Source organism: Hemitrygon akajei, chromosome 6 (assembly GCF_048418815.1).
Source record: "Hemitrygon akajei chromosome 6, sHemAka1.3, whole genome shotgun sequence".
Taxonomy (NCBI): domain Eukaryota; kingdom Metazoa; phylum Chordata; class Chondrichthyes; order Myliobatiformes; family Dasyatidae; genus Hemitrygon; species Hemitrygon akajei.
This window is the reverse complement of record NC_133129.1, coordinates 99516485-99588573: the sequence shown is the minus strand read 5'-3', so window position 1 is coordinate 99588573 and position 72089 is coordinate 99516485.

Sequence of the window (72089 nt, the reverse complement as noted above, 5' to 3'; positions counted from 1 at the left end):
TATTCCAGATAGTCGATCCTTTCAGCTTTTCTACATCTTCTGCATATTATTTTTATCTTTTTTGAAACTGTTGGAGCCTGGGACTTATAGTCTGTAGTTCAATCGAGTGAGCTGTCCCCAAGAAAACACCAGAAACAAATCCAGAAATGAGCCAGGATTCCCTTTGTTTATTTAGGACACTATGCCACACAACTCTAACAAGAGTCAGCCACGTGAACTTAAAGACTATACTGTTTACAGTGAACAATTTTTAAATAGTGTCAGTTATGTGTGTTTGTGATCAGAAAGCAGTGATTTTTTTCACTGATAGTTGGTGAGGAATAAGCAGTAAGACAATTTAAAACTGTTTTGCTCATGGGTTTCAAGCATTAAGGCTTGAAGATGCCAGATATGGCTGTGAGTGAAAATGAAACAATTTCACTACTGTACTTCAACAACATAGGAACTACAAAGAATTTGATGATATTGACAATCATTTTAAAGATTTGGAGTTTGCAACCATCTAAAGGAACTGTTGGAAGGCAGTTCATTATCTGCACTGATTTTTTTCATTTATGGAGAATCAACAGAACACGACAGCGGACTCTGGATGAATTCCTGTGTTGATAGCAACTGGAAACTAATACACAGTTTTATTGTACTGTAGTAGTATTGGCAGTGTACTCATTTATTCTGTATTTCATTTAAATACATAATTTGTTACTCAGTAAACTGGTAGCTTGTATTTTTTATAGATATCTTTCAATATTTTTATTAATGTATTTTATTAAAAAAATCTACCCCCACTATCAAAGTGAGCTAGTTGGTGAAAAAGATATAAAAAACCTTACCATATAATATAATAATAATGGCTCAGATCCATACTTTAATAACAGTTAAAAGATTATGAAAATAACTCAGGAAGGGTCCCCATAACATTAGAAAGTCATGTTTAGAATCAGAAAGCAAATAACGAATCTTCCCTAGATCAAGGTATGACATATCTTCAGATAGCCATTGAACATGGGTGGGGGGGGGGGGGGCAGCCTCCTTCCACTTGAGCAAGATCGTCCTCCTGGCCATAAGAGACAAAAAAGCTAATACCCGCAAATTAGATGGCTTCAGTTTTGTAATACTACCCTCAACAATACCAAGCATGGCAGTCAAGGGATTGGGCTTAAAACTAATATTGAAAAATACAGAAAAAGTTTGAAACACTTCTTTCCAAAAATTTTCAAGGCTCAGACATGTCCAAAACATATGAATTAGTGTGGCCTCTCCATTAGTATATCTAGCACAGTAGGGGGAAATATCTGCGTAGAAATGAGAGAGCTTGTCTTTAGACACATGAACTCTATATACCGCTTTGAATTGTAATAAAGAATGACGAGCACATAATGATGAAGAATTAATCAATCTTAAAATAATCTTCCAGCTTTCTTCAGATATGAAAATCTGTAAATCCTTTTCCCAGTCTCCTTTAATTTTATCTAAAGAGGCCTTTTTCAGTCCCAACAGCAGACCGTAAATGTAAGATATTGAACCATTGTCAAAAGGTTTCAGATTAAAAATTGTATCTATTTTATTCTTATCTGGACTTGTAGGAAATGTATGTAGTTGGGATCTTTAAAAACCTGTAAGTATCAAAAAAAAGTGAGTATTGAAAAGGTTAAATTTTGTTGAAAGTTGCACAAAAGAAGAGAGTCCCTCCATCAAACAAATCTTGAAATCATTTAATACCCAATCTATCCCATTCTTTAAAAGATAGGTCAATTAAAGATGGTTTGAAAAACAACTAGAAATGATGGGACTTGAGAGGGAGAATCTCAATAAACCAAAATTTTTTCTAAACTATAACCAAATCCTCCAAGTATGTTTGACCACCACATTATCAGTTAGTTTATTTAAAGATAAAGGAAGTGAGGATCCAAGTAAAGAAATAATGGAAAATTTCATAACAGAGTTGACTTCCAAAAAAACCCATATAGGGCAATTCTCGTGGTTAATGTAATATATCCATATAATGTAATGATATAATCTAAAATTGGGTAAGGCAAAGCCTCCATTCTGTTTGGTTTTTTTGAAAGTGAGCTTTATTTATTTGATGTTTTTTATTCTTCCATATATAGGAAGAAAGAATTGAATCCAAAGAGTCAAAAAAAAGATTTAGGAATAAAAACAGGTGCAGCTTGAAAAAGGCATATAAATTTAGGTAAGATATTCATTTTAATAGAATTAATTTGGCCAATCAGTGATAAAGAGAGAGGCGACCAATTAGAAAGTGTTTTTTAACATAATTCATTAAAGTTAAAAATTTTTCCTTAAATAAATCTTTATAATTCTTAGTAATTGTTACTCCTAAGTATGTAAATTGTTTTCTTAAAATTTTAAAAGGAAGGTTAATATCAGTTGGTATTAAATTGTTTAAAGGAAACAGTTCACTCTTATATAAATTTAATTTATATCCTGAGAACTGACTAAAATTAGTCAGTAAACGGAACACAAATGGTATTGAAGTTGTAACATTAGATATATAAAGCAATAACTCATCAGCACAGAGCGACACTTTATGAGTAGTACCTCCTTAAAATACCAGTGATCTCCTTAGACTCTCAAAAAGCAGTTGCTAAGGGTTCTAATCAAAAAGCAGAGGGCTCAAAGGACAACCTTGTCTAGTTCCACACTGGAGTTTAAAGGGTTTAGAACTCTGAAGATTAGTAAGAACCCGAGCAGAGGAAATAAATAAAGTAATTTAATCCAATGAATAAAATTAGGTCCAAAATTAAATTTTTCTAAGGATGTGAAAAGGTAATTCCATTCAACTCTGTCAAAGGCCTTCTCCGCATCCAAAGATAATCACACATTCCGATATTCCTTAGATGGAGAATGCATAACATTTAACAAATGCCCTATATTAAAATGGGAATATCAATTTTTAATAAATCCTGTCTGATCATCTGAAACTACAGAAGATATAATATTTTCAAGTCTACGAGCCAACACTTTAGATAAAATTTAATATCAAAATTGAGTAAAGAGATAGGTCTATATGAAGAGCATTCAGTAGGATTCTTATTCTTTTTGAGAATGAACAAAATGGAAGCTTCGTGAAAAGACTGCAGTAATCTTCCTAGCTTGAAGGAATCTGTAAGGGTGGAACATCAGTGTGGTATAAGCAAGGAGGAAAAAGCCTTATAAAACTCTCCAGAGAATCCACCAGGTCCTGGGGATTTCCCAGATGCAATTCTTGAATAGCCTGGGCAATTTCCTCCCAGGAAATAGGTTGATCCAATTGCCTACGATCATCTATCGCAAGATTAGGAATATTTATTTGATCTAAAAAAATATTCATTGCAATATTATCATTAATAGAGTCAGAACTATACAATTTGGAATAAAATTCCCTAAAAGTGTCATTATTTTCAAAGTGGTCAGTTGTCATATCCCCATTAATTTTATGCATTTCTTTAATTTGCCACTTGGCTATAAATGGCTTCAATTGATTAGCCAGTAGCTTATTAGTTTTATCTCCGTGAATATAAAATTGACTTCTATCTTTTGAAAGCTGGCTTTCAATTGGATATGTTAAAAGGAGATCATATTTAGCTTTGGTTTTAATATGTCTCTTATATGTTTCAGGATTGGGTACTGAAGCATATTTACGATCCAATTGTTTTAACTGATTAGCTAGTTCATTTCTCTCTTTGTTAGCATTTTTAATGATGTTTGCAATATAGGAAATAATTTGACCCTGGATATTTGCTTTAAAAGTATCCCATATAATAAGACTAGATGTCTCTTCCAACGTATTTTCTTCAGGAAAAGAGTAATTTCTGCCCTTTAAGTCCTCTATTATTTGACATTGCTTTGGAACCTTTAGCCATTGCCATTCGTGACTCACCTAATATTTTTGGTATTACCCATAAGGAAGTTATCATTATATGCTGATGATTTGTTATTATACATATCTGACCCTGAGAGATCTATTCCTGTTATTTTATCCTTGCTTGCTCAGTTTAGTAGCCTTTCTGGCTACAAACTGAATTTTAATAATAGTGAATTAGTTCCATTAAATATGCAAGTTTCAATCTATAAACACTTACCATTTAAAGTTGTTACAGATAATTTTACTTATTTGGGTATTAAAATTACTAAGAAACATAAGGATTTATTTAAAGTTAACTTTTTACCTTTAATTGACCAAGTCAAGCAACTTAATACTGGATGGTCCCCATTATCTTTGTCATTGGTTGGTTGAATTAATGCTATTAAGATGATAGTTTTACCCAAAGTTTTGTATCTATTTCAAGCATTACCAATTTTTATTTCTAAATCTTTTTTTGACATTATTGACTCCAAAATATCCTCATATGTGTGGCAGAATAAAAATCCTAGATTAAGTAAAAAATATTTACAGAAGCCTAAGAAGGAAGGTGGTTTGGCTTTGCCAAATCTAAGATTTTACTATTGGGCAATTAACATTTGATATTTAATATTTTGGACACAAGAATCAGTCATAGTACCTTGCCCACAATGGGTAAATTTGGAGTGTAAATCTGTACAAGACTTTTCATTGTTTTGTACTTTAGGATCTTCACTTCCTTTTGCTTTATCTAAACTGAATAAACAAATAACTAATCCTATAGTTAAACATACATTAGGAATATGATTTCAATTATTTTTTGGCTTGAATAAGTTTATCTTATCAAGCTCTATTAGACCTAACTTTTTTTTCCAACCCTCTTTAATGGACCAAGCCTTTGTGTTATGGAAAACAAAAGGTATAACATGTTTCCGTGATCTATTTTTAGATAACAGATTTATGTCCTTTGAACAGCTGTCCAATAAATTTAATTTGCCTAAAACTCATTTTTTTAGATACTTGCAAGTTAGAAATTTTTTGAATAATATGTTACAGTATTTTCTGAAATTAGGTCCAATGGATATTACGGAAAAAATTCTAGCTCTGAATCCTTGCCGGAAGGGTTTAATAGCCATCATTTATAAATACAATCATGAAACTACAGCCGGGGTATCAGAAAAAATTAAGAAGGAATGGGAAAAAGAACTTCACTGTCTTGTACCCACAGAGCAGTGGGAGAAAATTTTACAATTAGTTAATTCTTCTTCCATTTGTGCTAAGCATGCCCTAATACAATTTAAGGTTGTACACAGGGCTCATATGTCCAAGGACAAACTTGCTCGATTTTATTCTCATGTTAATCCAACCTGTGACAGATGTCATTCTGAAGTCGCTTCATTGACCCACATGTTTTGGTCTTGCCCTTGTTTGCAAAATTATTGGAAAGATATTTTCGGTATTAATTCAACAGTTCTGAACATCAAATTGCAACCGCATCCTATCACTGCAATTTTCGGTTTACCAATGGTGGATAATAGTTGTTTATCCCCCTCAGCCCGGCGGATGATTGCATTTGTCACATTAATGGCTAGAAGATCTATCCTATTGAACTGGAAAGAAATTAATCCTCCAACTATATTTCAGTGGTTTTCTCAAACTATTTCTTGTTTGTGTTTAGAAAAAATTAGAAGTGTCTTCGACCCTTCAGTTAAGTTTGAAGAAACTTGTAGACCATTTATTCAACATTTTCATATGAGCTAAACTGACTTTTCCTAAACCTTATTCTTATCATCTTTAATTATTTGGATAGAGGTGCGGAGTTATTGACGCTACTGTGTATATTTGATATAATGCAATGGCCCATGTTGGTTAGGATAGTTTTTTTTTTGTTTTTTTAAATTTTTTCCTTTTTCTGTAACCATTATGAGTTTGGGAGCTTATTATATATGGATTATTAACTATTTGCATTTATACCTTAACCTATTAATTATGTACTCTCAAGCTATTTGTACTCAATGTTTCATTTATGTTTGTTTAAAATCAATAAAAAGATTTACAAAAGAGTAATTTGATTATTCATAATTTTTTTAAAGTCCTCATCAGATAACAGAGTTAAATTAAATTGCCAAAATCTACTCATAGGGATAGGACCAGGAAAATTAGGAGATAGAAGTACAGGAGAGTGGTCAGAAATAGCAATCTCTTTATATTCAATCAATCAGATCAATGGAATCATTCGACTATCAATAAAAAACTAATCAATCCTGGTATAAGAATGAAGGACATGAGAGAAAAAAGAATACTCCCTGTCCGTCAGATGAAGAAAATGCCAAGAATAAACTATACCACATTTAGTTAGAAAGGATTGTACAAACAAAGCTGATTTATTAGCTGTGGCTGGTTTGACAAATGAGTGATCTAATACTGGATCTAACCAGCAGTTAAAATCTCCTCCCATTACAAGAGAGTAAGTACACAAATTTGGCAAAAACGAAAATAGATGTTCAAAAAATCTTGGATTGTCTAAGTTGGGGGCATATACATTAGCAGAAACAATCAATTTACTATGCGGAACAAAGGAAACTGTATTCTCTACAAAAATTGAAACTCCTCATGATTTTGCATTAAATGAAAAGTGGAATTGCATACCCTTCCACCGAGTAAAAAAACGTAAGCTATCACAGCTGTGTATGTGCATTTCTTGTAAGAAAATAATGGGTGCTTTTAATGTTTTAATATAAGCAAACACTTTGCTCCATTTAATGGGGTGATTCAGCCCTTTCACATTCAAACTAAATAAGTTAATATTTCAAACCATTTTAAATACAAATCATCATGTAATTAAAAGATCTGGTCATAAGTTATTAAAACTAGAAAGCAAATCGTAAGGTAAGGTAGTCACGCAGGCAATCATATAATCAACCCAACACAGCTCCCAGAAAGAAATAGGCACTAGCCCCTTTCCCACCCAAAGCCAAGAAGGCTGACCAATAGACAGTCAGTGAGCTAACAACTAAGTTTCCTCCCCAAAAAATCCAGTTGACAAAAACTCCGGTCCTTCAAGGTCAAGTATGTTCCTACCAAGACACAATATACAAAGAAAAATAACTCAGTATTCAAAAATATAAAAGGGTCAATTTAAACAAATTCAAAGAAAACTATATTAAACTAAAGCCTTAAAATGGGATGTAGTAAAAAAGTATCAAAAAAAATAACAAAAGACAGTATATGAGCAGCGAAAATGTAAGCTTATTGAAACCTTATTTCAAATTCATATTCACAGAAGAGAAAATTAATCAAATATGAAATATAAGATTTAGACTTCAGCCTTCAAAAACTCTTTTGCATCTTCAACTGACTTTATTCTTCTTTGCAATTCATCCTTCAAAACAATACTCAGAATGGCGGGAAACTGAAGGGATGGTTTAAATCTTTTAACGTAAAATTCCGACATTACTTCTTTATATTTCATATAATCAGCCATAACTTCAGGCGAATAGTCTTCCACAAATCTGAATTGTAACCACGGAAATCGATCATTCCTACTCAACGGGTATGGCGAATTAAAAGGTCCTTACTAGGAAATTTATGAAAACTTAGAATGACCGACCTGGGTCTCGCTGCTGACAACAATGGCTTTGAAGTTGGCGAATGATATGCTCGATCGAGCTTTGGCTCAGAAGTGAATAAAACAGGGAATAACTGTTTCAGAAAGTTTGCAAAGAACTTCACAGGGTCAATGCCTTCAATTTATTCTTCAAGACCCAGAATTCACAAATTATTTCTCCTGTTTCTATTTTCTAGACAAATAATCCTTTTCATCATTTTTTCATTGGATAAGGATAACTTTTTGTAGAGTTTAATTGTATCTTCAATACCCTCTTTGAGTGTCACCACCTTTGCAGTATTTTCCTGAATTTGGTTCTCATGTTCAGTTAACGTTTGTTGGATTGTATCCAATTTGCCATTAAGACATTGAAACTCCTCAGAAAATTCCATTTAAGGAAGTCACTGATTGAATCCAAAGTGACTGGGGATTCATCTTCTGTTTCTCTTTCTTTTGCAAAAGCTTTTGTTCTTTTCCCAGCCATAGCAGAGCAGTATTAAAGTCTTATAATGTGGTTTAAAAAAAAACTGGTAGGAGACAATAAAGTAAGTAGGTAGGAGTAATATAAAATGGTGTTACTCTATTGGCTGCCAACAGGGCTGTCTGTGTCCATTTTAACTATTTCCATGAAACTATAGATTGTTTGGGCAGCCACTTAATTGGTCCAAACTTTACTGGCTGTGATTTGTCCCAATTAACCAGAATCCACTGTGTATTATTTTGCATAAATGTCTATTGCATTTTATTTTCCTTGTAAATACGTGCAATAAAATAAATCTCAAGGTAACATGTACTATATAAACATTGATAATAAACTTACTTAGAACTTTGTTAAATGAAACCAGATAAGGGAGTGATTATGGGCAAACGCAGTCAGCTGGGAGGTAATAAAATTACAAGGCATTTTATTTTATAGCATGACCCAGTATTTCAAGATTACAAAATGTTTTGACAACATTCACGTGTTAAACGGTGGGAAGGGTTGTGCTCAATTATTAAATAACTCTGAAATACTGAATGGTGCAATGTCTAGCGAAAGCTGTTCTCACTATACAGCCCTCCCACTGGAAACAGGAAGCAGCAGTGAAGGATCTGAAAAATTCTCTTGTTTTTGACGTTAGTTCTACTTCTTTACTGCATCATTTTATGGGGTAAACTGAGTGGAAAAGCAAATTGTACAGAGGATGTGGAGAGTCTGCAGTGGGATATAGATAGGTTAAGTGAGAGGGCCAAGGTCTGGCAGTTGGAATACAACGTTGGCAAATGCGAGATCATCCACTTTGGAAGGAATAATAGAAGTGCAGATTATTATTTAAATGGTGAAAGATTGCAACATGCTGTTGTGCAAAGGGACTTGGGAATGCTTGTGCATGAATCACAAAAAGTTGGCTTGCAGGTTATTAAGAAGGCAAATGGAATGTTGGCCTTCATTGCTAGGGAGATTGAATTCAAGAGCAGGGAGGTCATGCTGCAACTATACAGGGTACTGGTTAGGCTGCATCTGGAGTACTGTGTGCAGTTCTTGATGAAGGATATACTGGCTTTGGAGGCGGTGCAGAGGAGGTTCACCAGGTTGATTCCAGAGATGAGGGGGTTCGACTGTGAGGAGAGATTGAGCTGTCTGGGACTGTACTCACTGGAATTCAGAAGAATGTGAGGAGATCATATAGAAACATATAAAATTATGAAAAGGATAGATAAAAAAAAAGAGGCAGGAAAGTTATTTCCATCGGTAGGTGAGACTAGAACTAGGGGACATTGCCTCAAGATTCAGGGGGGAAGATTTAGGATGGAGATGAGGAGAAACTGTTTTTCCCAGAGAGTAGTGAATCTGTGGAATTCTCTGCTCAGGGAAGCAGTTGAGGCTTCTTCACTAAATATATTTAAAATACAGTTAGATAGATTTTTACATAGTAAGTGAATTAAGGATTATGGAGAAAAGGCAGGTAGATGTAGCTGAGTTTACAGACAGATCAGCCATGATCTTATTGAATGTCGGGGCAGGCTCAATAGGCCAGATGGCCTACTTCTGCTCCTATTTCTTATGTAATAACTTCCTTATTGAACTATGGAGCTTGGCATAAGAATTACACAATTCAGAGAGATAAAGGAGACAATCATGAGTTATTATGGACTTTGGCACAATTTAGTTTCTGCTTTCACAATTTCCACTTCAGCTGACAATTGATAACCAGAGTTTTGAACAGTGCCTCATTTTTATTGAAGGCACCTATAAAAGAGAAAAGCTAGAGTTCCAATTTTAGTCCTTTTTTGTTCCTTCAGGTTTGGGTTTGTTTTGGATTTTAAAATGAAAAGAGGAATATGCAGGATAAACACTACATATTACTGCTGTCTCTATTTTGCTACAGTCTTAGGTAAGTTTCAATATAATCTATATTCTAAAATTATTTTTGTGAGATTTGCATTTGTATTTATCTGAAACCTGTGATAGACATTGTTGCTGATATGAATGGGATGCACGAGTTTCAGGTGCTGTGTGAAGAGGATAGATAAACCTTGGATATACAGAAAGCTGGAGCAAAAGTTCACTTCTCGCCAGTCAAGCAAACAATACAAAGAACCCGACTGACTGAATAATAAATACAGGATGGAGCTGATAAATCAAACTGCTTGTCACTTTCACTATTTCAGTCTAGAAATCATTTTTACTTTCATCTGTTAAAAAGAACCCTGTCAATTATGTGATGTTTCAGTTGTAGACCCAGAAAAACTGCCAATCGCAAAGGCTGAGTTTGCCAACATGGAAAGACTTGTCATTGCACGCTGGTCAAATACCCCTGCACTTTGCCCTTCCATATAGTCCCGAAGTCCAATAGTGGTTACTGTCCATGTGGCAATTACCAACACCTTAACAAGGCCACCACTAGATCATTACCTGTCCCACACATCGAAAACTTTTCAGCATTTTTAACTGGAAAGCAAATGTATTTCTAAAGTTGATTTAGTTAGGGACATTTCCAAAATGGCAGAAATGATAGTAGCGGCTTTGGTGATAATTTACCAAAGTTCTCTGGACTCTACGGGTCCCAGCAGACTGGAAGATGGTGAGTATCATGCCACTGTTCAAAAAAGGATGTCGGCAAACTTACTGGAGTTTGTTGAGAATATAATGAACACAGTGGACAGGTGAACAGATGGAGGTTATTTACTTGGATTTCCAGAAGGCATTCAATAAGGTGCCGCATAAAAGACATCCATAAGATAAGGATGCATAGAGTTGGGGGTGGTGTATGAGCATGGATAGAGGATAGAAAGCAGAGAGTTAGTATACACAGGTGTTACTCTGGTTGGCAAGCAGTGGTGAGTGGTGTGCCACAGGGGTCAGTGCTGGGCCCACATCTGTTCACGATATACATTAATGGTCTGGAAGAGGGGACTGAGTGTAGTATATCTAAGTTCGCTGATACTAACCTGAGTGGAAAAGCAAAATGTGCAGAAGATATGGAGTGTCTGCAGAGAGATATAGATAGGTTAATTGAATGGGCAAAGGTCTGGCAGATGGAACACTATGTTAGTAAATGTGAGGTCACACACTTTGGAAGGGAAAATGGAAGAGCAGATTCTTGCTTAAATGGTGAAAGATTGCAACATGCTGCTGTTTGGGATTTGGGAGTGCTTGTCCATGAATCACAAAAGGTTGGTTTGCAGGTACAGCAGGCTATCGAGAAGGCAAATGGGATGTTGGCCTTCATTGCTAGAGGGATTGAATTTAAGAGCAGGGAGGTTATGTTACAACTGTACAGGGTACTGGTGAGGCTGCACCTGGAGTACTGTGTACAGTGCTGGTCTCCTTACTTGAGGAAGAATATACTGGCTTTGGAGGTGGTGCAGAGGAGATTCCCCAGGTTGATTCCAGAGATGAGGGGTGTTAGACCATGAGGAGAGATTGAGTCACCTGGGACTGTACTCACTGGAATTCAGAAGAATGAGAGGAGATCTATAGAAACATATAAAATTATGAAAAGGGAGAGACAAGGCAGAGTCACGGAAGTTGTTTCCACTGATAGGTGAGACTAGAACTCGGGGATATAGCCTCAAGATTCAGGGTGTAGATTTAGGATGGAGATGAGGAGGAACAGCTTTTCTCAAAGAGTGGTGAATCTGTGGAATTCTTTGCCCAATGAAACAATGGAAGCTACCTCATAAATATATTTAAGACGAGGTTGGGTAGATGTTTGCATAGTAGGGGAATTAAGGGTTATGAGGAAAAGGCGGGTAGGTGGAGATGAGTCCACGGCCAGATCAGCCAGGATCTTGATGAATGACAGAGCAGGCTTGATGGGCCAGATTACCTACTCCTACTCCTATTTCTTATGTTCTTAAAATGGCAGTGATAACCCATGTGGCCTCTTTGAGTTTCCACACATTCTGTTTTGGCTGAAAAATGCAGCAGAGACTTTCCAATGACTGATGGACTCTGTGTTAAAAGATTTTAGATTTTCTTTTTGTTTATCTGGATGACAGGCTTGTCACCAGTGAATCCAAATCTGAACACGTATCACATCTACGCACACTTTTCGAATACTTAAGCCAAAAAAGACTTTTAATCCTGCTAAGTTCCAGTTTGGGAGTTTGGATTGTCAACTATCGACTTTCTTAGCCATTGCATCTCTGCAGTGTTACGTACCCATGACACGTGACAGTGGTACCCCTGTCACGTGACTGGGGTTGAAGCTATACTGGACTTGAGGTAATGTTCTTGTGATGGTGGAGTGATGTCATTTTCCCGCCAGTAGAGGTCATGTGACAGGTTTTTTTTACAGGGTATAAAAGGAGGACCCCTCCCTGTGAGGAGGGGCAGTTCGTGGCCGGATTTGCCATGTTGACTTCATGCCACTGCGTGATTTAATGTTATGACGCAGTTTAGTTGAAAGATGAAGTTTTATGAGAGGCAAAGAGTATGCTGTATATCATTTGCGAATTCTGATAGGTAGGCCAGGTGACATTGCTGACATGCAGAACAAGGGTCTGATATTTTGGTCATCATGTGCATGAGGGGTTTGTTGTCAACACACGCTGTGAAATGGCAGCCCTCTAGAAGAAACCGAAAATGGCAGACAGCCATCTGGACAGAAACCAAGAAGCTCACAGTCAAACATGCTATACTTCTTTTCGGGGGGGGGCGGAGCTGCCGGCTGAAGAAGGCGAGTGGCTGCCACATGCCTATGGCCAACTGTTGGTGCACAACACCCACAGTATAGTTTGAATCATCAGTAGTAATGGCTATAGGTGTGTTGTGGAGCAGGTGCACCAGTAGCGTCGAGTTGGAGAGCTTGTTTGGTATCATCAAATGCTCTGGTCATGTCTGCTGACAATCAAGCATTTGATTAGGGGTTTTGCCTTTAAGTGTATTGTACAGAGGGAGCACAAGTTCAGCAGTTCACAGAACGAAGCGGTCTCACTATTACAGACACCACAGAGTGCTTCATCTTCTCTGCTTGGGCCATATCCCCCTTCACAACCACTGACCAGACAACACCAAAAAACAGGTCATCTTGTTGAGCAGCTGCTGCCTCCCCAGGGCTCAACTCTGGGAACTGCCTTGCCTTCAGAGCAGTCAGGTAGCAGTAAGCTTGCGGAATGGCACCATCAGAAAGTCCCAAATGATCTACAACTCCATTCTGCCTTTGCCTTTCCTCTGCCTTCCCGGTGATGGAAAACTGGCAAATGGTTTTGACTCCAGCGACAGGAACGCTCTCCCACTCTCCTGCCCTTCATGAGCACGTTGGGACAACGCATCAACATCAATGTTCCAACCCCCGGCCTGTACATCGGGCTGAAATTATAGGCAGACAACACTGCCAACCACCAATGGTCTGTGGCATCTAATTTTGCCGAGCTCAGTATGAAGGTTAATGGGTTGTTGTCAAAGGTTTGAAGGTCCAATTTCATGTCAGAGAAATGTCTACAATATACATCCTGAAATGTTTTTTCTTTGCAAACATCCACAAAAACAGAGAAGTGCCCCAAAGAATGAATGACAGTTAAACGTAAGAACCCCAAAGTCCCCCTCAGCACCCCTCCCTTCCGCGTGTAAGCGGCAGCGAGCAACGCTCCCCTCCCCCCTCCAGCAAAAAAAAGCAAGCATTGGCACCGCCACCAAGCACTCAAGCATTAGCAAAGCATGTAACAGACTTGCAGTTACCCCAAAGAGACTGCATTTCACCAGGCATTCGACAGGTTCTCTCTCTCCCTAGTAAGGAGGTGTCTCCATTTTCCCAGCGAGTGGGGAGACATAACAAACAACTCGCTGGTTTATAATGTTAAATATCCATTACGTCGCTTTTTGCAAGCTCTGTGCCTGAAGATCGCAAAGATCCCGAGTTTTCAGGTCCACAGCAGTAGATTTTCCGACTCCCCTAACGACACACGAGTCTCGGGCTGCGACACCAACCCTCAATCCAACACTAATGTATCAAGGAACTCAACTACTCCCATATTTGCCTCCAAAAACTCCAGCTTCAATGATAAGTAGCCATCATACGGAAAGTCATCCGTACCAAGACCCCAGATCTCTAGCACAGAGTGGCATTAATGGTAAATGTGTCAAGTACCCGTCGTAAAACAAATGGTACAGCAGAGTAACCTGAAAGCAGGGTCAAGTACGGATCTAGCATAAATACCCTCAATCCGTAGCGACACACTGGAGCTTGACCCCACTTAGGGTTCAGGAATAGGGATTTTTGCTTTAGGGTGTTCCTTGATATATTGCTGGGAATGTATTCCCCCCGAGATGCCAGGCCATTCCCTCACTTGGGTCTTTCCACTGAGGAACTTGGTGGCTCAGTCTCCAAGATTTTCCCATCTTTCATACTCCCGCCTGGTGTCCCTGTTCACCACAGTTATAACAGATGATCCCAGTCGGCCCCTTCTTGCAAGACCCCATTCACCAGCAGCCCCCTGCTCAGTCCATTCCTTCAGGGGGTCCAGCTCCCAGCTGGCTTTGTAGTGAGGGGTGGCCACACTTGCGGATAACAACCCGGACTTCTCAGTCCTAAATTCTGCCATGAGTGCCTTTACCACCCCCGGGGGTGGGCTATCAGGGGGCTAGTACCGAGGACTGTACTCTGCTGACGGAGATCTCCCACATCTCTATCACATTCTCCTTCTCTCTTACTTCTCTGATCAGCTCAACAATGAGGGAGGGGCTGCATTTTACGAGACAGTCAGAGACCCCGAGTGATCATGTCCTGGGACTGTGTGATGCACCATCAATAACTCTCGGAGACGTGAGTCAAGGTAGGCTTTTATTGGCTGGAAGAAAGCACCGTCAGCAGCAAGCAACCACCACACAGCATCCTGGAGACTGAGGGAGGAGCAGTGCCTCCAATCACCTTGATACCGGGGTCTGTGGGAGGAGCCACAGGAGCAGTCAGCAGAGGGGCATGTCCAGACAGGTATATGTAGTTCACCACATTCACCCCCCCCCCTTTGTTTTAAAAGAGAGTCCCCATGGGGCGAAGTTTCTCACATGTATATTTACAGGTTAAGTCTATCAGGTGGTCAAATCTGTTGCTGCGATCTACGTAGCTCCGGCTGTGATTGCACAGGTGCCGGTGGTGATTGCACCAGAGACGGTGGTTGTGCTGGTTCCGGCCTAACTGGAGGTGTCAGCCCACTAGGCGTCAGTGATCCCTCATGCGTGTGCGAGGCGCCCGGTATGGGTGTGTCGTGAGGAGTCTGTGTAGGGCTTGGTGTGCGCGGTGTCAGGTGGGTTTACACCTCGGTGGGTACAGGGTTCATAGTTACCGTGGAGTTTTCGGGGTAGTGGTCTGCTGCTCCTGCGGGCGCCGGGTCGCGGACGGAGACCGTGTCCTCCCACCCATCAGGTAAAACCACGTAGGCATACTGGAGGGTTCGCATGTAGTAGGTGAACCCTCTCGACCAGCGGGGAGTATTTATTGCTCCGCGCATGTTTCCGGAGCAGCACTGGCTCCGGGGACGTCAGCCAAGCCGGTAGGGTGGTCCCGGTGGCAGACTTCCTGGGAAAAGAAAAGAGGCGCTCATGAGGGGTGGCATTGGTGGACGTACATAACAGGGAGCGGATGGAGTGGAGTGCCTCAGGGAGAACCTCCTGCCAGCGAGAGACCGGCAGTCCCTTTGATCTAAGGCTAAAAGTGTGGCCTTCCACACTGTGGCATTCTCCCTCTCCACCTGTCCATTTCCCCGGGGATTATAGCTCGTGGTCCTACTAGTAGCAATGCCCCTAGCTAGCAGGTACTGGCGCAGCTCGTCACTCATAAAGGAGGACCCTCTATCACTGTGGATATAGCAGGGATATCCGAACAGAGTGAAGAGCTGGCGCAGGGCTTTTATGACGGACGTGGCAGTGGTGTTGGGGCAGGGGATGGCAAAGGGGAACCGCGAGTACTCGTCGATAATGTTGAGAAAGTAGACATTGCGGTCGGTGGAGGGAAGGGGACCCTTAAAGTCGACACTCAGTCGCTCAAAGGGGCGGGTGGCCTTGGTAAGTTGCACCTTTTCAGGACGGTAGAAGTGCGGTTTGCACTCAGCGCAGACTTGGCAGTCCCTGGTCATCGTCCTGATGTCCTCAAGGGAGTAAGGCAGGTTCCGGGCTTTCACAAAATGGTAAAATAGGGTGACCCCCATGTGGCAAAGATCTGCATGGAGGGCGTATAGCTGGTCGAGCTGCACGCTGGCACACGCTCCCCGGGATAGGGCATCAGGGGGCTCATTGAGCCTTCCAGGCCGGTACAGGATATCATAGTTGTAGGTGGAGAGTTCTATTCTCCACCACAAAATTTTATCATTTTTGATTTTGCTCCGCTGTTGGTTGCTAAACATGAACACAACTGAGCGCTGGTCAGTCAGCAAGGTGAACCTTTTGCCAGCGAGATAGTGCCTCCAGTGCCTAATACCTTCCACTACGGCCTGGGCTTCTTTCTCCACCGCGGAGTGCTGAATTTCAGGGCCTTGAAGGGTAAGAGAGAAGAATGCTACTGGCCTGCCTGCCTGATTGAGGATAGCAGCCAGCGCGAAGTCAGAGGCGTCACTCTCTACTTGGAAGGGAATGGTCTCGTCCACCGCATGCATCGTTGCTTTGACGATGTTCCCTTTAATGCGGCTGAAGGCCACGCGGGCCTTGGCAGAGAGGAGAAATGTGGTGGACTTGACCACAGGGCGGGCCTTGTCTGCGTAATGGGGGACCCATTGGGCATAATAGGAAAAGAAGCCCAGGCACCGTCTGAGGTCTCTGAGGGTGGTGGGAAGAGGGAGTTCTAACAGGGGGCGCATACGGTCGGGATCAGGGCCAATGACCCCGTTCTCCATGACATACCCAAGGATAGCGAGTCGGGTGGTTCCGAACACACACTTGTCCCTATTATAAGTAAGGTTCAGGGCTTTGGCCACTTGGAAAAATTGTTGGAGGTTGGCATTGTGATCCGGCCAGTTGTGACCGCAGATGGTGATGTTATCCAGATAGGGAAATGTGGCCTTCAGTTGGCACTGGTCCACCATCCGGTCCATTTCCCTCTGGAAGACAGAGACACCATTCGTGACACCGAAGGGGACGTGCAGGAAGTGATAGAGCCTGCCGCCCGCCTCGAAGGCGGTGTAGGGGCAGTCCTCCGGGCGGATGGGGAGCTGGTGATAAGCGGATTTCAGATCTATGGTCGAGTACACCTTGTACTGAGCTATCTGATTGACCATATCTGCGATGCGGGGTAGGGGGTACGCGTCAAGCTGCGTGAACCTATTGATGGTCTGGCTATAGTCCACGACCATCCTATTTTTCTGCCCGGTCTGAACAACAACCACCTGGGCCCTCCAAAGACTTGTGCTTGGCTCAATGATCCCCTCCCTGAGCAGCCGCTGCACCTCTGACTGAATGAAGGCCCTGTCCCCCGTGCTGTACCTCCTGCTTTTAGTTGTCACAGGTTTGGCGGGTTGTCAGGTTGGCGAACAGCAGTGGGGAAGGGATCTTAAGGGTGGAGAGGATGCAAGTGGTGTCAGTAGCACAGCTGTTGGCATGGTGCTGGGTGGGATGTGCGGGTCGGTGTGTGTGTGTGATCAGTAGCGGGGTATATGACGAAGTCCCACAAAACTGAGGATTCCTGACAGTGAGTGGTGGGAGGGGCCTGTCATATGCCATAGTCACACTTTTTAGGTGGCTCTGGAAGTCCAGCACCAATAGCACAGGTGCGCACAGTCGAGGCATGACCAGTAGTGCAAAGTCCCAATATTCTGTGCCCTGCACCACCAATATCGCTACACAACCCCCCCGGATGTCTGTGGAATGCGACCCAGAAGCCATGGTGACCCTTTGGGTTACCAGCCGTGTCACGAGTCCGCAGCGTTGCACCGTGTCCGGGTGAATAAAACTCTCAGTGCTGCCCGTGTCAAACAGGCAGCTAGTCCTGTGCCCCTCCACCAGGATGCCCATCATTGACCTTGCAAGCTGGTGTGGGGTGCTTTGGTCGAGGGTTACGGAGGCCAGAGTTGAATCGCCGTCTTGGTGCCCGGTAAGCACCCGTGGATTGGAGGCGGGGCGAGGTGGCGCCGACCAAGATGGCCACCCCCATGCCTCGCACGAGGCGGGAAGGCAAGATGGCGGCGACCAAGATGGCGACCCCCATGCCTCGCACGAGGCGGGCAGGCAAGATGGCGGAGACCAAGATGGCAACCCCATGCCTCGCATGTGGTGCTGCTTGACCCCGCTAGTGGTTTAGACTTACATACCTTGGGAAAATGGCCCTTCTTTCCGCAGCTGGAGCAGGTAGCTTCTCGGGCCGGGCAGCGTTTTCGGGGCCGCTGGCACATGTACACTGACCTGATCCCCATTACAAAGGCATCTCATACTAGGAGCTCCGCATGCTGTTCCACCGTCAGTCCCCTGCAGTCTCAGGCCCGCACGAGTGTCTGTAGGGTCCAGACAAACTCAGCGCTCGACTCTCTGGCCCGCTGCCGCCGCGTCGCTAAGTGATATCTTGCGTAGACGGTGTTCACCGGCCGCAGGTACTGTCTTTTGAGGACGTCCAGTGCCCCCTGGTAGGTTGGCAGGTCCCTGATCAGGGAGTACACCCGCGGACTGACTCTGGAAGGGAGGATTTTGTGCATGATAGCAGGCTCAGTCACGGGAATCTCTTCCAAGTATGATTGGAAGCATGCAAGCCAGAGTTCAAAGGCAAGAGCTGCTTCTGAGTCTTGAGGATCAATGTCCAATTTTTCCGGACGTAAAATACTTTCCATGTTTTAAAATTTCCAGCCAATAAAATTGATGCACCATCAATAACTCTCGGAGACGTGAGTCAAGGTAGGCTTTTATTGGCTGGAAGAAAGCACCGTCAGCAGCAAGCGACCACCACACAACATCCTGGTTACTGAGGGAGGAGCAGTGCCTCCAATCACCTTTATACCGGGGTCTGTGGGAGGAGCCACAGGAGCAGTCAGCAGGGGGGGGGGGGGGGCGTGTCCAGACAGGTATACGTAGTTCACCACACTGTGTGCCTCTCGCCACTTGGTCCATTCTTAACTGATTCACCTTAGCTGTTTGAATGACCCCCCCCCCCCCCACCAATCCCACAAACAACTCGGCTGCTTCTTTAGCTGAAAAATGTAGGTGGAAAGTTTCTCCCCCTTCTCCTGAATCATGTTCCGAAACCCCGTCATAAGCTGCATTAGCCTTCATGTCGCACCAAACACATTTTCTAGTGCTTGCATGTAGCCCGCAGAAGTAGCAAAGGGTTCTGTCTCTTTCAGGATCTCACGACACCAGCAGATAGCCCCTCAAACTCGTCACAAATCACTGTCTTTCTACGTCAGCAGAGCACTCCCACTCATCCAGCATCTGAGAGGTCTGCTCCGCCCAAGTCTCTTAGTCCTCTTCCCCTTTAGGGGTGGACTTCATTCCTGAGAACATTCTGAGCCTATGATAACTGGGACTTTCCACTTTTCTATTTATTCCCCAGGGAGGTAAAGGTCGATCCCAACTCAGAATGCTCAGCCCTCACTGGAGGACTCATCAGACCTCCCACATCAGACCACTCCTTCCCCTCGCTCCACAGAAACGAGAGCAATTTGTCTTTGAAGTCTCTGCCCCCAGCTATGGGAAACTCGGCTTCCGATTCGGCATGTGCACCTTCACTCCCCTCCTCCCGGAAAGTATGGACAGCCCACGGCACCCACTCTTCTGGACCCCAATAGTACCAGGCAGTTCCACTACCATTTCATTGACACTAATCTGAACCCGAACAAAGTCTTTGCCTGCCATTTTGTCAATCCTCTGCTCCATGATCGTAACTGTTCCTAAAGCTTTAACTATTCACTGGGGCTATGAATGTCTACCCCACTCAATACACAAACATTCATTTACTGGTAACCCCATGGATTCACACCACCACTCAACCCCTGCAGCGTCCATAACCACATATCGTAATTATTTTACCGAACAATAGTTTAACACAGGCTTAAACATACAACCCACTGGATCAGTACTCAGGGCAATCACACAGCATCCAAAGAAATCGATCCCGGATGATACCCCCACAATGAAACCCCCCGATTCTTCTGGCTGCATAACTCGCCAAACTCGTGAGACTGAGACGGCTCTCCCACCCCAAACCCTAGTTTCTGTGGATGCTGTGTAATTTGTGTAACGCCCTGGTTCATATTTTCACTGTTATGCTGCATGTATTTCATTTTGTGCTGCATGTATTTCATTTTGTGCTGCATGTATTTCATTTTGTGCTGCACGTATTTCATTTTGTGCTGCATGTATTTCATTTTGTGCTGCATGTATTTCATTTTGTGCTGCATGTATTTCATTTTGGCAGTTCTGTGAGAGCAGCTTGCTCCGTTTCCAGCTTGTTTGGGTTATTGTTGAAGACAACAGATGAGGAGAAATGTCTGCCATCCTATTAGGATGGTTGAATTTAGGGGAGGTTTCTCTGGTGAGGGACACTAAGGTTGGGCTTGGGGTTCTTGTCCGAGAGGCGATGAAGTGGGAAGACGTCAGAGAACAGAAGTCATAGGATTCAACCCGGAGCGGGATTGTGATTCAGTGAAGCCTGGGGTGAAATCGATTGAGGATTGATTTAAAAATTCTTTTCTTTACCTAACCCTTTAGTCAAATTAAGACTCATACAGATAATTTTTTAACTGTATGCAGTGTACTGTCTGTTATTTTGTGGCACTAATCTGTAACAGGGTAATGAATTACATAGCAATCCCTCAAACAGGGGGTTTGGGGTGGGGGGGGGAGCTTGTGCCTCAATCTCACACATTTGGTGGGGCTGGAAATTGTCTTCCCTAGACCTACACAGCCGAGGAAACTAGGGTGTTTCATTTGCTACCTTATTATAACTCAGTGCCAAGAAACAACAGTCAGCACACTGGAATTATACTATGAATCTTAACTGAAGGGTTAGTAAAGAAAAGGAAGAAGAAACAAAAAGGGCCGATTATAATTACGCAGTAAAATGTGCACAAGTTAGAGCTCAACTCTTCAAAGAGTCGTACATATTCACTGATCCTCAGATGGCCCCAGCACCTTGCTCCATCGAATCACAGACCCCCACCGGATTGAATCGTACAACCATTTCTCTGCAGTGTCTTCTCTTTTCATCTCCCACCCAACGAAATCTCCAGCTCCAACCGGTGTCAGGTACACAACACAGAAACTCAGTCCCCTCATTGGACAGCTCACATTCCGAGCACCGATATCTCTAACCGTAACCCAAACACTGCTTCTACAGAAAGACCATTACTTTAGCAGTGAAACCTTTTTAAAACCTAACTAAGAATATTTTGAACATAATTCTCTTGCATGTTAGCCAGTATCTGTTACCATCACAACATTATATAATGTTGCATAAGCTCAACGACTTCATTCATAATGAGCTTTGAGCATATTCAATCCACACACTACAATTGTGCTTTAGACCTGTGATGTGCTGAGCTGTACCCACAACTCACAGAGCAGTTGTCATGCCAAGCTGTTATGCATCTGGACAGAATGATTCCTAAAGTTCAAGGTTCAAGTTCATCAAAGTAAATTAATTATCATAGTGCACGTATGTCACCACATATTCCTCTGAGATTCATCTTCCTGTGGGCATTCACAATGGACACAGCAAAAGAATGCAAGGGAATCAATAACAAACTACAGTTAAAGACAGACAAGCAAAATGCCAAAGACAAACTGTGAGCAAATGTAAAAGTAAAAGTAATGAATAATATTGTGAACATGTGTTGTAGAGTCCTTGAAAGTGAGCCAGTGGTACATACATCGATAAAAATGGGTAAAGGTCGATGGGGACATGCCAAATTTCTTTAGTTCCTGAGAAAGTAGAGGGATTGGTGAGCTTTCGTGCCCATCCCTAATTGCCTTGAGAAGGTGCTGGTGAGCTGCCTTCTTGAAACAGTGTAATCCTTGAGGTTTGTCCACCATGATGTGGGGTGGTTGTGCCAGGATTTTGACCCATCAGCAATGACGGCACAGCAACATATTATTATGTCAGGATGGTGTGTAGCTATGAAGGAATCTTCCAAGTACTGGTGTTCCCAAGCTTTTGCTGTCCTTGTCCTAGTAGAAGCTGCCAGTTTGGAAGATTCCAAACTGACAAACAAGGAGTCTATTTCCACATAGCAGAGCACTGAGGAAGAGTCAGGGTCAGCAGGAATTTTACAGGTGCTGCCACACTTCCCACTTCAAGTAGCAGATATATTAGAGTACTTTCAGAACCTGAACCCAAAAGTAATCTTCAAATATATTTATCCCACCTATCACTGATAAGGGTGTCCAATCTAGCATGAAAATTGTGAATTTTGAGGAGAAGCACTGGTGACACCAATCTGAGACACGAGGGCAGATAATCAGGACATTTTTAATAAAGTCATTACATGGCTAACAACATCTTTCTTTCTTTAATAAAATACAATTCACATTTAAATGCAGGAATATTCACAACACATTCTTTGTTTCTGTTCAAGTGAACATCATTTATAAAAAGGTGCATGGAGTAAAGTTAACAAACAGCAGGAAATTTCAGCAATACACAGATAACCAATTCATATCTTTCCAGCATCATTCTTCTCTGAGGATCAACCATCTCTATCAATGGCCACAGGTGGAGAAGTTCACTGATGATTGCACAATCTTCAATTTTATCCACAGACCTTCAGTAAATGTAATTTATTGAATTTATTTCAAATCTTACATCCATCCCACAATGTGAGGGAGTAAATACCTTTGTGTTATGACTCCATCACAAAGTACAGACATGTAAATTTATAAGTCTAATGGCTTGTAGAAAGAGGTTGTCCCATAGCCGATTGGTCCTGGCTTTAATGCTGTGGTACCGTTTCCCAGATGGAAGCTGCTGAAACAGTTTATGGTTGGGGTGACTGGTGTCCCTGATGATCTTCCAGGCCTTCTTTCTACACCTGCTGCTAGAAATGTCCTCAATGAAGAGATGTTCACACCCACAGATGTGCTGGGCAGTCCATACCACTCTCTGCAGTGCCCAGCGATCAAGGTTGGTGTAGTTCCCATACCAGGCGGTGATACAGCCAGTCAGGATGCTCTCAATGGTGCCCCTGTAGAAGGTCGTGAGGATTTGGGGGTTCATGCTGAACTTCTTCAGGCACCTGAGGTGGAAGAGATGGTGTTGTGTTTTTTTTTTGCCACAAAGTCAGTGTGTACCGTCCAGGTGAGATCATTGGTGATGTGTATATTGAGAAGCGTGAAACTACTCACCCTCATAACTGCAGACTCATTGATGTTGATCAGGCCGAGCCTGTCTCTGTTCCTCCTGTAATCCACAATCAGCTCTTTTGTTTTTAGGACATTGAGGGAGAGGTTGTTATCCTGGCACTAGTGTGTCAGGGTGTTAACCTCTCCTCTGTAGTCTGTCTCATCACTGATAGAAATAAGGCCGATCAAAGTCATGCCATCTGTGAATTTGATCAGCAGTTTGGAGCTGTGTGTGGCAGCACAGTCGTGGGTGTAAAGAGTTGTAAAGAAGGGGACTCAGAACCCAATTCTGTGTTGATAGTCAGAGGGGCAGAGGTGAGGGAGCTCATCCTTACCGCCTGTTGGCCATCCGATAGGAAATCTAGGATCCACCTGCACAAGGCGGGGTACAGGCCGATGCCTCTGAGCCTTCTGTCAAGTCTGGAGGGGATTATGGTGTTGAATGCTGAACTGTCATCCAGGAACTGCATTCTAACGTATGTATCCCCCTACTCCAGGTGAGTGAGGACGGTGTGCAGTGCTGTGGCTATGATGTCATTGGTAGACCAGTTCCGTCGGAAGGTGAATTGTAAGGGCCCAGTGTGAGTGGTAGCATGCTGCAGATGCAGTCTTTAACCAGCCTCTCAAAGTATTTGCTTATAATTGAGGTGAGTGTGAAAAGGCACCAATCGTTCGGGTATGGTACCTTGGTTTTTTAAGGTACAGAGAAAATAATGGACGATTTGAGAGATTAAAAATGTCCATAGACACACCAGCCAGCTGTTCTGCACATGTTGAGAACTCGCCTGGGATGTCGTCCGGCCACGCTGCCCTGCGGCTATTCACAATCTGAAATACTCTATGCACCTCAGCCTCGGAGATGATCAAAGAGCAGGTCTCATCGGTGGTTCTCCTAGGGAGTTCATTCTTATCAACCTCGAATTGAGCGTAAAAAACACTTAGTTCATTCGGGAGCGAGGTGGCAAAGTTGGATGAAGCCGTCCATCTCTGAATGTAGTCCTGGGCTACAAACAGGCATGGGATGTAGGGTGAAAAGTAATATTCATACCACAAAACTGCTGGGCCATGAACATATCCAACAGAGAAAACTTAAGCATAAACCACACTCCCTTTGGCTGCAATGGTATAAGACAAATCTCTGCCTGCCACTAAATATGACCTGGAAATCACAACTGACCAGTCACTTGCCAAACAAATGTCAAGATTACAGGAGCAGCTCAGAAGTTGGGTATCCTCCAACATGTGACTCACTCTCGTCTACCATCCACAGGGCACAAGTCACAAAAGAGAAATGCGACTTGGAGAAGTGCACATCCAACAAATCTCCGGAAGTTTAACCCATTCGACTTTCACCCCATCCACCACCTTCTGAGGCCTTCATTTCCTACATCAGTGTCACACAACGTTTGCAATGAGAATCATCCTCAAAATTCACTACAGGTCCACAATCCTTTATCTGAAATTCTGAAATCAAAAAGCTCCAAAAACTGAAGTTTTTTTTTTCCGCCAACAGCTTATGTCTTTCAGGTGTGACGTGGCAGGACTAGCAGAGGCCGCCAGACGTCAGTTGTGGCTCAGCGCTCGTCCTGTTTACATGTGCATTGCTGTTCACTGATATTTTGTGTTCACTGTTGACTTGGTGTTTAATTTCACTGTGAAAATGTCAAAAAGAGCTGCAGATACCCCTATGGGCAGGGTCTGAATAGGGATGGCTTGGTGCATAGATGTTGCAAATGGACTCAGATCCGTAACTTCAGCTGGCAGCTCATTTCACAGTTGTACCACCCTTTGAGTGAAGAACTTCCCCCTCAGGTTCCTCTTAAATATTCAACCAATCTTACAGAGTTTTTTGAAGAGTTTAAGGGGAGGGTTAATGAAGATCGACATTATCTACATGGACTTCAGCAAGGCCTTTGATAAAGTCCCATATGGGAGGTTTGTCCAGAAGTCTAAGTTGCTTGGTGTTCAGGATGAAGGGTTAGCAGAGAAGATTGAGAGTAGATTGTTGACTCTCTGACTGGAGGCCTGTGTCTAGTGGAATCCTGCAGGCATTGTGCTGGAACTCTTGTTACTGTTGTTTGTCATCTATATCAACGATCTGGATAATGATGTGGCTAACTGGATCAGCAAATGTGCAGATGACACCAAGACTGTAGGGTGTGGTGGACAATGAGAAAGGTTTGCAGTGTGATAACCAGCTGGAAAAATAGCAAATGGATTTGAATGCAGACAAGTGAAAGGTGTTGCAATTTTGGGTAGATAAATCAGGGATTCATTACACAGTTAATGGCTGGGCACTAAAGTGTGCAGTAAACAAAGGGATATGAGTCATAAAGAGAGCTTTTGGCACGTTAGACTTCATAAATCAGAGCATTGAGAACAGGACTTGAGATGTTATGTCATAGAAATGTTGGTGAGGCCAAAATGGTGGATGCAGGTTCAATTGCAACATTCAAGTGATGTTTGGATAGGTACCTGGGTATGGAAGACCATAGTCCATGTGCAGGTAGATGGAACTAGGCAGAAAAACAGCTTAGCACAGAATAGATGGGCCAGAGGGTTTATGCAGTAATGCTCTCTGACTCTGTGGCAGCTGGCACAGGGAAACACCATTACCTATACATTCCCCTGTAAATTGAAGCTGGATCTAAATCCTGGAACTTGCTGCATAAAAGTGCTGTGGAAGTACCCTCATCAGTGGGACTGGAACACCATCTTCTCAAGGGATTTAGGGATGGACAATAAATACTGGCCTTGTCAGCAATGCATGGATGTCAAAAATAATTACTAAATTATTAGGTCACCCTGTAATTCAGCTGGCTGCTTCAAAATGTTCTTTAGTCATGAATTGTACACTGACCCTGAATGGGTTGGGCAGAATTTGCATTATTGTGTAACTCTGCCAGGATGACCCAAAGCACTTCAACCTACTTCTGAATGAACCTCATTGTTACTATTGGATGAACACAGTAGCCAATGTCAACACTATAAAGCTTCAGTCAGAACAAAAAAGATTTGGGTTCAGGATAACTATTGTCTAGAACATGGGGGAAGATGTCCCTGATTTTGTTCCAATAGATGATTTGGGATATTTCCACACCAGTAGTTTCTCTACAATTGTGCTAGAAAATCCACCAAGGTTACTTGATCAAGTCTCTGGAAAGGGATGAGAACCAAAGCCTTTACAACTCAGAAGATACAAATATTTCCTGAGGCAAGCTCACTCTAAAGATAATGATTAACTCTCAGTGAGAATGGTCTGGCTGTGCAGCTGGTGATGCTACAGAAGTTGTGTTGTTGCAATGTACCACGGTAGCAAGATCAAATTGAGGAATATTTATGGCGTAGGAAACTTAAAAATCTGGCCAACATTCCTGCATCAAAATTAATTTAATTGTCCTTTTTATCTTATTTGGAGGAGGAGTTTAGGAGAATGATGGCACCTAATGGTGACTCCTTCGCTTACATCTTTCGAAACAGCTCTATTTCTATCTTTAATATCTCTATTTTTCCCTTTCAAGGTTCCTTTTGAAGACCCTGACCTGTAGTTACACGCTGACTTTGGTTCTTCGTGGGAATGGGACCTGCTCTCGGGGTCTCACTACTGGCTGCTTTCGATATGCCAACAGGAAAGGCAGTATCATTGTGGATCGGGAAGTTTTACTTGCTATGAACACCTCAGAAGGATTTTCTCAAGAAGTTCTCAATAGCAATGTCAAAGAGATTGAAACAAGTATCATCAGGAGGTCAAAGTTAAAATCATAACCCAAAACTTGACAACAAAAATTTGGCTTGAATACCAAACATTCAAGGTAATGACCTTGAAATTCAATGAAGGATAGATTGCATATTGAAAAGAGTCTGAAGGGACAATGTAAAGGGAGCTTTACACTAGATCCAACCTGTGTTCTACTGGCTCTGGGAAATGTTCAATAGGACAGAGTACTCCCATAAACCCAAACAGTGCCTGACTTGCAGTGGTAATGGGACAGTCTAGACCGTTCTCATTATCAGAATATTGGATTGAATTTCTAAGAGTGTTTGCACCTGTAAATATGTCAGTAAGTAATGTATTTGGTTTTTAGACAATATATCAGATAGCTAAAGTCGAGGGGAGATTTTTTTTCCAACTTGTGAGATGTTGTGAATGGATTATTTGAGGAGGAGATTTTCCAATGAGGTCAAAGGCAAAATCTTGGGACAAGAATGAGTCTCTCCCAAGAAAGTAGAAGCCTTTGCCTCACACACTGTATCTTCCCGTCATTGATAATCAACCCTTAGTCCATGGCAGGCTGAAAATGGTTCCAGTCCACTCAGATGTGCACAGACAGGGCTACTTATTCCTAGTTAACTCTCATGTGGCTTCCAAACTGTTAACATGCCCTTAAATCTTGACAATTTCATTATACTTGTGTAACATACATAGAATGCTGGAGGAACTCAGCAAGTCAGGCAGCATCTATGTAAATGATTAAACAGTTGATGTTTCAGGCCAAGACCTTTCTTCAGGTCTGGATAGGATGGGTGAAGATGATGGAATAAAAAAATGGGTGTAAGGGGAAGGAGGAAAACTAGAAGATGTTAGGTGAAGCCAGGTGGGTAGCAAAGACAAAGGGCTGAAGATGAAAGAATTTGATAGGAGATGAGCATAGGAGAAGGGAAAGGAGGGGTGCCGGAGAGACGATAGTGCAGTGTACATTGACAAATGAAGTGTAAAGGCAATGATGAAGTCAACTGAGATACCGAGATCTTTAATATCTTTATTTTGCCCTTTCAGGGTACTTTTGAAGACCCTGGCCCGGCGTTACACCCTGACTTCAGTTCTTTTCTGGGAATGGAACCTGTTCTCGGGGTCTCACAACCAGCTGGTGGTTGATATACCGAGGACGTGGCCTAGGAGACTAGCATGCCTTCAGGGTTCTGGGATTTAGTGGCTCTGGAGGCAGGTCGACTCCAAGTCGGTGCCACCAACTGGTGCGTCATGGGAGACGAAAGATCGAAAGTGGCGAGCTGGCTGCTGGCTGTGTGCCCAGAGACCTGAGTTCTTTGGGCACAGAACTCAGAAGAAGCAATGCAACAGACTTTTAACATCGTAAATCAGTCAGTTGCACCTTCAGTAGCCTCACTTCATGTTCTCCAAAGTGGACCCAAACACTGTGAGGTCATCCAAATACACCAATACCTGAAGCAAGTTCATATTTCCCACCATTTTCTCCATGACACTCTGGAAAGTTTCAGGGGCTCCCAAAATGCCCTCTCGAACTGGAAGAATCCCAGTGGACATGAATGCCGTCTTCTCCTTATCAGCCGCACTCTTGGGGATCCGATCACCCCCACTCCTCAAGTCCAGCACACTGAACCACGTTGTACCATTCAGGCAGGCCAGTACATCCTCGATTCTCGGGACCGTATACTGGTCGGGGACTGTATGCCTGTTCAGAGTCCGATAGTCCACACCCATCCATACCTTCCCATTCTTCTGGACTCAGTAATGATCCCAGCTTCCTTCAACTTCAGCACATGCTGCCGAACGCCCTCCACCTCAGCAGGCACCAGTCGCCATGACCATCCTCTGAATGAGGTGTCCTCTGTCACCCGGATGGTGTAGTGAGTGCTCTTGGAACAACCCACATCAAACTCATCAGTAGATAAGACATCTTCCAGCTTCAACATCTTCTCTATCAACCTCTTCTTCCAACTTCTAGGTACTGGGGAGTCCCCAAAGTTGAATGACTCGGCAGTCAACTTTCCCTTTTTCGAACAGAGTTTCTCCCCGGCTCATCTCACAGGGACACTAGACATTACTGTCACTGGGAAGAGGCGCGCCATTGTCATTCCCCAGCTGAGGGAGACCTCCCACTTCAAAGTGTTCCTGACACTCGCTGTCATCCTGCTCACCAGTACAACCGAGGGCTTCTGCAGTTCGGGCCTCACCAGTACCCCAGCAGTAAGCCTGACTCCTCTTCGTGGTCTTCCGGAGCATCCAGCAGGAGGGCCTCAGCATCAGGCATTCCGGGAAATTTGGAGTTTCCCGTCAATCTCGCTACTTCCCCATGCTGTAACATGACTGGTTTTGACTGAGTGAACCACACAGCCCCTCATTTATGCTCATCACTCAGCCCATTGTGGCCACGCATTCCCTCAAAAGCAGCTTGGAGCACAGGATGAATGGACAATGTTTTCAGAAAGTTCTTTCCAACTTTCTGCCACTAGCCTCCTCACAATAGGAGTATTTGTCCCCACAAGAATTGAAGCTTCATCCTTCTGGACCGGGAATAGACAAACCAGCACTAATGTATCAAGGATCTCAGTTACTCCCATATCTGCCTCCAAAAACTGCTTCAATGACAAGTAACGATAGTCATCCATACTAAGACCCCAGATCTCTAGCGCAGAGTGGTATCAATGGCAAACGTGTCAGATACCGGTTGTAAAATAACCGAATGGTACAGCAGAGTAACCTGAGAGCTGGTGTCAAATATGGTTCTAGAATAAATACCCTCAATTTGTAGCGGTGCACTGGAGCTTGGCCCCACTAAACCTTCAGGATATATTGCTGGGAACATGTTCTCCCCCCCCCCCACCGAAATGCCAAATCGTTCCCTCACTGGGTCTCTCAGCTTAGGTACCCGAAGACTCACTCTCCGAGGGTTTTCCCACCCTTCACACTCCCGCCTGATGTGTCCCTCTTCACCACAGTTATATCAGACAACACCGGTCGGCACCCCTTCTCGCGGGACCCTGCTCACTTGCAGCCCTCTGTTTAGTCTGTCCACTCAGGGGGTCCGACTCCCAGTCAGCTTTATTGTGCAGGGTGTCCGCACCCACCCATAGCAACCGGGACATTTTGGTCCCAAACTCTACCACGATCTCCTTTACTAATCTCCAGGGTGGGTTATCAGTGGTCACCTCAGCCAAGGGGATTACTACTGAGGACGTGTTGACGGAGGTCTCCCGCGCCTCCGTCGCATTCTCCTCCTGTCTTCTCAGATCAGCTTGACAAACAAGGGGGGGGAGCGCCTCCTACGAGACATTCGGAGACCCCTTGCAATCAGGTCCGGTGACTTGGTGCCTGTCACCACTTGACCCATTCTTAACTAATTCACCTCAGCCATTTGAATGGCCCACCTACACTGCAAGCAACTCAGCTGCCTCTCTAGCTGGAAAATGTGAGCAGAAAGTTTCACCCCCTTCTCCTGAAACATTTTCTGAAACCCCATCACAAGCTCCATTGGGAGTCCCATCACACCAAACACATTTTTTAGTGCTTGCATGTAGCCTGCGGAAGTAGCAAAGGGGTTCTGTGTCTTTACAGTCAGCAGCCGGCCCCTTCAAACATTCAACCAATCGCTGTCTTATTTCATCATCAGAGCACTGCCACTCACCCGGCAACAGAGAGGTCTGCTCTGCACAAGTGTCATACTCCTCTTCCCCCTTGGGGGTGGCCTTCACTTCTGAGAACATTCTCAGCTTCCAATAACTAGGGCTTTCCACTTGTGTACTGGGCCATTTATTTTTGAGGGAGGTAAGGGCCAATACCAACTCAGAATGAATTCCCTCGCTGGAGGACTCATTAGACCCTCCACATCAGACCATTCCTTCCCTTTGCTCTGCAGAAATGAGAGCAATTTGTCTTTAAATTCTCTGCCCTCAGCTACCGGAAACTTGGCTTCCGATCTGACATGCTCGCCTTCATTCCCATCCTCCCGAAAAGTATGGACAGCTCATTGCCCTCACCGCCACCCCCCCCGGGGCTCCAATAATTCCCAATAAGGGTGGGAAGTTCAAGGGGGATATTAGAGGAAGGTTTTTTACTCAGAGAGTGGTTGGTGCATGGAGTGCACTGCCTGAGTCAGTGGTGGAGGCAGATACACTAGTGAAATTTAAGAGACTACTAAACAGGTATATGGAGGAATTTAAGATGGGGGTTATATGGGAGGCAGGGTTTAAGGGTTGGCACAACATTGTGGGCTGAAGGGCCTGTACTGTGCTGTACTATTCTATGTTCTATACTAGGCAGTTCCACTGCTGTTATGTCAGTGCCTGACTGAACTAAAAGACTTTGCCATCATTTTATCAAACCTCCACTCCACAATTGTAACGGTTCTTACTGCTTTCATGGTACTTCAAGTTTGAATTAACAATTCGTCGGGAATACGAATGTCTACCCCACTCAAAACACACGCATCCGTTACAGATATCCCCGTGGATTCGCACCACCGCTCACCCCCTGCAGCATCCATAACCACGTATCGTAATCACTTTACTGAACAACAGTTTAACACAGGCTTAAACACACAACCCACTGGATCAGTGCTCAGGGAAATCACACAACATCCAACGAAATCAATCCCAGACAATATGCCCACAATGAAACCCTTTGGTTTCCTTGGCTGCGTAAGTCTAGGGAAAACACTCTCTGGTCCTGCCAAACTGTGTAATTTGCTACCCTGTTACAAATTAGTGCCTCAAAATAACAGACAGTACACCGCACATGATAAAAAGAATTATACTTATGAATCTTAACTGAAGGGTTAGTAAAGAAAAACTAAAAGAAAAGGGCCCATTATAATTAAACAGTCAAATGTGTGTAAGCTGGAGCTCATCTTGAACTTCTCTGTCACTCACGGACTGGGCCCTCAGTCAATGTGAAAACACACACCACCTTCCGAACGTCACTCACAATCCATCTCGAACAAACGGGTCACCCACTGGGTCGTATCCTACAACCGGCTCTCCCCAGCGTCTTCTCTCTTCATCTCCCCCCGAACCAAAAAACCCTGACCAACCTTAGTGTCCCTCACCAAGAAAACCTCCCCCAGTTGGATGGCACACATTCCTCCTCATCCCTTATCTTCAACAATAACCTAAACAGGCTGACAGCAGAACAGACTGCTCTCACAGAACTGCTAAGTGAAATACCGACAGCATTACAGTAAAAATGTGAACCAGGGCATTACACTAGTACAAGAGGTTATGTTACAGTTACGAAAGACAGCTGGGTAGTGGGGTGGAGGAATGCCTCTACCAAAGGAGGTGCAAGGAGTGTATTCCCTCCACTAGCCTGCAGGTGAACCAAGGGCAAGGTGTAGCACCTGCTTATCCAACGATCAGGGTCATGTGAAGTCATGGGAGCAGGTGGTGGATGGTCGTATGAGCAGCTAGCCCACATCACAAGTCCCAGTGATGCGGCCACTGATGCCAGGCAGACAATCTCTGAAGAGTATTGGTAATGGCTGTGGTCACCCATTTTGCAAAGACGTTGCCCAGGAGAAGGCAATGCCAAACTGCTTCTCCAGAAAAATATGCCAAGAACAATCATGGTCATGGAAAGACCATGATTGCCCATGTCATACAACACAACACATAACGACATTGGTGAGGCTGCACTTAAGAGTATTGTGTACAATTTTGGTCACGCTGTTACAGGAAAGATGTTATTAAATTAGAAAGTGTGTAAGCAAGAATTACCAGGATTTTGCCTAGACGAGAGACCTGAGTTTCAAGGAGAAGCTGCATAGACTAGGAATACAGGAGATTGAGGGATAGGTTGATTGAGGTATATAAGGGGCACAGACACAGTGAAATTGCATCGCCTCCCTCCCCGTGGGGGAGGAGGGTTGCTAAAAACAAGAGGGCATAGGTGTAAGATTAGAGATGAGAGATTTAAAGGGACATCAGGGACAGCTGATTCACACCAAGGGTGGTGTGTATTTGCAATGAGCTGCCAGAAATAGTGGTTGAGGTAGGCACATAAGCAACATTTAAAAACACCTACATAAGAACTTCAATAGGAGAGGTCAACTGCAGGCTGGTGGACTAGATGAGCCAAAGGGCCTGTTTTTGTGCTGAAATTTCATGTTAAAATTGATATTTTAGGTGAATAGAAGATAATTGCAGAAGCAGCTGAGAATAGCCGAACATGAAGAATTCCTGTGACTGAGGCATTAATTACCAATAACTATAACCATCTTATTTTGTGACAGATACAACTTCAGCAAGTTTGCTCTATCCACTACTCTCATCTATTTCTTAATATCAGGTGAGGTTAATTGAATTGGCCAAAAATGGGATCCTGTGATGGTACAGATCATAGGAGGAATCCAGAATGGATCATTAACTCAGCATTCCAAGCTGAAAATGATTCTGTTACATTCATGGCCACAAATCTGATAATAAAAGTTTAAAAACTCAGATTATTTCACAACCAAATCTAAATATGTAAGTTGCTAATGACCTTGGCCTTGGACCAACTGTACAACAGCAATACCTGCATCAGGCTGCTGTTTATTAATTACTGCCCATCATCATCCCCTCAGCGTCAGTATCTGGGCCTCCATACCTCACTCTTCAACTGGATCCTTGACTTCCTCATCAGAAGACCACAGCCATTGCAGATCAGAAATGACATCTGAACTTCTCGATCATGATGGGATGGTTAAGCATCCCAAATACTGCAGATCTCCTGGGATTTTCAAGCACAACACTCTCAAGACTTTATAGAGAATAGTACAAAACACAAGCAAAAAAATATCCAATCTCCATAAGTTCTGTGGGCGAAACACCTTATTAATGGGAAGTCAAAGTAGAATGGCCAGATAGGATCAAGCTGGCAGGAATCTGACGTAACTCAAATAACTACACGTTACGATAGTGGTGTGCAGAAGAGCATCTCTTGAATGCACACCACATTGAACATTAAAGTGGATGGGCTACAGCAGCAAAAGACCATGAACGTTCAATTCTGGCGCCATCTGTAAGGAGTCTCTGTACATCTTCTTCTTGGAATGTGTGGGTTTTCCTTGGGAGCTCCGGTTTCCACCCACAGTCCACAGACAGATTGGGTAGATTACTTGGTCATTTTAAATTGTCCCGTTATTAGGTAAGGGTTAAATTGAGGTTGCTGGGGTGGCTCCGCGCTCAATCTTTAGATAAATCCGCCTGACAACTAGCAGGTTAGACAAAGGAGAGTCAGTGGATATTATTTAACTGGATTTTCAAAAGTTCTTTGACAAGGTGTTGCACATAAGGCTGCTGACAAGAGCCCTTGGTGTTAGGCAAGATACTGTCATGGATAGAAGATTGGTTAACTGGTAGAAGTCAGAAAATGGGGATTAAGGATTCAGAATGGCTGCTGATAACTAGTGAAGTTCCACAGGTTTAACTTTGGGACACAACTTTTCACTTAATCATCTAGATGAAGGAGCTCATGGCATTATGGCCGAGTTTGCAGACAATACAAAAATGGGACGAGACAGGTAGTGTTCTGCAGCCAAACAAGAATAATGCCAGAAATAAAAGGCTTAAAATATGGAGAGAGTTTGATGCCTCTAGGCTCTTTACAACCAGAGGGTGGTGAATCTGTAACATTCCTTCTGATGAACGATTGTGAGGGCAAATCTCGAAGTGACACACACAAAATTCTGAAAGAACTCAGCAGATCAGACATCTTCTAGAGAAATGAATAAGCAGTCAACATTTAGAGCCGAGACCCTTCAACAGGACTGGAAAGGAAGAGGGAAGATGCCAGAATATAAAGATAGGAGGAGGGGAAAAAGAATATTTGGAGGTGATAGATGAAGCTAGGTAGGCTGGAAAGATAAAGAGTTGGAGAGAAAGGAATTTGACAGGAAAGGAGAGTGAACCATAGGAGAAATGGATGAAGGAGGGGACATGGGGAGGTGATAGGCAAGTGGGTAGAGGTGAGAGGACAGAGTGGGGAATAGAAGAAGAGGGGAATGGAAGGGATTTTTTTACCTGAAAGGGAAACCAATATTCATGCCTTCTGGTTGGATGCTACCCAGGCAGGTACAAGGTGTTGCTCCTCCACCCTGAGAGTAGCCTCATCTTGGCACAACAAAGTGAATTCATGGCAGAGAGTGGTAGGTTCTTGGTTGCTAAGGGGTTAAGGGTTATGGGAAGAAGGTGGAAGAATGGGGTTGAGAGAAGAACATCTGATTGAATACCAAAGGGTTGTCAGTGGGCCAAGGGATCTGATTTTGCTTAAAGATTATATGAGACAATGAAAGCCCAGTTCTGGTCACCACACTACCAGAAGGATGTGGTAATATGAGCTAGATTACAGATGAGACTCACCAGGACATTGGCTGGAATGGAAACCTTTATTTATTAGGTGGGATTGAACAAGATGGTTTTATTCTAACTGCAGCATAGGTGATTGAGGGAGAGGGGCTGCAGTCCAAGAAAATGTGCCATTTGAGAATTTCTGTAATACAAAGCCACATCATTTGCATATATAAAGAAATGTGATTGAGAAAGACATGAATTTTGTGTTGACTTATTTAATATTTCTGAAGTTAAACTATGGCAGGATGAATTTTATTTTGGATATTACATTCTGTAATGATTTGTGAATTCTATAAGGATGAATTTCTGTAATTCAAATGACCGTAATACAGGGATCACCAGCATTTACTTCCCAGCCATGGTCAATGTGTACCCTTATTTCCATGAAGGCTATTGGAACCTATTCTGATTGTTAGATATATTTGTCTTTTTAACCATTTCCCCCACTCTGTCTCCTATTGCAGGTATATCATTGTGTCAATAGCTCCACACCATCCTTTTACTTCCATTTGGACTGACAGTGAGGGCAAGGTGTGTGATGACCTCTCCCCTGACATGATGAAGTCCCTGTACTGTTCCTGCTATCCCAGGACTCGATAGCCAGAACTCACGGAGACACCAGGAAGAGGCGAAAGTGTGACAATGAAAGCCCAATGAGAAAATGCGAATGGCCCACGGAAAAGACACGGCACCATGAATGGTGGATTGGCAAACACAAGCTGGGACGAGTCATGAGGCCTATTCAAACTGCAAATGCTGAGGGGAGAACATGGTTCAGTGTATGGAGGATCTGCGGGTGTGCGGGAGGTTGTCACGGAACTCAGTGGAACACAGTTGGAAGGGATAGGGAGTGGGAAGTTCAAGCCTATAGGCTGTTGGGGGGAGATAAGACTGGATATGGAGGGGTCTGTGCCATCATAACCCAGCACAATTTGACAGGGAATGGGTGCTGATTCCCTTTTGTCTTTCATTCGACGTCAGGTGGGTATGGTCAACGTGCATAGCTTCGGGCTCTGAAATGTGAGTTGTAGATGGGGCAAATGGCAGGGCAATGCAGACTGATGAGGAGCTTGGAACTCACCCAGTGCCCCCAGGGACCCTCTGGAACCCCTCCCTCTACAGCGCTGCTGAAGGTGAACGTCAATAGGGATGCCAAATCCACCAGGGCTTCAAAGGTGGCAGGAAGGTCCTGGGTGACCAGCTCATCTTTTATGTCTTCAGAGAGACTGTTCAGGAGGGTGTCAAACATGCCTCCGAGTTCCAGCCACTGGAGGAGGCTAGGTCGGGCACTCTATGGCTTAATCTGACACCGATCTGCGTCCCTGGTGCCTGTGCAGCCTTTCACGGGCAGCCTCTCTCCCACATTTGGAGCAATCAAACACTTTTCTCATCTCCTCAGAAAATAACTGAAAACTGATGCAGAAAGGTGAGCCTGCCTCCCAGACAGCTGTTCCCCATTCTCTTGCCTGACTGGACAGCTGGGTGATGATGTAGGCTACCTTGGCTCAATCAGTCGGAAATGTTGTTGGTTGTAATTCGAAACTGAGTGTGCGCTGGGAAAGAAAAGATCAGCAGGTGCCAGGCTCACCTGAGTACTTTTCTGGAGGAGGCAGACAGGAGGAGCATGTGAGGACACAGAGGATGCAGTCGCAGAATGTTGATGGGTGCTCTGGGACAGCTGGAATGACTGAATCTGGGTCCCAATATCGGCTAGATTGGCAGAAACCAACTCCGCTGCCCTGAACACATACTCCAGCTGGCTCTAGAGTCTCCTGTTGTTCCAGGGTAGTTCTTAGGCACCCGGGGTCTGCTGGATCCATTCTGGCCAGATTGTACTGTCAGGATGCTGGAGCAGACACCCAATTGCAGACCAAGTACTGTGCACACTGTGATATTTATTGAGTAACAAATTCAGAGGTGCAGACAAAGTCAGTGTCAAAGTTCAGGCAGAGATCAAAACGACCAGAGAAATCCAAAAATTAGAATCAGGAAAACTGTCTAGCACAATCTTCTTCCTCTACTTCTTGTTTATAGTGGTTGGCACTCGGCTTAATGGTGCATTACCCCTCCACCTTCTGCTCTGGAGTGTGGATATAAACCACACACACACACACACACACACACACACACACACACACACACACACACACACACACACACACACACACACACACACACACACACACACACACACACACACACACACACACACACACACACTCTTACTTTATCCTTCCTTCTTTGGCCATCCTTGTGCCCTATTCCTGCTTATCTATCATATCTTATAAATAAAACCCTGTATCCCTTAAGAAAGCTAAAAGTACCCTGATCTTGCTCTCTCACCCATGCCCAGTAACCCTTTTAATGTGAATTCCTGCACCCCCAATTCCCTTAGATTAACTCTCATAATCTCTCTCTGTATCCCATTCTTCCTGTAACTCAGAATTACATGTTCTACGGACCCCTCTTCCTGACATTCCTCACACAATCTTGTCTGGTGTTTCCCTATCATTGTCAATGTTTTGTTTAGTGCACAGTGCCCCAGCCTTAACCTAGTCCACACAGTTTCCTCTCTTCTGTATCCACTACCTACCCTAGTACTGGTAACACTTTTTTTAAAAAACTTTTTTATTGTTTTCAAATAGTTACAGAATAAATGTGTATAAAAAAAATGTGTTACCCAGCCCCCCTCCCCTTAACCCCTCCCCCCTAACATCCCTATTAAAAAAATAAGAAAGAAAGAAAAAAAAATGGAATGCCTGGATATTGGAAGATCCCCACATGCTCCACGGAGTTCGTAATAACTTTAGTATATATATTTATTTATTTCCCCAAGTAACCAATTATTTCATCTTCGGAGCACCTATATATTTAATCCTGTCTTTTGTAAATAAGGGTGCCAAATTTTCAAAAATGTTTCATATTTATCTCTTAAATTATAAGTAATTTTTTCAAGTGGAATACAGCCATAAATTTCGTTCTTCCAATGATCTATACTTAGATATGTATCCGATTTCCAAGTCACTGCAATAGCTTTTTTGGCTACTGCCAATGCAATTTTTATAAATTCTTTCTGATATTTATTCAATTTGGATATCGTTTTATCCCTTCAATATCACCTAGTAAAAGTAATATTGGGTTATGTGGAAGTTGTATTCCAATAATTTGTTCCAGTAAAACTCTTAAATTTGTCCAAAAAGGTTGAATTTTAGAACAAGACCAAGTAGAATGTAAAAAAGTACCAATTTCTTGGTTACATCGGAAACACTGATCAGATAAATTTGGGTTTAATTTATTTATTTTTTGTGGTGTAATATATAGTTGATGTAAAAAACTGTATTGCACTAATCTTAATCGAACGTCTATTGTATTTGTCATACTCTCAAGACATAGTCTTGACCAATTTTTTTCTTTAATTTTGATATTCAAATCATTTTCCCATTTTTGTCTTGACTTATGGACTCCTTGTTTAATTGCCTGTTTTTGAATCAAATTATACATACAAGAGATAATTTTTTTAATCTTTCCTTTTTGAATTAAAGTTTCTATTTCATTGGGTTTCGGTAATAACATTGTTTGACCTAACTTTTCTCTTAAATAAGCCCTTAGTTGAAAGTAACAAAAAAGAGTGTTGTTTGATACTTTATATTTATTCTTTAATTGATCGAATGACATTAATATACCTCCTTCAAAACAATCTCCTATATATCTAATCCCTTTTTGAAACCAATTATATAAAAATTGATTATCCATTGTAAAAGGAATAAGTCTATTTTGAATTAAAGATCTCTTTGCTAATAAGGATTTCTTTGTCTCATCGTCAACATTTATCTTATTCCATAAATCAATCAAATGTTTTAATATAGGAGATTCTTTCTTTTCCCGTATCCATTTAGATTCCCATTTATATATAAAGTCTTCTGGTATGTTTTCTCCTATTTTATCTAGTTCTATTCTGATCCATGCCGGTTTATCTTTCTCAAAAAAAGATGCAAGAAATCTAAGTTGATTTGCTTTATAATAATTCTTAAAATTTGGAAGTTGTAACCCTCCTAGCTCAAATTTCCATGTCAATTTTTCCAACGATATTCTTGACATCTTACCTTTCCAAAGAAACTTCCTCACATATTTATTCAGCTCTTGAAAAAACTTCTGGGGTAATTGTATTGGTAGTGATTGAAATAAGTATTGTAATCTAGGGAATATATTCATTTTTATGGTATTTACTCTACCTACTAATGTTATTGGTAATACCATCCATTTATCAAGATCTTCTTGAATTTTTTTCAATAGTGGTAAGTAATTTAATTTGTATATGTTCTTTATATCATTATCCACTCTTATACCTAAATATTTTATACCATTTGCCAGCCATCTAAATTGAGTTATTAATCGACATTGATTATAGTCTCCTTTAGTAAGAGGTAAAATTTCACTTTTAGACCAATTTATTTTATAACCTGATATTTTCCCATATTCTTCTAATCTATAGGATAATTTACGCAACGATTGCAATGGGTTTGTTAGATAAAGCAGAACATCATCAGCAAATAAGTTAATCTTGTATTCTTCCTGGTTAACTCTAAAACCCTTAATATCTGGGTCCATTCTAATCAATTCAGCTAATGGCTCTATCGCCAACACAAATAAAGCAGGTGATAATGGACAACCTTGCCTAGTTGACCTTGTTAACTGAAATGGTGTTGAAATTTGACCATTTGTCACTACTTTAGCTTTGGGATTAGTATTTAAGGTTTTAATCCATTTTATAAAAGATACTCCTAATCCATATTTTTCCAATACCTTAAATAAAAAATCCCACTCCAATCTATCAAATGCTTTTTCTGCATCTAAAGCAACTGCCACGCTCATTTCCTCCCTCTTCTGTGCTAAATGAATTATACTAAATAAGCGAGTTACATTATCTGCTGATTGTCTATTTTTAATAAATCCTGTTTGATCCATATGTACTAATTTTGGTAAGCATTTAGATAATCTATTAGATAAGATTTTTGCTATTATTTTATAATCAGTATTTAATAAAGAAATCGGTCTATATGATGATGGCTTTAAAGGATCTCTATCTTTTTTTGGCAATACTATTAAAATAGCTGTCGAAAAAGATTCTGGAAGTTTATGTGTTCTTTCCGCTTGGTGTATTAACTCCATAAGAGGAGGAATTAATAAATCTTTAAACTTTTTATAGAATTCAGGCGGAAAACCATCTTCTCCTGGAGATTTATTACTTTGAAGTGATCTTAGGGCTTCTTCGACCTCTTTCAATGTAAAAGGCATATCTAATCCCTTCTGTTCTTCCGTATTTAATTTTGGAAGAGTTATTTGTGATAAAAACCTTTCTATCTTGACATTGTCATTTTGTGATTCTGATTTGTACAACTCAGAATAAAAATTCTTAAAAGCTTCATTAATTTCTAAAGGTTTATAAGTAATTTTATTTACTCTTGTTCGAATTGCATTTATTGTTTTAGAAGTCTGATCTGTTTTTAGCTGCCATGCAAGAACTTTATGTGATCTTTCACCTAGTTCATAATATCTTTGTTTAGTTCTCATAATTGCTTTTTCTGTTCGATATGTTTGGAGCGTATTATATTGTAACTTCTTGTTAATAAGTTGTCTTCGTTTTTCTTCTGTCATATTTCTTTGGGATTCTTTTTCTAATTTTGTAATCTCTTTTTCCAATTGATCTATTTCTATCATATATTCCTTCTTAATTTTAGAAGTATAACTTATTATCTGACCTCTCAAGTATGCCTTCATTGCTTCCCACACTATAAATTTATCATCAACTGAATGTGAATTTATATCTAAAAAGAGTTGAATCTGTATTTTCATAAAATCACAAAAGTCTTGACGTTTTAATAATATTGAATTAAATCTCCACCTATACATTGATTCCTCTTTATCTATCATTATCATTGTCATTATTAAAGGAGAATGATCTGACAATATTCTTGCTTTATATTCCACATTTTTCACTCTATCTTGAATATTCATTGATAATAGGAAAAAATCTATCCTTGAATATGTTTTATGTCTATTTGAATAAAATGAATAATCTCTTTCTTTTGGATTAATTCTTCTCCATATATCAATCAGATTTAAGTCTTTCATCAATGATAGAGTTAATTTTACTGCTTTTGATTTTGTAACAACCTTTGTTGATCTATCTAAAACTGGATCTAGACAAAAATTAAAATCTCCACCTATTAATATTTTATCATGTGCGTTAGCCAAATTCAAAAAGACCTCCTGTATGAATTTTTCATTTGGTGCATAAATGTTCATAAGGGTCCATAGTTCTGAAAAAATTTGACAGTGTATAATTAGATATCTCCCCGTTTTGTATTTTAATTGGTAGATTTTTGTTAACCAAAATTGCAACTCCTCTCGCCTTTGAATTAAATGAAGCTGCAATAACATTTCCAACCCAGTCTCTTTTTAATTTCTGATGTTCTATGTCTGTTAAATGAGACCTGTAACACTCTTTCGTATTTGATATAAATGCCTCCCTTTCCCCTCCCTGTCCCATCTTTCTTGCCACATTTGGATGATTCTTTCCCAGATTACACACTCAGCCTCTGCTTTACTGATACTAATGTGCATTTCTATATTTTCCTACTTTAATGGCCTCTTTGCCAACTCATCCACCCTCTCATTCCCCTTCACCCCAACGTGAGCTGGAACCCATAGAAATTCTACCTGACATCCCTGATTTGCAATGCTTGTGACTGACTGAAGGATTTCATAAAGTACAAACGTACATCTTGCTGGCTGTTTGAGTGAAAAGACCTTAAATTTGCTGGAACTGAGGATGAATTTGAGCAAATCAACTCTTTGACTTGTCTAGCTTTCTCCACTCATTGCAATACAACCAACACTGCCAACATCTCCACTGTACACACCCCTAACTTATTAGATGTTCTTCTGCTGATTCCAATTTCTGTTGCTGGTATAGCCACCGTAAACCCTATCACTCCTGTTTCAGGTTCCTTAGCACCATCCGTATAAGTCTGAGTATAATCACTATACTTTTCCATCAGATGATAATTAAATGCACTTACCAAATCACTTTAATATTTTTCTTTCCTTTTTACCTCTAACAAATGCCAGTCTATGTCAGGCCATACAATCTTCCATGGAGCTACAACCGGATAAACTACTGAAGGACTTATCCTTGGTAAGCCAAGATGGCGGCGCGATGCAGCTTGCAGCGGCCACTCCAGAGCTGATATGTTATTTGTTAAGCGGGGTGCCATGGCACAATCCTGATCTGATGAAAAACGGACGTGGGAGGACGGAGGAACATCTGGAAATCTCCAGGAAGACCCTCTTCATTGCTGCTGCTGCTGTGAGGTCCAGGTCTCTGCTGAGAAGAACAGGCCCCCAGTCTTCAGGGTCGCGTTGCCGGTGGCCGTTGGTGGGACCATCTTAATACACTCGGCAAAGGATGGTGCTCGGAGAAGCTGTGCCGGGGGGGTGGGGGGGGATGGTTGGAGGCTTGGAGGTTTGATGGACTCGGAGTCCGCTGCGGTTGGTGCACTTTCAGTGTGTGCTGTGTCTGCGAGGCTGGGTTCAATGGAGCTTTCATTGTGTGCTGCATCTGCGAGGCTGAGTCGGGCGGCGCCGTGGAAGTCCATAGCGGGGGTATTGCCTTCTGCCGCCGGCGTGGGATGACGAGTCTATTGGGACCCTGAGGACTTGTGGAAACTGTGTGGTGGTTTCTTTCGAACTTATAGTCTTTTAACATCTTTGGACTATTTTTACTGTGCCCATGGTCTGTTTTTTATCAATTATGCTATTGTTTGCACTGTTGTAACTATGTGGTTTTGTGCAGGTCTTGTAGCTTTAGTTTTTGGCCTTGTTTTGTCTGGTGGATTTGGAGCTGCTTTCCGGGGAACGCACTAAGATGGTAGCGCGATATTAATATGCAGCAGTCTCTCTGGACTCTGGATTGGTGATTGCCAAACGTTATGTGGATTTTCTGGTGTAGTCTGTTTTGTCATGTGCTTTTGTGATATCATTCTGGAGGAACGTTGTCACATTTTTTAACTGCATTGTATTTGTGGTTTCTAAATGACAATAAACTGAATCTGAATCTGAATCTTAGATCAAACACTCCACATTCTTTAGCAATATCATTCGCTACCCGACTAAAACTATCCCTCTGAAACCTCCCAGTCTCCCAGCACGCCTGCAACACTCCTTTTGTGGTGTGAGAATCATTGTGCTCCTGCAAATTAGCCCAGTAATTTGCCATCAACTGCATCCTTCTTAGTTCCAAAGGCATTACCTGTAGGGCTGATACAGGTGACGTTTTAAAAGCCCCACTGCACATTCTCAAATCCTGAACCTGAATCACATCCAGTTTCCTTATGAGACCTAGCTGCTGATCCATATGCTACACTTCCATAATCCAACACAGATCTTACTAAAGCCACATACATTCTCTTCAACACTGAACAATTTGCTCCCCATTCCCTACCAGAGTCAAACATCTCATCACAATTATTACTATTTTCACACTTCTCCTCAAATTTCCTGATATTGTCTGCCTGCGAATCAAATATAACTCCCAGAAATTTAAATGATCCAACCCTTTCTAATTCTATCCCATACATCCTTAACTTCTTCCCTACCTCAACTCTTTTCCTGGTGAAATATACAGTTTGAGTTTTTTCTACTGAAAATCCTCATCCCCAATCATAACCCCAGTCTACCACTTCATCAATTGCTCCTTGTAGTTTCCTGATTATATGCTCCGTGTTCCTGCCTCTTTTCCACAAGGCCCCATCATCCGCAAACAGTGACCTACCTATATCTACTGGTACCTTTGTGAAGACATCATTGATCATAATGATGAAAAGTAACAGGCTTATCACACTACCCTGAGGTGTACCATTTCCCACTATCTACTGATTTGATAATTCTGACCCAATCTGAACTTGAATTTTCCTACCAAACAAAAAATCTTTTATCCCATTAAAAACTCTCCCACCAACCCCCATCTTGTGCAGTTTAATTAACAACCCTTCCTTCCACATCTCTGGCATAATCTGGCAAAACACAGGACTAAAAGACACTGAGCAATAAACAGAGAGGGAGATGATAGGCGGAGCACAATGAGACGCAGGTGGCAGCAACCCAGGTAATCGGTGATGGGCGGAGTACTCAGTGATACAGGGGCCGGAGTAGGACAGGGACAAGGACAGGAGCAGGAGCACATGGCAATACACAAACACAGAATGACAGCTGGGGGAAACACACAGAGACAGAGTTCAGCTGGAGGTACTGACACCCTGGTAAGTTTAAAGTCAAAGCTGAAGTTAAACACAGTTTATGGATTGGACTCTGCAGGTCATGTTACTTGTGTTTCTGGTTGCTCCTTTTTTATTGCTACTTTGTGGGCAGACAAAATAGTACTTCTGTGGAAGTTTGTTAGTGTTCAATGACAGGCCAACCTCCTTAACATTCTACGAAAGTAAAGACGCTGGAATGCTTTCCTTATGCTTACCTGTATCTGCTGGGCCCAGACAGGCCATGAAATACAGATATTAATGTTACTAACACTCTACATTACCAATTTCTCCCAGTGTAGACTAGCACATATTAACTCTCCTTCATCTTTCTGAAGTTAATAATCAGTTTTTTAGTTTTGCTGACATCGAGGAAGAGATCGTTTATGCGGCACCACTCAACTAGGTGACCTATCCTGCACTAGTAGGCTGAATCATCACCACTTGTGATTCATCCAACAACAGAACTGTCATTAGCAAATGTTAAGATGACATTGGAGCAATGCTTGGCTACACAGTCGTAACTGTACAGAGAGAAGATCAGGATGCTAAGCATGCAGCCTTGAGGTGCAACTCATGTTGCTGGTCAGCAACAAGGAGATGTTCTTATTAATCCTTACTGATTGAGGTCTATCATTGTGGAACTCAAGTATCCATTTTCAGAGGGAAGTACAGGGATCTGGTCTTGAAGCTTGATGATGAGTTTGGATGGGATAACAATGTTGAATTTTGAGCTGTTGTTGATGAACAATTTGTCTGATGTACATGTTCCTGATGACCAGATGATCCAGAGTAAAGTGAAGAGCCAGAGAAATCGAATCTGCTATTGACCTGTCATGGCCGTAGATAAATCGGAGCAGACTTGGGTCATCTGAGAAGGAGTAAATATGTCACATAACTACTCTCTTAAAACATTTCATTACAGTGATGTAATGTAAGTACCACTGGACAGTAGTCATTAAGGCAGGTCACTGCAATCTTCTAGTGTATTGGTACAACAGATGCCTCTTTGAAGCAGTGGGAACTTCAGACCGCAGAAGTGAAGATGAATATGTCTATACGTTCTCCTACCAGTCAGTCCACACAGATCTTCAGTAATCGGCCGGTACAATGTCTGGACCAGGTACCTTTCATAATTCTCCCTATCAGATTGTGATAACAGGCATCATGTTTATCTGGAAGTGATTGGTCTTTGTCACCAATACTGTTTGATCTTGCCTTGTAGAACATTATATTGTGCAAACCCTGCCACAACTGTTATTTCAGTTTAGTCCAAAATTGCTTCTTTGCACTCCCATTGGCCTTCCTGAGGTTGCAGCTGGACTCATAACTCTGGGTTGCCACCCCTAAACACCTCAGATCTTGCCCTCTGTGGATTATGAATCACCCGGTTTATCCAGGTCTTATGAATGAAGGAGACTTGGAGCATTTTTTGTGGGTACACATTAGTTCACCTATCTCTTAATGAAGAAGAAGTGAATATCAACCCACCAGGTAATTGGAATTACCAATGTGCAGGGGAAGTATGAAACAGGAGGCGTTCTTGACAGTAGTATAGCAGTGGTTGAATGTGTGGAAACCCCTAGTATTATGGGTGATGTGTTGATAGTTGTTAGAGTCATACAGCATGGAAACAGGACCTTCCCCTCAGTGTAACTCAGAATCAGACTTCGGTTTATTATCATTGGCATTGTACGTTGTGAAATGTGTGTTTTTGTGGTAGCAGTACAGAGCACATATAAAAATTTCTATGGGAGGTTGGTCACGAGTGGGCTGAACTCCTGCCTCACCAGGGACCTGGACCCATTGCAATTTGCCTATCGTCACAATAGGTCAGTGGCAGATACAATCTCAATGGCTCTCCACACAGACCACCTGGACAACAAAAACACCTATGTCAGGACGCTGTTCATTGATTACAGCTCAGCATTTAATACCATCATTCCCACAATCCTGATTGAGAAGTTGCAAAACCTGGGCCTCGGTATCTCCCTCTGCAATTGGATACTCGACTTCCTAACCGGAAGACTACAATCTGTGCAAATTGGTGATAACATATCCTCCTCGCTGGCGATCAACACTGGCGCAACTCGGGGTGTGTATTTAGCCCACTGCTCTACTCTCTATATACACATGACTGTGTGGCTAGGCATAGCTCAAATACCATCTATAAATTTGGTGACGATACAACCTTTGTTGGTAGAATCTTGGGTGGTGATGAGAGGGCGTACAGGAGTGAGGTATGTCATCTAGTGGAGTGGTGCCGCAGCAACAACCTGGCACTTCAACGTCAGTAAGACGAAAGAACTAATTGTGGACTTCAGAAAGACTAAGAGGAAGGAACACATACCAATCCTCATAGAGGGATCAGAAATGGAGAGAGTGAACAATTTCAAGTTCTTGGGCATCAAGATCTCTGAGGATTTAACCTGATCCTAACATAGTGATGCAGTTATAAAGAAAGCAAGACAGTGGCTACACTTCATTAGGAGTTTGAAGAGATTTGGCATGTCAACAAATACACTCAAAACTATAGATAAACCATGGAGAGCATTCTGACAGGCTACATCACTGTCTGGTTTGGAGGGGCTACTGCACAGGACCAAAAGAAGCTGCAGAGGGTTGTAAATCTAGGCAGCTCCATCTTGGGTACCAGCCCACAAAGCACCCAGGACATCTTCAGGGAGTGGTGTCTCAGAAAGGCAGCGTCCATTATTAAGGGCATCCAACACCCAGGGCATGCCCTTTTCTCACTGTTACCATCAGGTAGGAAGTATAGAAGCCTGAAGGCACACACTCAACGATTCAGGAACAGCTTCTTCCCCTCTGCCATCCGATTCCTAAATGGACATTGAACCCTTGGACACTACCTCACTTTTTGTAATTTACAGTATTTTTGGTTTTTGCACATTTTTAAAATCTATTCAAAATACATATACTGTAATTTATTTCTTTATTTATTATTACTATTGATTTTATTTGTTTTTTTGCTCTCTTCTATATTATATATTGCATTGAGCTGCTGCTGTTAAGTTAACAAATTTTACATCACATGCCGGTGATAATAACCTGATTCTGATACTGAATTACAATAAGAATATGTAAACAAACAAATAAACAGTGCAAAAGGAGAACAGAATAATGAAGTAGTGTTCATGGGTTCATGGACTGTACAAAATCTGATGCTGGTATTGAAGCTGTAATAAAATGTTGATCGTGCGTCTTTAGGCTCCTCTACCTCCTCCTGAATAAAGACAGCAAATCCTGGAAGGTGAAGGTCCTTAATAATGGATGGCATCTTGACACATTGCCACTGGAAGATATCCTCAATGGTGTAGAGGCAAGTACCTATCCAAATGCTTCTTAAATGCTGCAAGTGTAGCTGCCTCGACCACTTCCATGGGCAGCTTATTCCAGGTACTCACCACCCTCTGTGTAAAGAAGTTACCTCTCAGACCTCTTTTACATCTCTCCCTTCTTATCTCGTATCTGTTCCCCTAGCTTGAGACTGCAAATCCAGGGGAAATAACTATGTCTGTCCACCTTATCTGTACCCCACATTATCCTATAAACTTACATGAAGTTACTTTTCATTCTCTTACACTCTAAGGAATAATGCTGCCAACCTCTCACTATAATTCAGCTCTTCTCGTCCAAGCAGCGCCCTTGTAAATCTCTTCGGCACCCTCTCCAGTTTGGTGATACCTTTCCTTTAACGGGGAAACAAAAGTGTACACAATGGCTCAAGTGTGTTTTCACCAATGACTTATAAAATTGCAATACAAAATGCTGGAGGAACTCAGCAGATCAGGCAGCATCTACAGAAATTGATAAACTGTCAACATTATAGACCGAGATCCTTCATCCAGACTGGAAAGGAAGGGGGAAGGGAAGGAGGATAGCTGGAAAGTGATAGGTAAAGATCAAAGTAAATTTTATTATCAAAGCACATAAACAGTATGTCACCATATAAAATACTGAGATTTATTTTCTTGTGGCCATATTCCGCTAATCTGCAGAATAGTGACTATACAGAATCAATCAATGGAAGACCATCCAACTAGGGCGTTCAACTAGAGTTCAGAAGAGAACAAATGGCAAATGCACAAGGAAGAAACAATACTAATTAATAAATAACCAATAAATATCAACATCATGATATGAAAGTCCTTGAAAGTGAGGCCATAGGTTGTGGGAACATTTCAATGATGGGCAGGTGAAGTTGAATGCAGTTATCCCCCATGTCCAAAAGCCTAATGGTTGAGGGGTAATAACCCTTCCTAAGACTGGAGGTGTGAGTCCTGAGGCTCCTGTAATTTCTTTCTGGCGACAGCAGCGAGAAGAGAGCATGTCCTGGGTGGTGGGGGTCTCTGGTGATGGATGCTGCTTTCCTGTGTAGATGTACTCAATGGTTGGGATGGCTTTAGCTATGAATGACTAGGCTGTCTCTACTACTTTCTGTAGAATTATTCATTGAAGGACATTGGTATTTCCATGTGAGGCTGTAAGGCAGCAGGTCACTATAGTCTCCACTACATGTCTATTGAAGTTTGTCAAAGCTTTAGATGTCATGCCGAATCACTGCAAACTCCAAAGGAAGTAGAGGTGCTACTATATTTCCTTCGTAATTGCACTTATGGGCTGGGCCCAAGACAGGTCCACTGAAATAATAACACATAGGAATTTAAAGTTGCTAACCCTCTCCAGTTCTGATCCTCCAATGAAGACAGGCTGATGGACTTCTTCTTTCCTTCTCCTGAAGTCTAAAATCGGTTCCTTGGTATTGCTGACATAGAGAGGTTGTTGTTATGACACTACTCTGTCAGATTTTCAGTCTCCCTCCTATACACTGATTCATCACCACCTTTGATTCAGCGTATGACAGTGGTGTCATCAGCAAACCTGAATATGGCATCAGAGCTGTGCCTAGCACAGAGTCATAAATGTAAAGCAAGCAGAGCAGGGGACCAAGCATACAGTTTTGTGATGCACTTGTGCTGATGGCGATCGTGGAGATGTTGTTGCCAATCCAAACATACTACAAATGGGGAAATACAGGATTCAATTGCACAAGGAGGTTTTAAGGCCAACTTCTTGGAGATTATTGATTAGTTTTAAAGGGATAATATTGAATGCTGAGCTGTAGCCGATAAAAAGCACCCTGATGTGTGCATCTTTGCTGTCGAGATGTTCCAGGATTGAGTGTAGAGCCAATGAGATGGCACCTCTTGCTCTGGTAGGCAAATTGGAGTGAATCTAAATTGCTTCTCAGGCAGGAGTTGATATGTTTCACGCTGAAGCTCTCAAAACACTTAATCACTGTGGATGAGCCAGGTGGGTAGCACACACTGCCGAAGTGAGAAGATAAAGCCAGGTGGGTAGCACACACTGCCGAAGTGAGAAGATAAAGCCAGGTGGGTAGCACACACTGCCGAAGTGAGAAGATAAAGCCAGGTGGGTAGCACACACTGCCGAAGTGAGAAGATAAAGCCAGGTGGGTAGGAAAGTTAAAGGACTTGAGTGGGAGGAATATGATTGGAGAGGAGAGCTGGTGAACATTTTAATTCCCATTCCAACATGTCAGTCCGTGTCCTCCCCTTGATGAGGCCACCCTCAGGGTGGAGGAAAAACCTTATGTTCCATCCGGGTAGCCTCCAACCTAATGGCATAACTACTGATTTCTCGTTCAGGGGAAACAAATTCCCTCCCCCTCCCCTCTTCTTCTCTTCCCCACTCAGTCCTCTTATCTCTTCTCACCTGCCTATCACTTCCCCCTGGGTTCCCTCCTCCTTCCCCTTTCTGTTATGGTCCACTCTCCTATCAAGGATGTTGCCGGGACTTGAGAAACTGAGTTACAGAGAAAGGTTGAATAGGTTAGGACTTTATTCCCTGGAGCATAGAAGAATGAGGGGAGACTTGATAGAGGTGTATAAAATAATGATGGGTATAGATAGGGTGAATGCAAGCAGGCTTTTTCCACTGAGGCTAGGGGAGAAAAAAACAGAGGACGTGGGTTAAGGGTGAAGGGGGAAAAGTTTAAAGGGACTATTAAGGGGGCTTCTTCACACAGAGTGTGGTGGGAGTGTGGAATGAGCTGCCAGATGAAGTTGTAAATGTGGGCTCACTTTTAACATTTGAGAGAAACTTGGACAGGTATATGGATGAGCGGTGTATGGAGGATATGGTCCAGGTGCAGGTCAGTGGGACTAGGCAGAAAAATGGTTCAATGCAGCCAAGAAGGGCCAAAAGGCTGTCTCTGTGCTGTAATGTTCTATGGTTCTGTCAGATTCATTCTTCTCCAGCCCTTCACCTTTTCTACCAACTTGGCTTCACCTATCACCTTTTAGTTACCTTCCTTCCCCTCCCCACACCTTTTTATTCTGGTGACTTCCCCTTTCCTTTACAATCCTGATGGCCTGGAATGTTCACTGTTAATTCATTTCCATTGACACTGCCTGGCCTACTGTGTCCCTTCAGCATTTTGTGTGTGTTGCTTTGGATGTCCAGCATCTGCAGAATTTTTAGTGTTTATAAAACTGTAATATAATGTCTCTACTCCCAAGCACAACACCCTGAATGATGGAGACCAGCATACCTTCATCAACCTAGCAACTTACGCAGGCATTTTCAGTGAACTCTACACTTGTACTCCCAAGTTCACAATACTTGTCAGTGCCCTGCTGTTCACTGTATAGGTCCTATCTGGTTTGATTTCCCAGAATGCATCACCTCACATTTTTCTCAGTTGAAATTCATTTGCTATTCCTCAGCCCAGCTCTCTGACTGATCAAGATCACTTTGTAATTCATTGTGTAGCATCCATGCCCTCAATTTACTGCCATTTGCCTAGGGTGAACCGCCATTGCCCCGCCAATAGAGCAATACTTCGGTGTAAATGCGGTGTTATGCCCCCCCCCCCCAGTAAACACTCGCAACACAAATATCAGACAATTCACCAAAGGCGATTAAATAATTGCAACTTTATAATTATTTCTTAGTGATGGGTTAGAAGAAACAGATAACCTAAAGACACCAAATCAATAAGTTCATCAGTTTGTGCACTTAATATTTTAATACATTGGAGCTCATGCCTCTGGTTCCATCCAAAACGACCTTCCGAGTCTTTGGCCACCGAGTGAACCGCCGACATCCAGTATCCGCTGCCCTGGAACCACATTCCGCTCCTCACACGTCCGTCCTCCTTGCTCGCCTCCCAAAAAAGACCGCCAACTCCCACTCAGCTCTCAGATACAAGATAGCATAGCAATTCTCCATTGGTTAGTTCCCCCCCTTATCTGCAGATATAACCCAAACATTCCAGGTACAGAAACCCATTACAGCATTAAGTAACATTACAGAGAAGCCATTTCATTATAACAGTACAGAGAAGCCATTTTGTAGCCTGAACAGTTAACACCACAGTTACTGGTACTGAGAGCCTACAATTGCAACCTACTTCAGAATCCTTTAACTTAGTATCATCAGCAAACTTGTTAATTGTGCCACGGACACTCGGATCCAAATCATTTACCTTCCAGATCATTCTACTTCTATAAATGAGCCTACTGAAGGTCTTCACATGCTTACAAATACCAGTCTATGTGTAGCCTATGGAAACATTTGGGAAAACAGCAGGGTGGATTTGCTGGTTGTTGTAGGCATCTACTGCTGTGTGGGATCATTGTTCCAATTTGCAAACTATTCAGGTTATGTTAACCCTGTTTTAACACCGAATCAACTTACACTCAGTCAGATTTTCAAAATCTCAATCACATTACTTAGAGAGGATTTCCAGCAGCAAAGTAAAGGTGTTTGTCCTAATCAATCCATGCCTTTCTCTGTGTAGATTGATCTCTTCCCTCAGAAATTGTTCACAGTAATTCAGTCACAGAGTACTATAGTACATAAACAGGCCCTTCAGCCCATCCAATCTGTGGTGAACCATCAATCTGTCTAGTCCCATCAACCAGCACCCAGACCATAGTCCTCCATACCCCTCCCACCCATATATCTTTTCAAATCTCTCTTAAGTGTTCAATTGACCCTGCATCCACTACTTCAACACTCTCACCACTCTCTGAGTAAAGAAGTTCCCCTTAAACATTTCACCTTTCACCCTTAACCCATGACCTCTTGTTGTAGTCTCAGCTGACCTCAGTGGAAAAAAGCCTACTTGCATTATCCCTATATATGCCCCTCATAATTTTGTTCACCCTCCCCACAAGCTTCTATGATCCAGGGAATAGAAGTCCTAACCTATTCAACCTCTCCCTATGTCTTGTTGCAAGATTACAGATTGCCAAGTATGATGTTGTAGCCAGCACTGAATCATGGCTGAAGGATGGTTGTAGTTGGGATCTGAATGTCCAAGATTACACGTTAAATCAGAAGGATAAGAATGTAGGCAGAGGGGGTGGTGTGGCTCTACTGGTAAAGAATGGTATCAAATCAGCAGAAAAATATGACTTATGATCAGAAGATGTTGATTGAGTTAAGAAACTGGAAGGGTAAAATGGCATTGATGAAGTTATATACAGGCCTCCCAACAGTGGTTGGGGGATGGACCACAGATTACAACAGGAAATAGAAAAAGCATGTCAAAAGGCAACATTATGGTAGTCGTAGGAGGTAGATGCAGGTCAATTGGGGAAGTCAGGTTGGTAATGGATCTCAAGAGAGTGAGCTTGTTGAATGCCTAGGAGATGGCTTTTTAGAGCAGTTTGTCATTGAGCCTACTGGGGATCAGCTACACCGGGTTGGGTGTTGTGTAAAGAACCAGAGGCGATTAGGAGGCTTAAGGTAAAAGAACCCTTAGGAACCAGTGATCACAATATGATTGTGTTCAACTTGAAACTTGATAGGGAGAAAGTAAAGTCTGATGTAGCAGTATTTCAGTGGAGTAAGGGAAATTACAGAGGTATGAGAGAGGAGTTGGCCAAAGTAAACTGGAAGGAGCTGCTGGCAGGGCTGGCAGCAGAGCAACAATGGTGTGTGTTTCTGAGAAAAATGAGGAAGGTGCAGGACATGTGCATTCCAAAAATGAAGGAATACTCTAATGGTAAAATAGTACAACCATGGCTTCCAGGGAAAGTTGAAGCTATTGTAAAAGCAAAAAAAAAGGGCATACAACAAAGCAAAGATTAGTGGGAAGACAGAGGATTGGGAAGCTTTTAGAAACCTACAGAGCAACTAAAAATCATTAGAAGGGACAAGATGAAATATGACAGCAAGGTAGCAAATAATAACAAAGTGGATAGTAATTTTTTTCAAGTATGTTAAAAATAAAAGAGAAATGAGAGTGGATATAGGACCGTAAGAAAATGAGGCAGGAGAAATAATAACAGGGGATAAAGATAACATAGAAACATTGAATTTTGAGCTGTTGTTGATGAACAATTTGTCTGATGTACATGTTCCTGATGACCAGATGATCCAGAGTAAAGTGAAGAGCCAGAGAAACCGAATCTGTTATTGACCTGTTGCAGTTTTTAGAAGGCCCCCAATGCTGTGCTGAACATGTACTTACTTTAGAAACTACCTAGGGTTACCCATAGCCCTCTATTTTTCTAAGCTCTATGTACCTACCCAAGAGTCTCTTAAAAGATGCTATTGTATCTGCAAGGAGATGGCTGATGAAATAAATGGATATTTTGCATCAGTCTTCACTGTGGAAGACACTAGCAGTGTGCCTGACTTTGTAATGTGTGAAGGAAGAGAAGCGGGTGTAGCTACTATTACAAGAGAGAAGGTGCTCAAGAAGCTGAAAGATCTAAAGGTACATAAGCCACCAGGGCAAGATGAACTGCAGCCTACGGTTCAGAAAGAGGTAGCATCAGAAATTGTGGTGGCAATAGTAATGATCTTTCAAAAATCATTGGACTCTGGCATGGTGCCAGAGGACTGGAAAATTGCAAATGTCACTCCTCTCTTTAAGAAAGGAAGAAGACAGCAGAAAGGAAATTATAGACCAGTTAGCCTGACCACAGTGGTTAGAGTCAATTGTTAAGGATGAAATGATGGAGTACTTGGTGACACAGGACAAGCTAGTAGGAAGTCAGCATGGTTTCCTTCAGGGAAAATCCTGCCTGACGAACCTGGTGGAATTCTTTAAGGAGATTACAAGTAGGATAGATAAAGAAGATGCAGTGGATGTTGTATATTTGAACTTTTAGAAGGCCTTTGACAAGGTGTCACACACAAGGCTGCTTACCAAGTTAAGAGCTCATGGTATTACAGGAACGTTACTAACATGGTTAGAGCATTGGCTGATTGGTAGGAGGCAGCGAATGGGAGTACAAGGACCCTTTTCTGGTTGGCTGCCAGTCACTAGTGGTGCTCCTCAGTGGATGGCATTGGAACCACTTTTTTATGCTGTATTTAAATAATTAAGGCAATGGAATAGATGGAAAAGGATCAGCCATGATTGAAAGGCAAAGCAGACTCAATAGACTAGATGGCCAAATTTTGCTGCTATGTCTTATAGTCTTATGAAGTGGTTTTAGATATGTTTCCAATAAGTAACCTGGAAATGCAGTTACAAATCAAACAAATTAAGTTAGAACAAAGTAAAGCGGACTTGGAATGAAGTCGGTTGGAAGCTGAAACTAAAAAGAGAGAACTTGAAGCTAAAGAAGCTGAGAGAAAGAGGCAGTTTGAGCTAGCGATGGAGAAATTAAGGTCCAAGAATCAGTCCTTTGGTTCTAGAAAAATGTTTGTTGTTAGTCAGGAAATTAAATTGGTTCCTCCATTTAGTGAAACAGAAGTAGAAAAATATTTTCAACATTTTGAAGCTGTTGCTCTGATTTCAGAGCAGCCGAAAGCGAAATGGCCAGTGATTTTACAAAGTATAATTAAAGGCAAGGCACAACAAGTTTATACAGCTTTAACTGCTGAGCAAGCACTTGATTATGATATTGTGAAGCAGCGTATACTGAAAGCATATGAACTGATTCCAGGAGCTTTTAGAGAAAAATTCAGAAATTTGAAGAAATCCGTGGAAAAAACATGTAGAATTTACCTATGATAAAGCAATGTGTTTTGAGAGATGTGTTTCCTCTAAAAATGTGAATAGGGAGTATAATAAATTGAAAGAGTTGATTGTAATGGAGGAATTTAAAAGGAACATCCCTGTTGAAGTAAGACATACTTAAATGAGAGGGACACAGCTACATTGCAGGAGTCTGCTAAATTAGCTGATGAGTCACTTTAATCCACAAGAATAAATTTCTTCAGGGTAGAACTTTTAAAAGGAAAAATAGCACAGAGAGTCAAGATAAACCAGAAATTAACTCAGACGTTAGTGAGAAAGGTAAGGATGAAGGAAAACCTGTGAAGGAAAGACAGTTTGGTCCCATTTGTAATTATTGTAAGAAACTTGGTTACGTAACAGCTAACTGTTTCCAATTGAAGAAGAAGGAGAAGGAAGCAGTCCCAGATGCTTGGGTGCAACGTATTGAAACACTTGTAAATCCACAGGGTTTGATAAATACAAATGAAGCTTTGTCAGAGTCTGAGCAAGTTATGAGGAGATATGATCATTTTATAACTGAAGGATTTGTATCCTTGAAAGAGGGATCCACTGCAGTGCCAATAAAAATTCTTAGGGATACTGGAGCTTCTCAATCATTGATGTTAGACAGTGTGTTAAAGTTTAATGAAGAGTCTGACACTGGTGAGGTAAACTATATACGAGGTGTTGGGAGTGCCCTTATGCCTGTACATCTGCATAGAGTAAATTTAAGGTCAGGGTTAGTTACAGGACTTGTTAAAGTAGGACTACAACCTAGTTTATCCGTAAATGATGTTTCTCTATTGTTAGGCAATGACTTGGCAGATGGACAAATTTTTCCTGAAGTGCATTTGACAATAAAGTCAGAGGAGCCACAGATGAATTCTAATGCAGATTCCTCCTGTGTTGTAACTCGAGCTATGGCTAAAAAGTTTGATGTTCAGGATGAGGTTGTTACCCATGACTGTTCAACTCGGGATTCAAATTTTGATGATGTGTCAGAAACTTTCTTACCTTCATTGTTTGATCAAGATTCTTGGAGTAAGTATGACCTTGAAGATTTGTCTCTGTCTCAGAAGGAGATGATAGCAGAGCAGAGTAGAGACCCTGAGATTATCAAATTAAAGGAACAAGCTCTTCAGGATAGTGAAATTGATAAGGTGCCAGTAGGATATTATTTTGAGAAAGCAGTATTAATGAGGAAGTGGAGATCACCTACAATTCCTGCAGGTGATGAATGGAAGGTTGTTCACCAGGTAGTAGTTCCTAAAGTTTATTGAAATCAGGTTTTAACCTTATCTCATAGTGTGCCCTTGGGTGGACATCAAGGTGTGAAGAAAACTGTGAACAAGGTTTTTGAACATTTTTACTGGCCTGGTTTGAGAAAAGATGTGGCAACATTTTGCAGAATGTGTCATACTTGCCAAATTGTGGGTAAACCTAATCAAGTTACTCCAGTGGCTCCACCGCAACCTATTCCCACATTCGGTGAATCGTTTTCCAAAATTATTATAGATTGTGTACAGCCATTGCAAAAACTGGCCATCAATACTTGCTGACCATCATGTGCGCTGTGTCTAGGTTTCCAGAGGCAGTACCACTTAGGAATAAAATGACTAAAACTGTAACAAAGGCTTTTATAAAATTCTTTATTCAGTCCTGACGAAGGGTCTTGGCCCGAAATGTCGACAGTGCTTCTCCTTATAGATGCTGCCTGGCCTGCTGCATTCCACCAGCATTTTGTGTGTGTTGCTATAAAATTCTTTACTTATTTTGGGTTACCTAAGGAAATACAATCTGATCAAGGTAGTAATTTTATGTCTGGATTATTTCAACAGATTATTTATAAACTGGGAGCTAAGCAGATGACCTCCATTCAGAATTGCAAGGAGCCTTGGAGAGGTTTCATTCTACCCTCAAGACTATGATTAGGACATATTGTGCAGAAAATGAAAATGATTGGGATGGGGGCATACTCTTACTTCTATTTGCAGTATGGAAGTCGGTACAGGAATCATTAGGTTTTAGTCCATTCGAACTTATATTTGGGCATAGAGTTAGAGGACATTTGGCCTTATTAAAAGAACAATGGATTAATAAAGAGGTACACACTAATTTGCTGGATTATGTTTTAAAATTTAAGGATAGCTTACATAAAGCTTGTAGCTTATCTAGGGAAAATTTAAAATTGGCTCAGGAGAAAATGAAAACCTGGTATGATAAAGAGACTAGAATGAGGTAATTTAAGCCTGGATATAAGGTGTTGGTTCTTTTCCCGGTGCAAATGAACCCTTTATAAGTTACATTTCATGGTCCTCATGAAATTGTCTAAAGTTAATGATGTGGATTATGTGATAGAGACACCAGATCGCTGAAGGCCAACACAACTTTGTCATATAAATATGATAAAACCATACTATGAGAAACAGTCTGCTACTATGACAGTTGTGGTCAATAATACTGAGTCTGATCTCACTAGGAACTTAGTAAATGATTCATCTCAAACTCATTCTAAACCCAACATTATTTCTGCCAGATTACCAAACTCAACAACTCTGGAAAATATTGATGATAAATTAGCTCATTTACAGCCAGAGCAGAAGCAGCATATGAAGCAATTAATTTTTAAATGTAAGGATTTATTTCCAGATGTTCCTAGAAGAACCACAGTAGCTTCACATGATGTAGATGTTGGAGATGCCAAACCCATAAAACAACATGCATATAGGATGAACAAGGAAAAATGTAGACTTGCTGAGAAAGAAATTGAGTATACATTAGAGAATAATATTATTAGACCTTCTAATTCAAATTGGAGTTCACCTTGTGTTATGGTGCCTAAGTCAGATGGTAGTATTTGGTTTTGTACTGACTACAGGAAGGTGAACGCTGTAACAAAATCAGATGCGTATCCAATTCTTAGAGCGGATGATTGTGTAGATAAAGTTGGAAAAGCAACGTTCCTTACAAAGATTGATTTGTTGAAAGGGTATTGGTGTGTTCTATTGACAGATAGTGGTAGAGAGATTTCTGCATTTGTGGGTTCATAGGTTAAAAGACACGGATGCCTACATTGATGATTTAGTGACAGGAAATGATACTTGGGAATCACACATTACTGCAGTGGAGAAACTATTTGAAAGGCTTTCAAAGCGAACTTAACTATTAACTTAGCTAAAAGTGAATTTGGGCATGCCACTGTGACTTACCTTGGTTATGTCATGGGTCAAGGTAAGTTAGCTCCTGTTCAGGTAAAAGTTCAGGCAATTTTAGAGGTCCCCACTCCAACTGGAAAAAAAAAACTCACAGAAGATTCTTGGGAATGGTAGGATATTACCGGAAATTTTGTATGAATTTTGCTAATATTGCCCTTCCATTAACTAACCTCTTGAAGAAAAATGAAAAGTTTGTGCCAACAGTGCTTTGTCAGGAGGCATTTGAGAAATTGAAAACCATGATATGTCAACAACCTGTGCTCAGAGCACCTGACTTTGGAAAACCTTTTTCATTACTGTAGATGCTAGTGATGAGGCTGCAGGAGCAGTATTACTGCAGAGGAATGAGGGTGATGAGGTTGATCATCCAGTAGCTTACTTTTCTAAGAAATTTAATGAGCATCAAAGAAACTCTTCGATTATAGAAAAGGAACTATTATCTCTTGTTTTGGCTTTACAATATTTTGACGTGTATGTTGATACAACTCAACAGCCACTCAGTTTACACTGATCATAATCTGTTAGTGTTTCTGAGTAAGGTGAAAAACAAAAATAGAAGGCTATTAAATTGGAGTTTAATGTTACAGGAGTATAATATTTTGGTAACTCATATTAAAGGCAAAGATAATGTGATTGCTGATTGTCTATCTAGATGTTGAATGTACAATGTCATTTTTTTATGGAGTGATATTTTAACTTCTGTAACACTCCTACTTTATAATAATTTGTGAGGTGCTGTATAATAATACTATGTATATTCTGTATGTTGTAAATTTTATACATTTGTTTTTTTTGTAATTAGTTAATTGTTAAAAATTTTCTCATGACAGACCAGATTTTTTTTTGGAGTGAGGTGTTACATACCCCGTGGGTATCTTGTGACTGTCTTATGACCATGATGTAATTGAGTATCTGGTGAGCATGATGTAATGGTCTTGTGATGGTAGGGTGATGTAATTTCCCACCAGTTTGCGGTCATGTGATGACCTGTTCCAACAGGTATAAAATGGGGAAGCCTTGTTGTGATGCAGGTCAGTTCATTATTTAATGCGTCAGTTACTCCGTTATTCTGCGCATTTGGTTTCATGACGCAGTTTCATTTTAAAGCGCGGTTTTACTTTCTTTTGTAAGTTGTACCAGCTGTTTTTAAAATCACTGCCAGTGATGTTTGATGTATCTTTGATTTAAATTTAAAGTCTAAGTATTGGAGAGTGAAGATTTGCTGAAGTGTGGGAACCCGAAGGATCGAGTAAAGTTGGTGTCATTGGCGGTAATACAGGGACAACCTTGTTGGCTCTTCACTCAGGAAGTAGTAACCTGGACCCGAGATAGCCTCTGCATTGTGTAAGCAGAAAGGGCTGGGGCAGTGTGTTATTCACCAAAGAAAAAGGTCAGTTCCTTTAAGCCATTTTTATTTCCTTTGTTGTAAATCCTTCCGGCAAGGCATATTACAGCTGGGATCAGCAGTAACATCATGTTGTCAAGGAATTCGTTACTTCAGGAAAGTCTCTCCTAATTGACTATAGAAATCACTTGGACTTTTTCAGTTATCGCTTTAAGAACTGTGCTCGCATTTATCGCTTTAAGAACTGTGTTCGTATTTATCGCTTTAAGAACTGTTGGAGTTGCTGTATCGCAGTTAACTTCTGGTTAAGTTAGTCGTTTGTTTACTTTTCATTTTTATTGCGCTGTGTTTAATAAATGTTTTATCTGTTTATAAAAAAAACAAGTCGTCAATCCTATATTCGTTGTTGCCATATCGTAACAATACCAACAGCTGGTCTCGTCTCACTGAGAACTCTGGAAACACAGGGTCACCAGGAGCTGTCCTTGAACATTGATGTCATAGACTTTTGACAATGTAAGGTCATTCCTTGGTTCAATTTGTATTTCAGAATTTGTTACCAGCAACTGATCCACCAATGCTATGTGGAGTACCTCTGCTGGGCCACAGAATGAACACTTTCTTCTTCAGTGGCCAACAGTGGAAGATATGATAAGCCATCAGCGTTGCTGTGTTGTTTGGTAGCCTTGAACTCTATGTCATAAGAGTGGGCTTCTAGGAAAAGTGCCCAACATTGTAGCCGGGTAGCAGACATCACTGGAATTCCCTTCCTGGGATTGAAAGAGGACACAAGGGACAGGTGGTCTGTCATTAGAGTAAATTTTTGTCCATAGAGGTATGGTGGAATTTCTTTAGTCCCCATATTAGACAAAGGATCTTGTGGTCAATCAGTGCACAGTTGCATTCTGCACTCATCAGTGAGTGAAGTTGCCGTTACTAGGGAGAAGGTGCTTGGGAAACTGAAAGGTCAAAAGGACCTGGACCAGATGGTCTGCACCTCAAGATCTGAAAGAGGAGGCTGAAGAGATATCAAAGGCATTAATAATGATATTTTAAGAATTAATAGTTTTTCAGGAAGACTGGAAAATTCCAGCTGTCACTCCACTCTTCAAGAAGAAAGAGAGGCAGAAGAAAGGAAATTATAAGCCAGTTAGTCTGGCCTCAACATTTCTGAAGATGTTGATTATTAATGACAGGGTTTCAGGATACTTGGAAGCATATGATAAAATTGGCCAAAGTCTGCATGGTTTCCTTAGGTGAAAGTCTTGTCTGACAAATCTGTTGGAATTCTTTGAAGAAATAGAGCTTAGGAGAGGCATGGCGCCTAACTGACTTCTTTGCTTGGATCTTCACAAACAGCTCTATTTCTATCTTTAATATCTCTATTTTTCTCTTTCAGGTTTCTTTTGAAGACCCTCACCTGGAGTTACACACTGACTTCGGTTCTTTGCGGGAACGGGACCCGCTCTCAGGGTTTCACGACTGGCCGTTACTCGATATGCCAAGGATGCGGCCTAGGAGATTAGCTCAACTTTGGAGCTCCAAGATCTCGTGGCTCTGGAGATGGGCAGACTGAAGGTCGGTGTCTCTGCAGGAAATCGGTGTGTCGTGGGAGACGGAAGATCGAAAGCAGCGAGCTGGCTGTGTGCCCCGAGACCCAAGTTCTTTGGGCAAAGAGCTCGGAGAATGCAACACAATGGACTTTTAACATCGTAAATCAGCAAGTTGTTTGTTATGTCTCCCCTTCTCACTGTGAAATAGAGACACCTCTTTTTCCCTTATTAGGGAGAGAGAGAGAGCGCGCCAGTGCTATGTCAAATTACGGGGTGAACGAGTAGTCTTTGGGGTACTGCAAGTCTGTCTTTGCTGATGCTTTGTTGCATGCTTGAGTGCTCGGTGGTGGGTGCCAATGCTTTTTTTTGCTGGAGGGGGAGGGGAGATTATTGCCTTGCTGCTGCTTACACATGGGGGTGGGGGAGCTTGTGGGGGGGCTTTGGGGTTCTGACATTTAACTGTTATTCATTCTTTGGGGCACTCCTCTGTTTTTGTGGATGGTTACAAAGAAAAAAACATTTCAGAATGTATATTGTATACATTTCTCTGACTTTAAATGTACCTTAGAAACCTTGGAAACTTTGAAATAACAAGCAGAATAGACCAAGGAGAATCAGTGGATGTTGTGTGCTTGGAATTTCAGAAGGCCTTTGCCAAGGTACCACACATGAGGGTGCTTAAGAAGTTAAGAGCCCATGGTATTTCAAGCAAGATACTATCATGGATAGAGCATTGGGTCATTGGCAGCAAAGAGTGGGAAATAAGAGTGAAGCTTCTCTGGTTGACTGCCAGTGACTAGTGGTGTTCCACAGGGGTCTATGTTAGGATCACTTCTTTTTACATTGTATATCAATGATTTGGATGACAGAATCAATGTCAAGTTTGTAGTCAAGTTTGCAGACAATACGAAGATAGGTGGAGGGCTAGGAGGCATTGATGAAGCAGAGAGGCTATAGAAGAAATTAGACAGATTAGGATAAAGGGCAAAGAAGTGGTAGTTGGAATACAGTATCAGGAAGCATTTGGTCATGTACTTTGTTAGAAAAAATAGAAGTGTAGACTATTTTCTAAATGGAGAGAAAATTCAGAAATCTGAACAAAAGGTACTTATGGAAGATACTCTAAATGATAACGTGTAGTTCGAGTCAGTAGTAAGGAAGGCAAATACGATGTTAGCATTAATTTTAAGAGAACTAGAATATAAAAGCAAGGATGTAATCTGAGGGTTTATAAAGCACTTGTGAGCCCTCACTGGGAGTATTGTGAGCAGTTCCAAGCTCCTTATCTAAGAAAGGATGTGCTGACATTGGGGAGAGTTCAAAAGAGGTTCACAAAAATTATTCCGGGGTTGAAAGGGTTAGCCTATGAGGAAAGTTTGATGGCTCTGGGACTGTACTCACTGGATTCAGAAAAATGAGGGGAGGATCTGACTGAAACATATCGAATGTTGAAACGCCTCAATAGAGTGGATATAGAGAGGATGTTCCTATGGTGAGGGAATCTAGGACCAGAGAGCACAGCCTCAGAATGGAGTGATGTCCATTTAGAACAGAGATGAAGAGGAATTTCTTTAACCAAGACAGGTGAATCTGTGCAATTCATTGCTACAGGCAGCTGTGGAGGTCAAGTCATTGAGTATATTTAAGGCAGAGGTTGATAGATTTTAGTTTAGTCAGAGCATGAAGAGTTATGGGGAGAAGGCAGAAGATTGGGGCTGAGAGGAAAATGGATGAGCCATGATGAAATGGGCCCCAGTTATGCCTGCCTCTTTGCTGGCTATGTAAACAGTCTATGGCATTGGTGCTGCATCATACACCCGTGCTGACCTTGTCAATTTTATCAGCTTTGCCTCTAAATTCCACTCTGCCCTTAAACTTATTTGATCCATTTCAGACACCTCACTCCTTTTCTTGATCTCTCTCTCTCCATCTCTGGAGACAAAATGTTGACCAACATCTTTTATAAACCTACTGATTCCACAGTTATCTTGATTATTGTTTTTCACCCTGTCTCCTGTAAAGATGCTAATCCTTTTGCTCAGTTCCTCGTCTTAGCTGCATCTGTTCCTAGGACAGGGCTTTCCATTACAGGACATCAGAGATGTCTTCCTTCTTTAAAGAATGGGGTTTCACTTTCTCTACCATTGATGCTGCCCTTGCGCTCATCTCTCTAATTCCCGAACATTCGTGCTCACCCTGTCTTCACATTGCTTTAACAATGATAGAATTCCTCTTGTCCTTACCTACCACCCCATGAGCCTCTGCATCCAACACGTCATCCTCCACAACCTCCACCATCTCCAAAGGGACCTCACTAGCTAATATATCTTTACCTCCCCTCTCTCTCGATTATCCACAGGATCGCTCCCTCCATGATTCCCTTGTCCACTTGTCCCTCCCCATAATCTCCCTCAAGGCACTTATCCTGCAAGCTACACCTGCCCATCCACCTCCTCCCTCACATCTATTTAGGGCCCCAAATAATCCTTCCAGATGAGAAAACACTTCACCTGCGACTCTCCTGGGGTCGTCAATGTGGCCTCCTCTATATTGCTGAGGCCCGTCATAAATAGGAGAACTGCTTTGTTCAGCACCTCTGCTCGATCCACAAAAAGTGAATCTTCCCTGTGGGCCAAACATTTTAATTCCTGTTCTGACATGTTGGTCTATGGCTTTCTCTTGTGTCAAGAGGAGGCCACCCTCAGGGTGGAAGAGCAACACCTAATATTCTGTCTGGCTAATCTCCAACCTGATGGCATGAACATCAATTTCTCCTTGCAGTAAAAACAATTCCCTCCCCTCCCCTCATTTGCTTCCATTCCCCTCTCTGGCCTCTTGCCCTTGGATCCTCTGCTCTTTCCTTTTCTCCTATAGTCCGCTCTCATCCTAGGCATTTATCTCTCCTGCCCACCTTGCTTCACCTTTCATCTTTTAGCTGTCCTCCTTCCCCTCCCCTCATGTAATAAAATACCAAAATATTCAAGACAATAAATGCAGAAAATGCCAAGAGAAACCAGAAACAATCCAAGACGACAGCAGGGTTCTACAACATTTTTAAAATTTTTATTTTATTTTATTTATTTATTTATTTATTAAATTTTAGAAATTACAAGGAATAAATGTGATAATAAAATAGTAAGAAAAATAATGTTGACCCTCCCCCCTCCCCTTAACCCTTATCTAAAGAAAGGAAAAAAAAAGAAAGAAGAAAAAGATGGCCTGGATATTGGAGGACCCCCACATGCTCCATGGAGTTCAAAATAATTTTGATATTTATTTTTACTTTCCCCAATTACTATGATTTTATCTTCAAAGGACCTGTGTATTTAATCCTATCTTTTGTAAGTATGGAAGCCAAATTTTCAAAAATATATCATATTCATTTCTTAGATTATACGTAATTTTTTCAAATGGAATACAACTATGTATTTCATTATTCCAATGATCCATAGTTAAATATAAATCAGATTTCCAACTAACTGCGATAACTTTTTTGGCTACTGCCAATGCAATTTTTATAAATTTTTTTCTGATACTTGTTCAATTTAAGTTTCGGTATTGTCCCTTCAATGTCTCCTAATAAAAATAATAATGGACTATGTGGGAGTTGTACTCCAATAATTTGTTCCAATAAAAGTCTTAAATTTATCCAAAATGGTTGAATTTTAAAACAGGACCAGGTAGAATGTAAAAAAGTACCAATTTCTTGACTACATCAAAAACATTGGTCAGACATATTTAAATTAAATCTATTTATTTTCTGTGGTGTTATATATAATTGATGTAAAAATTATATTGTATTAATCTAAGTTGAACATTTATTGTATTTCTCATACTATCAAAACATAATCTTGACCAATTTTTCCCATCAATTTTAACATTCAGATCAGATTCCCATTTTTGTCTTGATTTATGAATTCCTAACTTAATTGTTTGCTTTTGAATCAAATTATACATACAAAATATATATTTTTTAATTTTTCCTTTCTGAATTAATATTTCTACTTCACTAGGTTTTGGCATCAACATTGTTTGTCCCAGCTTTTCTCGTAAATAGGCTTTTAATTGAAAATAACAGAAAAGAGTATTATTTGATATTTTATATTTATTTTTTAATTGATCAAACGACATCAATATACCTCCTTCAAAACAATCACCTATATATTTAATCCCCTTTTGGAACCAATTATGTAAAAGTTTATTATCCATTGTAAAAGGAATAAGCCTATTTTGAATTAAAGTTCTTTTTGCTAATAAAGATTTCTTTATCTCATCGTCCATATTTACCTTATTCCATAAATCAATCAAGTGTCTTAATATAGGAGATTCTTTTTTTTCCCGTATCCATTTGGATTCCCATTTATATATAAAATGCTCTGGTATATTTTCTCCTATCTTATCTACTTCTATTTTAATCCATGCCAATTTTTCTTCATCAAAAAAAGACGCAATAAATCTAAGTTGATTTGCTTTATAATAATTCTTAAAATTTGGAAGTTGTAACCCCCCTAAATCAAATTTACATGTCAATTTTTCCAATGATATTCTTGACATCTTACCTTTCCAAAGAAATTTCCTTACATATTTATTCAGTTCTTGAAAAAACTTCTGAGGTAATTGTATTGGTAAATTTTGAAATAAATATTGCAATCTAGGAAATATATTCATTTTTACAGCATTAACTCTACCTATTAATGTTATTGGTAACATCATCCATTTATCAAGATCCTCTTTTATTTTTTTTAATAATGGCAAATAGTTTTGTTTATATAAATTTTTAACATCGTTATCAACTCTAATACCTAAATATTTTATCCCATTCATTGACCATCGAAATTGAGTTGCTAATCGACGTTGATTATAATTTCCTTTGGTGAGGGGCAAAATTTCACTTTTATCCCAATTTACTTTATAACCTGATACTTTCCCATATTCTTCCAATCTAAAGGATAATCTTTGCAAGGATTGCAATGGGTTTGTTAAATAAATCAAAACATCATCAGCAAATAAATTAATCTTATATTCTTCTTGATTAACTCTAAAGCCCCCAAAATCTGAATCTGTTCTAATTAGTTCTGCTAATGGTTCTATTGCCAATACAAATAAAGCAGGTGATAATGGGCAGCCTTGTCTAGTTGACCTCGTTAAGCAAAATAGTGTTGAAATCTGACCATTTGTAACTACTTTAGCTTGAGGATTAGTATTTAAAGTTTTAATCCATTGTATAAAAGATTTTCCTAACTCATATTTTTTCCAATACCTTAAATAAAAAATCCCATTCCAACCTATCAAATGCTTTTTCTGCATCTAAAGCAACTGCCATACTCATTTCCTCTCTTTTTTTTGCCAAATGAATTATACTAAGTAACCGAGTTATATTATCCATTGATTGTCTATTTTTAATAAAACCTGTTTGATCCATATGTATTAATTTTGGTAAATATTTAGATATTCTATTGGATAAAATATTTGCTAGTATTTTATAATCTGTATTCAACAAAGAAATAGGCCTATATGATGTTGGTTTTAAAGGGTCTCTATCTTTTTTTGGCAATACAGTTATGATTGCTGTTAAAAAAGATTGTGGAAGTTTATGCATTCTTTCCACTTGGTATATTAATTCCATAAAAGGAGGAATTAATAAATCTTTAAACTTTTTATAAAACTCAGGAGGAAAACCATCTTCTCCTGGGGATTTATTACTCTGAAGTGCTCCTAAAGCTTCTTCAACCTCTTTTAATGTAAAAGGCATATCTAATCCCTTCTGTTCTTCCGAATTCAATTTTGGAAGGGTTATTTGTGATAAAAATTTATCTATCTCAGCAATCTTATTTTGTGATTCTGATTGATATAGTTCAGTATAAAATTTTTTTAAAGTTTCATTAATTTCTAAAAGCGTATAAGTAACCTTATTTACACTTGTTCTAATTGCATTTATTGTTTTAGAAACCTGTTCTGTTTTCAACTGCCAAGCAAGAATTTTATGTGATCTTTCACCTAATTCATAATATTTCTGTTTAGTTCTCATAATTACTTTCTCTGTACGATATGTCTGAAGTGTATTATATTGTAGTTTTTTATTAACAAGTTGTCTTCGTTTTTCTTCTGTCATATATCTTTGAGATTCTTTTTCTAACTTTATAATACCTTTTTCCAATTGATCTATTTCTGCTGCGTATTCCTTTTTAATTTTAGATGTATAACTTATAATCTGACCCCTTAAATATGCTTTCATCGCTTCCCATAATACAATTTTATCCTCAACTGAATGTAGATTTGTATCCAAAAAAAAATTGAATTTGTTTTTTCATAAAATCACAAAAATCTTGACGTTTTAATAGAGTTAAATTAAATCTCCATTTGTAAATTGATTCCTCCTTATCCATCATTATCATTGTCATTATCAAGGGGGAATGATATGACAATATTCTTGCTTTATATTCCACACTTTTCACTCTATCTTGAATATTTTTTAATAATAAAAAAAAATCAATCCTTGAGTAAGTTTTATGTCTGTTTGAATAAAATGACTAATCTCTTTCTCTTGGATTAATTCTTCTCCATATATCAATCAAATTTAAATCTTTCATTAATGATAAAGTTAGTTTTGTTACTTTTGATTTTATAGCACCTTTAGTTGATCTATCAAGAACTAGATCTAAACAAAAATTGAAATCTCCACCTATTAATATTTTATCATGTGCATCAGCCAAGTTCAAAAAAACTTCTTGTATGAATTTTGCATCATTTTCATTTGGTGCATAAATGTTCATAAAAGTCCATAATTCTGAAAAAATTTGACAATGTATAATCACATATCTCCCCCCGAATCAATTATTACATTTTGTATTTTAATTGGTAAAAATTTATTAACCAAAATTGCAACTCCTCTCGATTTTGAATTAAATGAAGCTGCAATGACGTTTCCAACCCAATCTCTCTTTAATTTCTTGTGTCCTGTTTCTGTTAAATGTGTTTCTTGTAAAAAAAAAGCTATATCTCCTTTCATTTTCTTAATATATGTTAAAACTCTTTTTCTTTTCACAGGTCCATTAATTCCATTAACATTAAAACTTAAAAAATTAAGTAAATTAATCATTCATAGTACCTTGGGAATTCTTTAAAGTTCTCCATGTTGCTATGAGTTTCTCCCCAATCATCCAGGCAAAGAAGAAGAAAAATAGAAGAAAGATAACTAATATATAAGAAAAAAAAACAAAATACCCCCCCACTAATGTTGCGAATAAAAAGAACACAACATTACCCCCCCCCCCCCCATTTTTCGGGTCATGGCAATCGCCATGATTGTACACGCGAAACTCGCAGCTATCGATCAGGAGCTCCTCCAGCTCCCCCGCAAAAAAAAAGAAAATATATTAATAAAGAAAAAAAATAATAATTAATGTCTCTACTCCCAATTAATACTGCTTGCCCATTTTTTTTTCTTATAATTGTCCATCAAATCCAAGCTTGTTTCAGTTTTCATCATTAGTCCAATTCATTTCTATAATTCTTTAGTCCTCTCCATGGACATCACGTAGTTCTTGTACAAATTCCTCTGCTTTCCGGTAGTCAGCGAAGAATCTTCTTTCTCCATCATCCAGGAAAATTATCAATTTTGCTGGATAGCTCAATAAAAATTTATAGCCCTTTTCCCATAAAGATTTTTTTTCACTGGGTTAAATTCCTTCCGCCTCTTCAACAGATCATAGCTTATGTCTGGATAAAAAAAAACTCGTTTCCCTTCTATTATCAATGGCCTTTTTCTCTTTTTTGCACCTTGAGTAGCTGCCTTCAAGATCATTTCTTTATCTTGGTACCTTAAACATCTTATCAAAATTGATCTCGGGTTTTGATCTTGTTGCGATCTTGGTCTTAAAGCTCTGTGCGCTCTTTCAATTTCAATTACTTGACTTCCTTCTTTCATTTCCAAAATTTCCGGAATCCATTCTTGAAAGAATTTTATTGGATTTTCTCCCTCTATACCTTCCATAATACCAACAATTTTAATATTATTTTGTCTACTAAAGTTCTCAAGTGCATCCTTTTTTCCCAACATCCGTTTTCGTTCTGTTGTCCAGGCAAGATTATCGTATTCTACCTTATCTATTATTTCCGTGTTTTCTTCTATTTTTACTTCCATCTCTTTGACTTTATTATCCATCTTCTTTTGTTTTTCCACCACGTTATCAAGTGTATTCTGCATCCTTCTTATCTCTGCTCTTACAACTTTAAATTCATTCGTCATATCTGTTTTTACAACTTTAAATTCATTCATTATATACATCAGGATATCTTTTATGTCTCCTTTAATCTCTTCTTTCTTCTCCTCTTCTTCTTCTCCTGAATTTCCCAAAGAGTCTGTTTCTACTTCCGATCCACTTCCAATTTCACTTCCAGCCATAGTTGGGGTTTGTAGTTTTGCTGATATCTGTTCAAGCATACTTTCGCGCATGCGTTGTTCTTGCTGTTTCTTCTTAGAGACCGCCGACATTGCTGCAACTTCTTTTCCCGCATCATCAAAAATGCCATACACTTTGTTGGAAGGAGATCCAACTTGAGTCCGAGGCTTCGCCGAGGTGGCTAGGCCTTTTTCCCTGCCGATTTGCGCTGTCTTCGAAGTAGTAGCTTTCTTTTGTTTCAGTTTAGGAGCCATATCTAAAAATAATCCTGAGTTACTTATAGATAGTTTCTAATAGATATTTAATAACTCTTCTTCATTTAAACCCTATTTCATTACTTTTTGCGAGGGAGCTGGAATCCCAACGTCTCGACCCTACGTCATCATGTGACGCCCCCTACAACAGTTTAACTCAATCTGATTACTTACAGTGGCACAATGAAGTGGCAAACCTCATTCACCAAAATCTTACTTTACTGTATAAATGCATTCCTTATTATAAATACAAGATGATCCAATTTTAGAAACAAAATCCTACAAATTATATTACAACTGACCCATTATTACAAATAAGACAACCCATAAGAACCCTCCGGATATAATATCACCAGATAAACAAGCAGGAGCAACTTATTTAATAGATACAGTGTATAGTCATTTCAAACACACACAACATACAGAAATCAAGAAGTGAAAAACACCAGAAGTATATTGAATTAAAAGAGGAAATTGAAAGATGATAGAACATGAACATTGTCCCAATAGTAACATCTACAACTGTTATCATCCCAAAGTCACTACACAATAGCATTAAACAATTAGGCCTACACGGAAATATTTATGTAAACTTGCAGAAAGGACAACACTAAACACCACTGGAATACTACATAAAGTTCCCAGCGATTGAGAAATCAGTGGCTTGGCTCTGCCCATACTTCAGGTTTTACCTGCTTGAGCTGAGAAGAAATAAAAATAATAATAAATATTGAGAACATGAGATGAAGAGTCCATGTAAGTGGGTCCATAGGTTGCAGGAACAGTTCAGTGATGGGATGAGAGGCTAAAGACATCAGTGAACACTCCAGCCAGTTGATCAAGAAAGGTCTTTATTATCAGCACAGAGTCATCATGGAGTGAAGGGTCACTGACATTTATGCTGTTAGGTTTCACCTTATCCGAAGTCATGGTATGCAAACCATGCCACAGTTGTTATGAAACTGTTTATGTCTCTAACTGCACATGGAACTTCCATTTCACTCTCATGATGGCTTCTGAAGGTCATACCGGACCGGAACTTACTGTGCAGTTCTGAATTGTCAGTGTTGAATGCCACAGACCTAGTCCTCACTGAAAATCTCCTGATTCATCCCTGGCTTCCAGTATCTGCACATTCTCAAAAATACACCACTCATCTATGCAGATCTTAATGAATTTGATGATGACTATGGCAACTTCATTCAGATGAATTCCTGAATTTAGTCTAGTTCACCAATTCAGAGCAGGTCCTGATCACATTTATACAAGAACATTCTGAGAGACTACACAACAAATTTCGGGAGCATTGGCAGAGATATTTATTTCATCATTGTCCACATTTGAAGTGCTTGATGATAGGAGGAATGTGAATGTTGTGCTTTTATTTTAAAAAGGGCTGCAATGGAAAACTGAGAAACTAGAGTCCAGCAAGTTTAACATCTGTGGTGGGTGGGCTACTGTAGAAGATTCTGAGGGACAGGATATACGTCAATGTGAAAAGGGATATGTTAATTAGGGACAGTCAGAAAGGCTCTGTGTGTGTGAGACCATGTCTTATAGACTTGATTTTAGTTTTATGGGAAATGATGATGAAGGTTGATCAGGGTTGGGTAGTAGATGTGGTCTATATGGACATCAGTGAGGCTTTTAATGAGGTTCTACATGGTGGGCTGCTCTAGAAGGTTATATTGCAAGGGAGAGTTGGCTAAAATGATACACAACTGGCT